The sequence below is a fragment of the Calidris pugnax genome, unplaced genomic scaffold, assembly GCF_001431845.1.
Source record: "Calidris pugnax isolate Ruff unplaced genomic scaffold, ASM143184v1 scaffold268, whole genome shotgun sequence".
Lineage (NCBI taxonomy): Eukaryota > Metazoa > Chordata > Aves > Charadriiformes > Scolopacidae > Calidris > Calidris pugnax.
The window spans coordinates 310,738-382,227 of NW_015090983.1; the positions used below are offsets into that span (position 1 = coordinate 310,738).

At 41.3% G+C, this 71,490-nt stretch overlaps 2 protein-coding genes across 2 annotated transcripts in view; both read left to right on the forward strand.

Moving 5' to 3' along the window:
- The first annotated feature begins 14,534 nt into the window (after positions 1-14,534).
- LGR4 (leucine-rich repeat containing G protein-coupled receptor 4) lies at positions 14,535-60,244 on the forward strand. Its single transcript, XM_014953786.1, has 17 exons — positions 14,535-14,600; positions 29,306-29,377; positions 30,979-31,050; positions 42,675-42,890; positions 43,483-43,554; positions 45,206-45,274; positions 45,869-45,940; positions 46,026-46,097; positions 46,800-46,868; positions 47,269-47,340; positions 48,916-48,981; positions 50,264-50,335; positions 51,265-51,336; positions 51,641-51,766; positions 53,112-53,233; positions 53,890-53,964; positions 56,984-60,244. The coding sequence occupies exons 1-17, from the start codon at positions 14,539-14,541 to the stop codon at positions 58,258-58,260; spliced, it is 2,658 nt and encodes an 885-aa protein (XP_014809272.1). The 5' UTR covers positions 14,535-14,538; the 3' UTR covers positions 58,261-60,244.
- A 5,993-nt stretch (positions 60,245-66,237) lies between these two features.
- Positions 66,238-71,490, forward strand: part of CCDC34 (coiled-coil domain containing 34) — a 20,479-nt gene continuing 15,226 nt past the window's right edge. The window contains exons 1-3 of the mRNA XM_014953778.1: positions 66,238-66,408; positions 66,439-66,494; positions 70,241-70,373. Coding sequence (XP_014809264.1) covers positions 66,283-66,408; positions 66,439-66,494; positions 70,241-70,373 — 315 coding nt within the window. The 5' untranslated portion in view covers positions 66,238-66,282. The remainder of the gene's footprint in view (positions 66,409-66,438; positions 66,495-70,240; positions 70,374-71,490) is intronic.

Below are 71,490 nucleotides of genomic sequence, written 5' to 3' on the forward strand. Positions count from 1 at the left end.
AAGAGCATGTTTGGTTCTATAAAGGCCATTCCAGGTGCTGCCATGAAATCTATTTTGACACTAGAAAGCTGTACTGTGTGCTTTCGGTTTTCCCCCAGTATATAGATAATTATAGTGCTGTATTGCAGAAAAGGATTTTTTTTTTTGCCAGAAATAATTTTTAGGTACATCCAAGTTACAAGTTCTTTGTAAGTGGAAAAAAAAATCTTAAATGCTAAAGCTTTTGTATATAGGTTTGGACTGATTGAGATGTTTACACTTTGTCTTCTGGCTTCGTCGTATCAGTGACTGTGTTTATATACCAATTTTGTTTTGCTTTTTTGCTTTTTAGCCTTCTAAAAATGTAGGGCTTACCCAGACTTTTGAGGCTCAGGTTGCTTTCTAAACATTGGGTGGGACAGGCTCGGAGACCAAAATAAACCAGAAGAAAATGAATAAAATTCAAAGCACTTAGAGTTTCTAAAGTTGGTGTTTTTCTGAGATTGTTTTTGCTCAGTTGCGAAAAGAGAACACGAACAGCTACAAATCCAGAGTGAAAATGCAACAGAAGGTTTTTATATGAATATATATATGTAATGATAGCGCTGGTTTTGTGTGGTTGTTTTTGTTTTTTTTTATCGGAGTAAACAGATTTAAGCGCTGGGCTCTGTCTGGACAGCTCAGAAACATTGGTAGCTTTATCCCTCCCCTTTCCTCTGAGATGCAGGAAAGATTATTCTCCTTTGAACCTGGGGTTTGGGAAGGGGAAGCAACCTGTCCAAACCCACAAAATGAGTCTGTGCTGGGGCAGGGAACTGAACCTCCCTGGATCTGTGTCCGGAGTTGTAATGGGGAGCTTTTGGTGTGAAAGTTTGTTGTAGTAAATACAGGGTTGCTAGGTGGAGCGAGATGTGGTGTCCTTGGAGTCCAAAGGGTGAGCGTGGCTCCCTACGCTCCTCTTGAGGCGGTTTAAGTTTTATGGAATTGCCCTTGAAGCTGTTAAATGGAACGAAACGTGCCTCGTGGGTGTTTGTGGGTATGCAGCAAGGGCCTGGGACTGGAGGTGGGGGGGAACCCAGATCTCATTAAACTGGTTTGATTACATAGTTTGATGATGTTCCTAGTGTTTCAGCAATGGTTGTTCACAGAAGTTTTTGATAAGGAAAAAATGCTTGAGAACTTCCTCAATAGTAACGAATAAAACCTTGGCTGGGTCATGCGTGAAGTGTCTGTGTCAGGTTTAGCAATGTGTGCTTTAAATTAGAACTCGGATGTTACTCTAACCTGGGGCTGACTTAACTTACTAAAGCAAAATCGGAGTAATTTAAAAATGACCTAGTTACCTTGGTGGTTGATGGTTCAATATGACTCTGTGATGGGTGAGGACAATTGTTGCAACTGGCAATTCTGCCCTGTTTTAACTTGGTTGCAAACATAGTGTTAAACTTTATTTACTTAAAACATGACAAATACCTTTCTGTAAAACTCCTTAAGGGGATCTGGTGCTGATTTCATTGAAGGTGTAGCTACACATTACGTTTCCTTCCGGTGCAAAGTTCCTACAGTCTCCTTCAGTACCTTTCCCATTCCTACTCCCATTTCAGTTCGCTGCTCCATAATTGTGCTGATGCAGTTCTCTGCGAGGACGAGCTATATAGAAGGCTTCTAACCCCCATCTGATTATTTTTTTTTTAAATAAGGCAGCAAATAAACAGGAATGCTTTTGTCTAAATCCAGATTATTATAATGATCTGATTCCAGAATGCTGCCCATGAACAGTCCCACTATGGAGGTGGGACTATAAGCCAACTTTCTTCATCAGAAAGAAAACACATTGTGCATCTACACCCTGGAGGGTGTAGTAGGTTGAAGCCTTAAGCATGTAACCTGTTGCTGCATTCTCCTTTTCCCTTCATGTGTGAAGATCTGTGGATTAAAAAAACCAGCCCTCTGCTTACATTTACTGGCTTTTACAAATAATCTCAAGTCTTGCCAAAAATGGTGGTTGTAATGAATGGTTTAGAGGCACGTGTTTGGGCTAAGATGATCCCAGGTTCAGGCCCCTTACCTGGAGACTTGTTATTCCAGACAGTTTACTGGGACTGCTGTTAAATGAGATGAAGGCATTGAAGTGCTCCTCATAGTTTCCTGTATCTGGAAGACGTTAGTGAAATAGGGAAATAGTGCTGATGGGAGGACAGCATTTTGAACACTTGCACCCAAAGGCTCCACCACCAGGTTTACAACTTGCCTTAGCTCTGCCTGCAGCCCCAGCTGTCCTGTTGGGAGATGGGAGACAAGCTGGATAAAGTGCAGAAGACATGCAGCAGGCATAAAATAATTACATTGCTTAAATTTGATCCCCCTTAACAACTGCTGTGCTAATTGCAGGGCTTGATGAGTCTGCCTGGCAAAGATGCTTTGTAGTGGTCCTCTGAAAAACGTTGGTCCTTACAGATTTTAACTGCTCTGCTGCTTTACTGAAGTCCCCCTGTAGCCTGTGGTACCTCAAGTAGCTGTGAATCCCAGGGGATTATCACCAGATATTTATAATGAGTTTTCCGACGTTGGTCATCCAAGGCTCTTGGATGTCCATGTTACTTTTTATAAATGATTTTTAAAAACTTTCAAGTCAGAGGGTAGCTGTGATGTAACCACACTGAGAACTTCCCTACCAGGAGCTGGGGTGGTAGCAGGACACATGAGGCTCATTACGGATCAGGGCCATGGAGTTTCTGAGTTCCTGCTTGGTTTTGTCCAAGGACTTCTTCATGGTCTTGCACAGGTTGGTTATTCACATTTCACATTTTTTGATGGATGCCCACAGGTACAGGAGGAGTATCTTGGCACAGGCTTGCCCTCAGACTGCCTGACTAACATGCCTGTCGCACCAACGGCCTGATTTATTTTGTACTCAATTCCCTGGTGTTACTGTATTCCAGAGAGTAAATAATTATAAAACCATGAATAATGCATAATTTTACTCCCTGCTATAAATAATCTCTGACTATGTGAGGGAAATACTCTTGCACTGAAAGACATTTATTTTCCTCCTCGAGTTTACAATAAGCCCTTCCTTCAGCCCGTAATCCGCACTGAACGTGTGGCTCTTAAAAATTAACCGAAGAGCATGTTAACTTGTGCTATATTCCTATTCCGGGATACGATCTCTTTCATAATAATGCAGTGGAATTTTTTTTTCTGGGTTAATTCCCCACCATGTGTCAACATAGACCATTAACCGTATGTGTGATTGCTTAATGACTGGCCTGCAGTGACTCAAATACCAGTTCAAAATAGGTCTTTGCATACAAGTATTGTTCTCTCTAAGATCTTGATGATGGCTTGATTGGCACATGAATAGGGTACATTAGAGCTAGTTACTGTGTCTGAAAGAAAGCTAAGACATCGTGTTGGAAGAAAAAAAACCCCAAAAAAACAGGTTGATGTGACATGGGAAGAAGGAGGCAGGAGAAATAACTTACAAATATGGTGGGGGGAAAAGGGATTTTACTTCTGTTACAGGAACAGACCTGTCTGAAATTCTTCAGCCTTTCTGCAGCTGTCAGTGAAAATGTCGTAGGTCCTGCTTCAGCAGAATGCTAAAAGCTTACTGGAATCAACAGGATTTGTGTGCTTTTTTAGTATTTGTACTGAGAAAGGGCTCTGTGTACCCTTATTTCCTAAAACTTCTGAATATCTGAATCCCCTCTAATAGCCGGGATTGGTGGGTAGCCTGAAGTTTGAATGCTTCCATGAAAAAGCAGGTTAAGTGCTCCATCACCACATGAGCAGCCACACGAGGATTGCAGTTAGAGTCGCAGAAAAGCGGATTGAAATGTTGCATATAAAGCACTTCCATAGCTGTTGGAGCATAATTTCTTTCTGCTGCAACCAAATGGAGTCAACCCACACATCTAGCAAACGAGAAACTGTCAGAACAGTCTCCTGTCCTGTTTCCCTGCTAAAAAGGGGAAAAATTAAGGTAATTCCTTTGTTTTGAAAAGGTGGGTGGTAGGTGGACGTAGCAAGTGAGAGCAGCGTTGGGCAACTGGAGGGGTTCCAGGCACTGCTGGTGACTTTGGGCAGGTTACTTCACCTCTGCTTGCCTGTTTCCCCTCCCATGCTGTTTGTCCTGTCCATTTGAGCAGCAAACTCTCTAGGTGAGAGGAGTGTCTCCAACTGTGTATTTGTACAGCGCCAATCACATTGACATGTTGAACTAGGGCCCTTAGCTTCTTGTTGCAATACAAACAACAGATGATAAGACGCTGTGCTCATTAGAGAGATAGCAAGGGCACTTAGGAAATGGCAAGTGTATTTGCTGGGTGGGAACGCAACCTGTGTCGTGTCTTATTTAGCCAGTCACAGCAGATGTTGACTAAGGCTTTAAGTATTTGGATATTTCCTTTCTTACAAGAATGTTTCCTAGAAGTGGAAAAGGAAATGTACTCATAAATGAAGAAATGGCACGGCTGATAGGCTTTTTGTGACTGCACAAGGGGCTGTGAATATGGAACAGGTTTCTGTGCTTTTTAGGTGCTGGAGGTGTCTGTGATCACGGCAGAGGCAGTAGGACTGTACTTAAGATTGTTGGGGAGAGATGGAATCGCAAGGAGAAGAATCTACATGAATGCAGAAGTTGTTTTCAAACTTTCCGTTTTGTTTTATCATCAACAATTTTGCCTATGTTAAAAGGAACTTTGTCTATGTTCAAACATCTTTGTCTATGTCTGTTGAAGAACAGAAGGAAAAAAATGTGTTGGGACATGGCAGTAAGAACTGGAGGATAAGGGATAGTTACTACGGCAAGAGTCCTGGCTGTTGGCATACCCAGAGTGTCCTTGGGCTGGGTCTTTCCCACTGGGAGATGAGCAGTGGTAGGTGTGCAGACCTGGTCAGAAATTGGGAGAAAGTAAATTTTAAATACAATACCAATATACCATAATGGGGCATTGGTGTGCTATAACCATATAAATGTTAGCTAATAGTATAGGCAGAGGTAGCCAGACCATACAGTAGAAGATGTAGGTAGTATATAAAAGGCAAGGAATTAATTACTTGGTGCAGTTAACTTTTTTTAAACTCAGACACTATTGCAAACTCAAACACTTCCCAAGTGGAGGCTCCTCTGTAAACATCATCTTTCCTTTGCCTGATATTTGTTTGCCTTTTGTTCATGTTTTCTAGCTGTTGAGGTTGACACGTAACTTACATCCTTGAATTTTAGCTGCACTCATTGGATTCACAGTGCAGGCAATTACCATTCAAAGCAATAGTTATGAAGTGGTGTTTCTGGAAGAGCACTGTTTGCTTCGTGTTATTAGGAAGATACAGTAAAGCAACAACAATACCAAAAAAACCCCACCAAACTTTTTTTTCTTTTTAATTGAATGAATTTAATTAGGATTTCCTTGCTGATCCTCTAGGCTTTCTATGCTTTCATTACATACTGAATATGATTAAGACGTGGGACAGTATGAATGCAAACTCATTTACTCCGTCCCTTCAGTGGTTTTATGTTCATCCAGCAGGAACTGGCTGAATGGGGAAGTAGGTCTAAACCAGGGACGTAATTCAGCTCCTGGTCTCCCCTGGGACTGACTGATGAGGTGTGAGATTTGGTTGAAAATTACGTTGGTTTTCATCACGTGAGCGTGTTCCTACAAGGAGTTTGGCAGTGGATGTGTTCCTTCAAGACCGTGGCACTGCAGTATAACTTAGGTTGGTCTAACCTTGAGTTTTCCCAAGTTCTCCTCTCCTCTCCTGCCCACCCTCCGCTCCAGCTCCTGCTGCTCCAACACCAGGCAGTTCTCCTGGTTAATGAGGGTGTGACCTGGACCAAATTGAAGACACTGACCATTGCCATTCAGCTATATCTACTTCTGTCCCTCTGTTTTGGATAATCAGCCAAGAGTTATTTGTCTGGTATACTAAGAAAACATCTGTCGCTTTGTCTTGTTGACCTTCACCAGTGTTAATGTAATTGGGCCATTATCCACATGCCAATGGTCCCAGTGGGAATGGGTGGCTGACTGTTGCTGAGTATTTTCCAACATCAGGTTGACTTGTATTTGCAATAACCCAGCTTATTTAATGTAGCTTCTAAAAATACTAATGGCTTTTTCTGGTACTGCTGAAGCTGGATCAGGGTTACTACCTGGGGAATTTTACATAAGATTGAGACCTTTTACCTAATGGTTTTGTAGAAGTAGGTGGGAGGGCTTTATTCAAATATAGATAGCTCTGCCTAAATCATTTTGTAAGTGTTATAATTAAATAACTCGATGGCAGAGGGCCCAGACCTTGGAAAAGACTGAATGGAGCCTACAGTATTACATGCTATTATCTATCAGCAAACAGGTTAAGCTTGCTCAGAGGGAGTATTTTATAGGATTTTAAAGGTGCCTTGTTGAAACATGATCTTCTTTCCTTCAACAAACACACCTCTCTCTCTCTCTCTCTCCTTCCCTCTCCCCCTTCCCTTCTAAACTTCACAAAAGATAGAGGCTAGGTGGAAAGCAAAAAAGAAGTTAGCTATTAATGAAGTGCAGGGGAGCACAGGGGGAGTATTTTGATTTTATTTTTTAAGCAGCCTATCTCCATTGGGTTTGGCTGAGGTCTAATTTTCCTTTTTTGTAGATGGATATTTCAAGTTTTTCCGGCTTAAGATCTTTTTTTTCCCCAAAGTGGAGTAGTTTAGGTGGCTGGCGTGCCTTCGGACGCGGTGCAGGGATGTGGTGGGAAGGTGCAGTGTGCCCCCAGTGCAGTGCAGATCCAAGTGCTGGTAGCTGAGGTTGCAACACAGGGTAGGAGAAGAGCACTGGCATCTCCTCTGGGTTTCAGGAGACATGCCAGCACACCAGAGCTGGGTAGCGAGGAAGGTTTCTTTGCCTAAAATGTGTGCACCTTTTGGCTGGGGAGATGCAGTGAAGAACAGTAGGTATTGTCAAAAAAAAAAAAAAATAAGTCTGCTGCTACTAAATGTCCAGAGAGACTGGCTTCAGTTTTCTTTTCGATGCCCATCAGCTGCTGTGTGGTTGTTAACTTTCATTTGCTGCCTGTACCTTGGCCTAATTTATTTATCCTTTTTGCCTGTCCTTTTTGTAGCCCCTACAGGAAGCCTGTGTTTCCCATTTTTTGGTCCCTCGTTGTTGGTGCAGCTTTTCTTCTCGTGCAAGAATTATTGTCCCCCTCCTCCGTTTCCATCATCTCCAGTCAGCTGTCCTTTCTAGCCAGAATCCTGCTCTGGCAATCAGTAAGAAAGATATTTAGGATAAATCTAACAAGCATCAGGCTACTTTATGGAAGAGGCAGTACTTTAAAATATAGAAAGCCACCTGTGTCCTGCAGGATACGCTGTGACATACTCTGTATTTTATCTAATTCTCTTTTGCATGATACCACTGATGAAAGCTGTGGCTTAAGCCACTGTCTGAAGATAAGCAAGAGTTTCTTTTTTTAAAATGTGAAAGAATTAGTAAGTTGCTATTCAAGATATGAAGTATTTCTGTTCATCCTGGAGCCTGGGGAAGTTTGACTTTGGTTAGTGGTAGAATAAAAAATCCTTTAAAAAAAAAAACAACAACAAAAAAACCCAAGCCCACCCAAAGCTTTCCATCAGAACCTGGAATTCTTGCACAGGAGTATAATAAAAAATAAAATGAAAGTGTATGATATCGCCTAGTTGCGGTTTTTGAAATCTCCACTGCTGGTTGCTTTAAGAGTAGTTTAAATCTCCTGCTTTATGCAGGTGCTGTGTATTTTTACTGTGTCCAGCAAAGGTGCTTTCCTCTGGCAAATTAATTTATCTCATTGGATGCCTGTTTTCAAAGGGAGGGAGGTTTTCATAGCTTTTAGCATCCTTGCTGGTTAGTATATGTACAACTATTTTTAAAGACGTGTTTATGTGTTAGGTAAAAGCAAGGGAATTTGTTAAACTAAGCTGGTAAGGAAGATTAAAGTAGTTGTCAGAATAACCTGAAGCAGGCTGAAGATGGCAAATGACTGCTGGAGTACTGTGGCTTGATTTTTCACATTTGGCATGTAAAAATTAGTCTCTGCAGTATCGACGATGATGAAATAACACTTTCAGTAGGTTTCTTCAAGAGACTTGTTTTAGTTGGGTTTGGGTTTTTTTCCTTTTTTTTTTTTTTAATTTAATTTTCTGTAGAACCTCCCTGGAAGAAGGACAAAACTTCTGTCCGAGTGCGAGCGCCTTATTTATCGCTGAAACCTGGAGCCCACGGCGGGGGCAGCGCTGTAGGAGGGAGCAGGGCTGTGTTTCTATTCTGGCATTGCATCTCCCCTACCCGAAATGGCGAAACTAATTGTAACTCTAAGGCTGTGATTCACGTTATCCCCGAGATGCAGCCTCTTCTTGCTAAAGAGTTTACCACCTTCGGCTGCTCATCATTTGAGTTTCGATGCCAGCTCCTTGCCCGATCACGCCCTGACCTGCCTTGGTTAAAATTGGTGAGGGAGTGAAGATTTACCCTGGCTGCTTAGTACAGATAAGCCCGGTTAATGGCTAACTGCTGAAAGGTGTAGGTCTACCCCTGGCTTCTCCTTCGTTTTCCTAACGAATCTGTGGCGCAAAACTGCGGTATCGCTGTCCTCATCTTTTCCCCTCTTAAAGCTATTGTGTCTGTTTTGCACTTCCCAGAGAAAATTTCCCAAATATGAGCGTGGGCTTAGTTTAATTTCAAGACAGAGCTGTAGGTTGCAGGGCTGATTGATCCTACTGCAAAGTGATGAAACAAGGAATTCAAAATAAGCCTTTCAGATACAGAGTCTGCACTTCAATGTGCCACTTAAAACCCCACACTTGCCCTAATTTTTTTGGTGTTTTGTTTGTTGGAAGTTGTGGGGGGTGCGTGTGTTGGTGGCAATCAAAAGATTTCTGGTGGTGTGCCATTTTTAGGGGACTTCTGTCTGGATATAACAACCCAAACCAGGATGGGTCCTTCACTGTAGTCCTGCTGAAATGGGGCATTAGGACACGGCTGACGTGGTCCTTCTGTTGTGTGATAGCATCATTCCCAAGGACACTGCTAGAGGCTGGGAAAGTGCTATTAGTGCTTCATTTTGTTGTTTCTTAGAACTTTATATATTAGGACCTTAAATGAATTCTGGGTGGCTCATAGGCCTGAGGTCTTTCTATAGAGGTGGAGGAACAGGTGGAGTAGGAAAGCTTCTCTATGGAGATGTCTTTGACATATCCAAGGCCTGTACTAATATTTTATCTTCATTACATGGACAGCCTTCTTGATTATGCATAGACTGATTTGGTTTTTTTTTTAGATTTTGGGAATAGTAAAATGAACATTTTCTAAAGTAAATGCAGTAGAAATTTGGCAAGAGCTATTTTTGTTTTGGACGGTGGTTTTTGGGGAGAGTATTTGCCATTATTATGTCTTAATATAGGGTGCTTGTCCATTTTTATTGCAATTCTTCTATAAAGCATGTGTTATTAAAAGGATCTTCCAAATTAACCAGGCAAACTTTCAGAGAGTAGTTATTAAGTCATCTAGCTTTAGTGATATGGGTGTTTGCAAATATTGTTTGTAAATGCTTGCATTGAAGCTCATGAAAACTACTTAATATTTTATTACTAACAAATAGTACCCATGAATTCATTCTTTGAGCATATTCTGTAGAGTGAAAGGAAAAGAAAAAGCTATTTGTGTGTGTATATATATGTATATCTATATAAAAACACAAGCATCTGATTTTTGACTTTTACAATTCTGTGTGGTTTTTCCCTTCTACACTGGTTGCTTTTTTTGCTGGTAGTGCACTTCAGATTAGTGCATTTTCACCTTCTCAACTCCTACGTTGAAAGATAATTTTTTCTAGCAGTTTTTCGAAGTGGGATCTACCCAAGTCTGTTGATTGATGAGGCATTGGCAATCAGTTTGTGATTTCAGCAGCAAAGCTGCTTTTACATTATGATTTCCATTAAACAAAAATTGATTTAAAACTCGTAGGGTGATCATTAAGAAACTTTGAAAGTTGGTGGTTAGATGCTCCCCAAAGTTTGCGAAGCAGTGCTATAAAGATTGGCTTATTTACTGAGTAGGAGTTACTATCACAAGGAATGAAGGCAAATGCAGAAACTTTGTAATAATTCTAGCTTTTTACAGTCCCTGGAGATTCACATGGTAACGCTAAAGACACAATTGCAATCTGTCTTTGCACCTGGTTTTGTTATAAATGCAATTTTGCTTGAAAATAAGTTTCAGTAGAATTCATGGATATTGATGATGCTTCTCAAATCTTCATTATTAAGGTGTTCTGTTTTGTGCTTACATCCAAAGACTCTACTCCCTGTATTAAAATGGGAGTACTAACACTTGGAGCTACAGGCAAAAAAACATTCTTCGCTAATTTCAGATCCCAGGGAAAGCTGAAATTATGTAGAATTTGGATGTCAGCCATGCTGGTGTGTCTACATGGTTTCCACTGACTTCATTGAGGATTGCATATGACACTTCTCTGAAAATCGGGCGTTTATAGCTGTGGAAACTTCAAGACTGTTGCTTTCAGGTGGATGTCATTTCTTACTTCTTCAGTCCTAAATGGCTATTGCAGAGTGCAACACTTGTGATGACAGTCAAAATCACTGACAAAGTGATGTATAACTATTAATAAAGTGCTTTCTGATGATATGTACTGTTGACTTACTTTCACTACCACCATTTAATATGGTATATTCGATGATAGGGTTTTATATAACCTGGACAGTCCTTTGAGGGAACCGTGATTTTTTTTTTTTTTTTTTTTTTTTTTTTTTTTTTTTTTTTTTTTTTTTGCACAGGTTACTATTTCTTGGGATTCACGTAAGGTGAATCCCAAGATTCTCTTCCTACCCTTCTGCCCAATTCATGAATGTTTCCCAGTTGGTACTGGAAGGGGATGTGTAGTCCTCTGGAAAGAAGGGGACTAGCCTGGATGTGTGAAATGCATGTATTCATGACAATTTGAAAAATGTATATGGGGGGGTAGGGAGAATAAAAGTTGCAGTCTCCCGTGGAGCAGACAGCTGACGACTCGTGTATCTGATACTTTTATTTACTTTCCTGCACAAGAAGAAAAATGTCCCCCGCAGCAACTGCAGCATCTCACGGTACCCAAGCTGCTGCTGAGACACAAAGCACCTCTTAACGCGCGCCGGCTGTAGAGTTCAGAAATAAATCATCTCTGGTTCAGCTCCTTTTGGGCTTAGTGCAGGAGTCTCTTGTGCCACAGTGGATTTTCGTGGTCTTCTCTCACAATTGTATTTGTTTTGGATGTGCTGAACCTTATTTTGATCTCCATTGCTCTTGAGATACGTTAGCATGCTCTTGACAGCTGCTGAGGAATAGCTCTCTTGGTTTGCACTGGGGTATGAGGAATGAAGTTTTGGCCTTATAAACATTTAGTTGGAAGAAACAGTTGCATCTAGGCTTAACGTAAGAGTACAATGTTCAGGTTGGTGGCAGCTGGGGGTCTATGCTGCTCCCTCAGAGGCAGAAGACCAGTCACCAGTTACTACTTAATCTCAACAGAAATTCACTGACATCAGTTGACATTGTCAACTGCTGGGGGAGGAAAAAAGGAATTTATTTTTTTTTCCCCAGTAACTATGGGGTTTTTTTATATAGTGCACTCTGTTGTCACTATAAATAAGGAAACTTTTTTTTAATGAGCTGTGTTAGACATTATGGTCTGGCAACTGGAGGAATAATGTGGGCAGTCTTTGCAAAAAGTGGTTTAATTAGCTACTGCAACATTTTTGGTAGGTTATATGGTACTGATGTGGCATTTGGTTTGTCACAGCATGGCAGAAGGCACAAACATCCCAGGACACCATTTACTCAGAAGTAGCACCAACCCCTCTGCATGCTCCTTGCTCCCCTTAAGAGCCTGACTGAAACTCCTGAGGTCAGCACTGAGTCCTGTCATGGGAGCCATGGAAGATATCCTGAATGTGAAACTTTTTTAAATTTCTCAAGGGGGTTGCTTTTGCTGCTAGAAAGTGATTCTTCAGGGATTTGTGCCCTTCCAGTATAGCAGGAAGAGTCTAAATTGACCTTTCTCTGCCTCATCAGAAGAAGTGATAATTCCAGTTGAGGCAGATGTTTGAAAAATAGTTGTGGCTGTGGATGGGCTGAGAACATCTGCCCCAGCAGTAACCAAGGGCTGGTGCTTTATTCAGAGATCAAGATTTTTTAGGTGGCAAACAAAATCTGCTGGCCTGTGTGCAGTCCCCAGCCCTTCAGATCTTCATGTAGGAGCTTCAGTGGTGCTTTTTGCCTGTCGGTGAGATGGAAGGGGTGGTTTGGTTTTGTTTGCTTGCTCTTTACCCAAAATACAGGGGGAGGTGGCACATAGGCACTAGGGAACAATATGTGGAAGACAGCGAGCAGAAGGAAGCTGGGAAGGCTCTACTAACGAGTCTCACTGAATTGCTCGTTAAACTACATATTAAAAAAAAAGTAACAAAGTAAAAAGTACGAACTCAGGTTATGTCATGAATTGTTAGGCAGTTATTAGTTTAATTATCAAACTGAATTGTTCTTGTGCTACTTTTACTCGTATTGAGTAATAACTTGCTGTAGGACTGGGTTATCTGTGATGGTTACGTAGGTGTGAGCTGAGGTGACGGCACCAAATTTGCCACTCGCTGCTCCTTTGGAAAGAAAAAAGGCGAACAGGTCTGCATACCTATCGTGTGAGCACTTGCTGCTGGCCTGTCTCTGCTTACGGACTGAGGATGAGATCTGCTTAAAACTATTACCTCGAGGACTTCTATAGGTTTTGTAGGGAAAAAAAAAAGAAAGAAGAGTGTGGTAGAGCTAGGACATGTTTCTGCTATTCTTGTCAGTTGTTCCAGAAGCCATGTTTGCCAGCAGCTCTTTATTAAGTCCCAATGCATGTATTCTTTTTTTTTAAGACATTGTGGGATGAAAATTTGCGTGGTGGGTGGTCACAATCTTTTTTTTTTTTCTTTCTTCATTATTTCATATGCTGTGGTTTTGGAGCGGTCTTAATCATCTGTGTTAAAATTGTATGCATGTGTAAGTTGGTAAAAATTAGCACTGGGGATAACAGTACTGTAGAGCCTCCCTACATGCATACCCTGTCGTTTCACAGTAATTTTTTTTTGCTTAGAAGTGTCAGAAAACTTTTAAAATCATCTTTCTGTTATATAGGTCTTTGCTATGACTGGATTCATAGTATTACTATGCTTTGAAAGTTTAGCATGCAAGTTTCTAGAAAGAAGTGTTACTGTGTGGTGCTAGAATACCTTTTTCTGTTATCATACCATCTGATTAGACCTTCTTTTGCTCCTTTTCCTAGAGTGCAATAATCCCTTACCTGTTTATTGATAAATTTGTGTTTCTTCTTCTCCAGAGATATCAGCATGAATAACATCACAAGGCTACCAGAGGATGCCTTCAAGAACTTTCCCTACTTGGAAGAGCTGTAAGTATTTCACACACATTAAAGTTGTGCCACATCGGATGGCTGTGTAAAGTGGAAGGTGGGTGGGGAAATAGTGTTGAGTTGCAAACAGGGAAAGCAATTATACTTTAAAAAAATAATCCTGTACATGTTTGGAAACCGGAACAGTAAATGCTACTTACAAGGGACTTTTTACGGCAATTATTTTAATCATTGCTAGAGTGATGACACATACTAATTACAGTGTTATCCAAAGATAACACAAGAGGTGTGTAATTACCATTGTTTCCGAAGGAGCTACAGTATAGCTGTTGTGTAAGTTCCATAAAATATATATTGTTTCATTTACTGAGCAGCATGCTCCCATTGCCCCTTTAGGCTGCAGATGCAAGGCTTGCAAGCCCACGCTGACCTACATCAGAAATTCAAGGGCTGTGGTACAGGGCTTCTTGGTCTTAGTTTCTCTGGCAGAAATTCTTTCTCCAGTTCCCATCTTCCTCTTGTGCCACTCTCTTAGCTTTTTTATTTTAAGGTTTTCCTTAGATGATACTTGAACTCCTGAATCCTCGAGCTATGCTAAGGCTCATGTGTCCAGTGTTTTGCAGAACTGAAGCCTTAACTGAGATGTTTTTTTTTAAGACATTGTGGGATGAAAATTTGCGTGGTGGGTGGTCACAATCTTTTTTTTTTTTCTTTCTTCATTATTTCATATGCTGTGGTTTTGGAGCGGTCTTAATCATCTGTGTTAAAATTGTATGCATGTGTAAGTTGGTAAAAATTAGCACTGGGGATAACAGTACTGTAGAGCCTCCCTACATGCATACCCTGTCGTTTCACAGTAATTTTTTTTTGCTTAGAAGTGTCAGAAAACTTTTAAAATCATCTTTCTGTTATATAGGTCTTTGCTATGACTGGATTCATAGTATTACTATGCTTTGAAAGTTTAGCATGCAAGTTTCTAGAAAGAAGTGTTACTGTGTGGTGCTAGAATACCTTTTTCTGTTATCATACCATCTGATTAGACCTTCTTTTGCTCCTTTTCCTAGAGTGCAATAATCCCTTACCTGTTTATTGATAAATTTGTGTTTCTTCTTCTCCAGAGATATCAGCATGAATAACATCACAAGGCTACCAGAGGATGCCTTCAAGAACTTTCCCTACTTGGAAGAGCTGTAAGTATTTCACACACATTAAAGTTGTGCCACATCGGATGGCTGTGTAAAGTGGAAGGTGGGTGGGGAAATAGTGTTGAGTTGCAAACAGGGAAAGCAATTATACTTTAAAAAAATAATCCTGTACATGTTTGGAAACCGGAACAGTAAATGCTACTTACAAGGGACTTTTTACGGCAATTATTTTAATCATTGCTAGAGTGATGACACATACTAATTACAGTGTTATCCAAAGATAACACAAGAGGTGTGTAATTACCATTGTTTCCGAAGGAGCTACAGTATAGCTGTTGTGTAAGTTCCATAAAATATATATTGTTTCATTTACTGAGCAGCATGCTCCCATTGCCCCTTTAGGCTGCAGATGCAAGGCTTGCAAGCCCACGCTGACCTACATCAGAAATTCAAGGGCTGTGGTACAGGGCTTCTTGGTCTTAGTTTCTCTGGCAGAAATTCTTTCTCCAGTTCCCATCTTCCTCTTGTGCCACTCTCTTAGCTTTTTTATTTTAAGGTTTTCCTTAGATGATACTTGAACTCCTGAATCCTCGAGCTATGCTAAGGCTCATGTGTCCAGTGTTTTGCAGAACTGAAGCCTTAACTGAGATGCCTTTGCAAAGTTGAAGCACCCTTTCACAGCATAGCCCTGAATTAGATTGGGTTTCAGAGTCAATAAACAGGGAGAAGGCTTTGACTTTCAATTACTACTTTAGTAAGTACTATTATGTGAGAAGTGATTTCTGTGTGCCTTAGTTTCCTTATCTGTGAAGAGAGGGTAATTGTTCAACCTTTGCCACAGAGGGTTGAGAACTTGCAGTAATAAGGAATAGATAAGACAAAATTACTGCAATTTCCTTTATTTCTCTTGCATTTCCAGTGTCAAAGTAGCATTTCTCCTATCAAAGAGCACTTAAAACACAAAGTAAGGCTGTCCATATTTGTGACTTTGACTAGACTGGATCTATGAATGCTGTGTTGAGAGATATTTTTGTTTGATAAATGCAGGTTAGGGAAAGAACAGCTTATTTCCCCAAGGAGACAAACTTCCATGAAGGAGGGAAGCATTCTTCTGACTTTACAAGTGAGGAAACTGAAGCAAAGAATGACAGCCATTTGCAGAGGGCAACAGGAAAATTAACCCTGTTGCAAAACTGCAATAAAGCCCAGAACCTTTTGACTCTGGTTATCTGCTGTAACCAATACAACCACTGCACCTCACTGAAACAACCATCCTGAGAAACTGAGAAGAAATGAATTGCTTGCTCCTGAAGAAAGGCTTGCCTTCCTGCAAGCTTCTCTGTTTTTCTTCCTTGCATCCCCCCACCCCTGCACTGGTTGGTCTAATAAGGCGTTCTACCTCTCCTTACAATTCTGGTCTCTCTTATGTCCTGATAATGTAGCAGTTACCATTACTAATACACTTAAATAACTCCATTTTCCCTGCTTCTTAAGTAGTTTTGACTCGGGTCAGTACAACTGCAAAGCACAGTTGAGCTTATTTATGTCAGATGAATTGTGTGTGATATCTTATTTCATGCCTAACAGGTTCTGGTTTATTCCATCTGACTTTAGGTATTGCTTGAATTTACAATATAGTCAGGAATACCTCATGGAGGAAAATAGATTTACCAGGATTTTAGATGGTGTGTGTGTAACTGACACAATTTAAGAAAGGCTATATGGCATGAGTGGTAAATTTAAACAACAAAAATAAAAATTAGAAGCCTGGGAATGCTTGCTTGGCTCAGAATATATACTAGACAACATTCCTTATGTGCTTTATAATATGTGCTGCTGTATGTCTGTATGTTTTGTTAGACTATATTTGTAGTCCAGTTTTTTCCAAATTATTCATAGTTATATTTCACACCAGAAGTTGAAAAAAAACCCGAACAGTTCTGTTTTCCCAACTTCAGATGACTGTGGGAGACTTCATTTTTTTTTTTTTTCCCTCTCCTATAAGTAATTAAGCAATAAAACCTAACTGGTGGGTGTGCATATTGTGTAACTTCCATAAACCCTGGGGTGTGTCAAGAGGTAAAGAGAAAAGGCAGAGCCTTCAGCCATCATCTATCGTGCTTATTGCCTAAGAGCCATTTGCTACGTGTACCTTATTTTCCCCTTAAATTCCAGCACTTCAGTTTGCAAAAAAAAAAAAAAATAGGCTAGCATTAAGCTCAGAATTACATGTGAACACCACGAAGCTTTAAATCATTCCAGGCATGCTTACTTGACATGTTTAAGCAACTTCTGGAAAAAACCCAAACAACCCAAGAACCGAAAAACAATAACTTTACAGTAAAAACGATGCTTGCCAAATGTTTGGACATATTCGAATCAATCACAGTTGCTTAGTACAATAGAAAAAAAAAAATATTACATTTTTCACTTTATGGTCGAGTTACCTCCAAAAGCTGCAGAGGTAGGAGAATCTCCAGGAAGATGAAAAACTCTTTGCAATTCAACTGAATTCAATTTCAGCTATTGTGGATGCTGAAAGACAGGAAAATGACCGTGAGAGCAGAGCCGTGAGTAGACGGTGTTTGTGTGCTGTACTTCTCAGTTGAAAACCATTAACCAAGACTTGTGAGTTGTAAGTAATATTTCGCAGCAGCAGGCTGCTTTGAACTTGAAGCCTATTTCCAGAGGCTCTGGCCATGCTGACCAGCAGTGAAATGAGGAAGGTTTCTTCCTTTTCTTTAAAGACCTGGTTATAGTCATCCGTGCACAAGTCAAATTCAGGTTCATGTTCTTCCTAGAGAGAATATAATAAAGTAGATTCAAACAGAAGCAGCTCCCTTCCTTAATAGAAATGACCAGCACCAGACATGACACATTTTTGCTTTGTTCTGTCCATTCCTTTTCCTCTATGGGACAGGGTACAGAAGTTTTTCCACCTTTATTTTTGCTGGTTGTGGACAGAAAAAACCAAACTGTCGTACTTCCCACTGTACAACCACAATTTTCCCTCCCCGCTCTAAGGTGATTTTCAAACTTTCTTCCTGGCTTTTATTTATAGTTGAACAGATCCAAATTCTGACTGCCAGGCACCAGCCCAAGTTGCTTTTTCAGCACAGAAACCTGGGTGTGAGTCTTCCAGCCAAAGAAAAAGAGACAGAGTTAAAGCAAAGTGGTGTTGAAATCTGTGCTTGAAGTGACTCTTCCATCTAGAACTTTTCCCAAGAGTCCCAAGAAAATGAACCTCCCACAAACTAATGGGAATGCAATAAGTACCCACACTGCCCCGGACTTTAATAGCTCTTCAGCCAGGAGACAGCCCCAGACGCTTTTCTCTTCATACCATGCTTTAGCCCTGCCATCTGTCAAATGCTCTGGGAGATTAGCTCCTGACAGAGTTAGTTAATTAATATTGCAAAATAGTATCATAGAACTTAATTGAATGTAAATGGGAGGCAATTAGATGTATTACGGTGGCAACTGAGTCTTACACATTCCAAGTAGGAAGAGGATGGGATTGAAAAATGCAGTAGGAGCCATTTAAAATGGGGGTTGGCATTTACTTAATGCAATGAATTATTTGGTAGCCTGGAGAGACTTCAGAGGATCATTTTCTGAATCCTGAAATGAGCACTAATTAATAAAAGTGAAAGAAGCAGCATAGCAGACTTGCAAAAGCTGGCTGCTTGGTTAGAAGGTGCCTTCTACGTCACCGAAGGGGGAGTGACCTGGCTGCTTCAATGTATGCATCCCGGGCTGTTTTTAGATGTTCTGGGTTATCTGAGACGCCCACACAAGTCTGGCAGGTCTGGTGCAGCTGGGAGACTTGATGGCAGTTGGGGCCAGGTGGAAGAGGACATCTGAAATGACACTAGATGGCTTTGTTGGGCGACTGACTCACCTGGAAAGTATCAAATTTGCAGGTACAATCTGAGTTTTTCTTACCCTGAAGATAGTGTCCTACATGAGTATTACAGGTACAAGCAAAGGGATTCCACCTTGTCCTTGGGCAGAATCTGCCCGTTGGGTTCTGTGCTCCCCGGGCCCCTCTTCACAGCCTCGTGGTGCGTGTCACTGCATAGCACACCTATCATATGTCTGTAGGATTCTTGCACTATTTATAAATGTTATAAAAATTCTCCATCTCTGTGTAACGGATACCCATCTGGAAGTAATTTGCAAACGATTGAGACGGCACTGGTCAGAGTCAGCGAGGAGCAGACCACCAAGGGTTTTGCCACAGCAGTTAATGAAGTGTATTCTCCAGAAAATGTTAACGTAAATATGCTGCAGCCCTGAACTTGATATGGAAACTAAAAATCCTTGAAGAACTTGGCCACAGTTTTCTAACCACACCTTAAAGTATTTATAGAAAGCTAGAAGAGGGAAATACAGTTAGATAATGCAGTGTTTTTAGAAAGCAGAAGCCATTTTCCAGTGTGAATTTTTAACTGGAGCAGTCAGGCTGTGTTATGTGTTGATGGTCTTCTAAATGGTTACAGTTCCTTCTAATATTTAAAGTTGTCAAAAGTAGTCTGAAGGATTGTAACTGCATTATTTCCATTCACTATATTTGTGAATGGTCTGCTGGATTAATTAAAAAGGTGCACTCTCATTAAGAAAGGCAAATCAAAATTATTTTTATTCTTGGCCAGTTTTCCAGTCTGGCTTCAGAAACTTGAACCACTTGAAGAAAGCAAAAGTCTCCTCGACTTAGTGACCTTTTAACCTTGTTTTGATTTTCACTCTTAAGCCTTTAAAATATTGTCATCTCATTTGCCCTGCACTGGTGGGTAAGGTTTAGGTGATAAGGTTTGTCTGGCTGGCTGTGGGTCCACGCGGGAGGTGGGAGGAGGGCAGAAGACAGCAAACTGTCCTCCTGGTTGTATGTAGGTCGCCTGTGACAAAAGCACGTGGTTGTCCAAAGGGGAGCATGGGTCACCTCCCAGCCAGTCAGCTTTGGGGCAGGGTTCTCACCTTCTCCAGTGAGGGTTGGGGAGGATGCTCTCGACTGTTGGGGTTTTGGAGACGCAGTAATATTGCAAGGAGAACAATCTCCTGAAGGCACCAAGAGACAGCAGAGCTCAGTTACCTTCCCAATGTGTGCTGGTGCCAAGGCCTGTTGTGTTTCTGGTTTTCATTCGTGTATGATATGAAAGAGCCTCTATTCTGTGACGCTACCCTAAGATATTTTTCTTTTTTTTTTTTTTAAATCAGTCAAGGGCAAACCTCATTATGTTGTTTGGTTTTTTTTTTTTATTTAATAGCTGGTGAAATTGATTAGGGAAGTAAGGCGATAAAAGGAAGGTTTAGATCAATAGAAGTTTTCTCTTTTCTGAAAGACAATGCTCAACTGCTTTTTGAGAGATGAATAAATAGTGACTTAAAGACATTACGTATGCAACTGTAATTTTTTGGAAAAGAAATAGTACAAGTGAAAATTTGCTTGACTGTTTAATTATATCCATGCTGACTACAGCACTAAGAGATCTTGCTTAAACATCTCAAACCCCTCTCCCCCCTCCTCAGCCGGAGTCTCTGAACATGGCTTTTAATTGACAAAGTATATTTTAAGAACATAGGGATTAATTAAAATGCATACTAGCAGTGAAAATGAGGTGGTTTTGCCATAAGGTTGTAATCAGGAAGTATCTGCAAGGGAAATGTCTAGAGTTATTTTTCCTCTTGACTGCAGCTGAAGATGACCACCTGGCTGAAATGTCACAGCTGCTTGCTTTTGTAGTATCTATTTCAGTGTGTAATTTAGATGGTCCCCTTCCTTCTAATTTCTGCATCAGCACCAAGTTGTAGTATCCTTGGGGAGGGAGGGGGAGTGTCTGTCTTTTTTATTACTCTGGTTTTATGAATAAGGCATGTCTTGGAGTTCTGCCAAGGCCACCAAGGCTGAGTTGTTAGTTTGGGATGCGGTGTCTTTCCTCACCTGGCTGCAGAGCGTTTGGTGGAAGGAGATTTTTTTTTTTTTTTTTTTTTTTCCTCACCTGGCTGCAGAGTGTTTGGTGGAAGGAGATTTCTTTATTTTTTTTTTTTTGTCCTTCAGTGCTAGGTCTTTTAAAGTAGTATTTTCAAGGCAGCATGCAAATGTTGACCAGGTGGTGCAATTCCTCTCCCTTTCATAAACAGAAGTAGTCCCAGGATTTGTAGTGGGAAGCTGGAGACACAGGGCTTGTTTCAAGTAGTTTAAAAAGTAAGGATGAATCTTCATGAGAAAAGTTGTGCTGATGCCTCACGTTAGCTGACATGTGGTAACTCGGGCTGTGGTTAAACATCCTCTTGTTAAACTACCTGGTATGATTGGAGACCTTACCACCCCACATCTGTCCATTCAGCCACAGCAGCAGAGATGGAGGAACGAGCCAAGAACTCTCTTCAGTTGCCTTGTTATAAAGGCAGCCAGTGTAGATGTCCTGTTGGTATTTCAAAACTAGCCAGCTGACATGGGGTTGGAAGCTGGTGAGTGCTCTTCATCCGTCTGCCAGCTCTGAATATTTGAGCAGCTGGAGGAGGTAATTTCCTCAGTTGCTCCAGCTTGAATTCCAAGAAGTGAAGTTCTGATGAAGAAAACGCAAGGTGTAGGTTTCACGTGTGGTAGCAAGTTAGGAGCCTCAGCTTGGACTTGACCAGGTAGCGTACGTTAGAAACGTTTGCTGCCTTGTGTGCGCTGGAGCTTCAGAAAGTGTGTCGGCGTGTTGTAACTTGCACCTTCAAATTCTAGTCAAGACAAACCTTTAGGCAAAGACTCCCAAGTAGAATTAACCACAGTCAGCTAAGATATTTTTAAACATCACCTACTTGGTCTGCACTAGATGCTAAGTGATGTTTAAAAACACGTTGGCCAACCCGTGTTTAATTAATGTTTTCTTATCTATGCGAGTCCTAAATCAGTTTGATTCTGGAGGAGTTTCAGTCCTGCTGATACAAGAATAATATTTCTGTAGCTTAGAAGGTTCTCGCTGTGCTTAACAGTTGCATATTTTTCCTGTTTGAGGGGACAGATGCTAGCTAGTAGGTTGAGTAAATTCCATTGTTTTTAGAAGATTAAGACGTTTCTTTCCAGTTTTTGTTTTTACATGTTAATTTTAAAAGCTGGCATAGTTGTGTATAAGGATCCCAAGACTGGTTATTCTGCTGCGAGTACTTTTAGAGGGAAACAAAACTTTTTCCTTATCTGTTGTCTTCAAGTTTCAGTGTTCAGCATTATTTTTGCATGCGCACGCACACGGGAGCTTGCTGAGCTAAATGGCCTGGAGGCTGAACTTTGCGGTGTTGTGCTTTGAGACCTGGCTTAGGAGCCTGAATTTATTATGCTGCCCGAGCTGCCAGGTTCTGAACGTATAAACCAGATAAGAAACTTCTGAAGGCTGAGCAGTACCCTCGGAAGCTCTCAGGCTGGATCTCTCCAGGTAGAGTCCCTCAAACAGTCCTTGTACCATGCAGTCCGCCTCTTCTTTTTGGTTTCAGGAATAGGAGTATGAGACAAAAGCGAGCAGGCAGCCAGTACTAGGCTCAAGCCTTTAGAAGAGTCGCAAAAGCCTTATATATTCAGACAGAAAAGCAGAAAAAACAAATCCTATGTGTTGGAGGCAAAAGTTGTTATCTCCATACTCTTAAGAAAGTAATTGGCTGGTTTGAGTGCATTCTGTCATCATAATGTCTCGGCATGACACTGTATGTTACCATAAAAACACATGGTGAGAAATTAAATCATTCTTTTACCTCCTTTCCTTCCCTCCTCTTGGGTGGTCATATTTTGGTATATTTTTTTGTGAGTACTGAGGTGCACTTGCCTAATTAGCTCTGGCAGATTTTTCCTGGCATAGAAGAACCTGTACTTGTATAAAGTTCTTTTCCTGCCCTTCCTATATAAAAGTAAAGTTCTAGATGATTCTGATAAAATACTTGCTTTTTTTTACAACTGGGGAAAAGTTAACAGTTCAGCTGAATCTGAAACAAAGAATCATATTGAAAATTACTCTCATTTTGCTAAGGGAAGGGACTCCATTCATTCTGGAGCTGTCTTTGAAACTTGGGTCTTGCATTTACCCAGTATGAATCTGAAGTGGTTAGAAAACTGGTAACAGATGGTTAATTGCCAAATATATGTAGATTTAAGCCACTTCCACATCTTGCAGTGTCACTTGCTAGATGCATGGCCATTCAGAAGATCCCATGCCTGGAAAGCAAATAAATGCTAGGACAAGAGACAGGCTGTATGGACAGATTGAGGATTTACTATCTGAACAGTCATTTTTTCACCCTCTCGTGTCTAACCATCAATATATTCTATTATCTTGGAAACCTCTTGAGTATCCAAATAGTGCTCTCTACCAAAACCACAAATTTGTAGTTGATTCAGTTGTTGTGTTCTAGTTGACCAGAAGTTATCACAACACAGTGCTAGATGTGCAAAGGCAATCAGGGAGAAGAAAGTGCATCTTATAGAATGTATGCTGCTTTCTGTGTTAGAGGTGAGAGGAATCAAAGTCACTTATTGAAACAGCTTGTCATTACTGCTGTAGGCTAGCTGTTACCAATTTTCAAGACAACATGATTTTGTTGCTTATTTTTAAGATGTGTCCGTGTTAGAAAATTTGTGCAACCTTCTGGTTTTTGCTGGAGAATATTATTTGGGACTACAAAGACAGGGTACTTCAACAGCTCAGATGGTGTAATAATTGTTTTAGGTTATATGTATTTCTTTTGGTGCGTGTGTGCTGTAGCCCATGGGCTCTACTTCAAGGAGGTCTTGCCCCAGTACAGATACTGCTTGCAAATTGAGTGATAGAGCATATGGGAACGCTTACTTGCTTCAAAATCCATCATGATTTATTTTTCTGTTAACGAGAAAAAATGCAGTTGTAAATATTCTTCGATAGCCCATGAAAAGCAGTATCATAGAGCCAGACTCTGTCATACAGTGGGTGCTGCTGACTCTGGCTGGCAATCTAACAGCAGAACTTATGGACAGGCTTTAGACTTCTTTTAATCAATCGGTTTAGTTTACTTAAACATTTTAAATTCTTCGCCCAGGAATGCATTTTGAAAACAAACTATTACCTTGAAGTTCAGTGTAACTTTGAGAAAGCTGTAAGTGCTGGAAAGGGAGGTCTGGGGATGAGAAGTGCTTGCTCAGCTGGACGGAGCTGGTGCAGTTGGAGTGCTGGTTGTAGTTACAGGCGTCCTTTTTCAGTCCTGATGGGTCTTGGCTTACGTACTCCCAATTTTATAAATAGTGGTTGAGGTTGTATAATGCTGAAACTACTGCAAGAAAAGGAGGAGGAGACAAATGCGTTTTCCATTAGCCAAATAAAGTATCCATTTAGTTATGTTAAATCGGCGTGGAAGAATTGGGAGCAATCTGTGGGTTATTGATTGGCTCCGCAGCCCAGCAGCAGGCTGCAGCTGACACAAGTCCCCAAGGGGCCGTTGGCTTATCACAGATAAAGCCAAGCAAGGTTTAGTCTGGTGATAGGGCTCCCGTTCAGCAGCCCGTCCCCCTCTGCAGCTGCCCAGCTCAGGTAGGGGCTGTCTGTGTGAGTGTGTGCCCTCCCCGGGCACGGGGGCTCTGCTGAGCCCCTGGGATTTTCCTATGGATGGCTGTACTTCTCCTTTAAGGCTTCAAAAAAATTGAAGAATAAATTGTAGCACCTAACTATGCATCGTCTGTTAAGACAACTCAGTTCTGCTCCAAAGTGGCTGCTTTTCTGGAGTAAGTGGAACTTGAAGCTCTTTTCTTAGGTTTGAGAAAACTCAATCCATGATCCATACAGTATTTTCAAAGGTCAGCTCAGTTGCAGGAGAACATGAAGTAAAGTTCAAGTCTGTGTGGGAAACACAAAGAACCCTGAAAAAATTGATGTTAGGGACCTGCATGTGAGGATGGCAGAATACTTTGATGTAAGACAGCAAAAAAAAGTAAAGAAATTTTGAAAGAGGAAGTGAAGAAGCAATGGAATATTTCCCGCTGGGATGAAAATAGGTAGGTAAAAGTTGGAGAGCTGAAAGGAGATGGTGAGTTGCAGACCACAGTGGACGGTCTGCAAGGGACATGGAAGGTTCAGCCTTGACTAGAACTTGAATTAGGAGTCTTGGGTCTTACCAGAAAGCAGCTGATGTCGAAACAAAAATACTAGATGAGGTGGTTGTCAGGATTGCAGTCTGTGTCACTATTTGAATTTTTCCGTGAGGAAGTAAGGTTACAGTTGAGCCATGGAAAAAGTAGCCAATGTATTGGTGGCGGAGACAGGATGGACAGATAAGGTTAGGAGGATCCCAGAATTACCACCAAGAGGAAAAAAACCAAAACAACGAACCCACAGCAAAAGCACTTCGTGTATGTGCATTAGATCTTCAGAAGGACAGGAGGAGACCTAATTCTTTGCTCAAGTAACCTGAGGTTCACCACCATCTGGGATGCAAGACAAGCAGAGAGGTTTCCAACAAGTTTATATTGCATCCTGTCAAAATGAGAGTGATGATTTTAATTGTTACAGACAAAAATATATCCTTGGGACATCCTCCCTGATTTTGGAGTGACACCAGTGATTAACTTGGCTTGGTTTAACATGCGGCTGGGTTGCCAGACTCATAATTGCAGAAATTTTAATTTCCCAAAAGAGAGAAAACAGTCTTTGCTGCTTTCAGAAGAGTTTCAGTGCAAGAAGCTATGCTTGCTGTGTACTCTGGGAACGAGATACCATGGAAGATTATTCCCCGGCCAGATTGTGTCCTGATTCCTGTAATAACAGCAAGGTGTCCTCTCCATCTGGAGATCTTTTACTGTGTCGCTTAGAATAATGAATGGAGGGTGTTGCTCATCCGTATATGATGTGATAGCAGAAATATTTTGCCCTCCCTGTGTCTGACTTTATTACCCTGCTATGCTGAAATTGATTTTGTTGACTTGAATTTTTCCAAATTTGCGGAAATTTTGTCCCATTGAAACACTTAATTTTTATTTTTTATAAAGGACTATAGTTTTCAGTACCAAGCAATTTCAAGGAGATTGCCAACCTAGAAGAAAGGTACTAATGTGGTCACACATGACAACTGTGATTCCACTGCAGAAGCCTCCAAGGAGTAAGTCAGCTGGGCTGAATCAGGATCCCTGCTGTCCTGGGCAGAGATTGCAAACAAGGGCAGTGGTGATGGAGTCTGCAGGAGAACTCTTTTCTTCACCCAGCTTCAGATGATGCCTGCTGTTGTGTTTGTGTCCCTTGAGAAGTAAAGATTTTGTGACCTTAAAGCATAGCAGAGTGCTTTGCAATGGTTTGTTAAATTAGGTCTTTATTGTCTTTATGGATAAATCTGTTTTACAGTCCTCTGCCCTCTGGAAAAAGAGCTCTAAGCTAATGGTGGTACATCTTGACTCGGTAATAACAGATGGACTTTCAGACCAGGTCTCTGAGACTTTTTCCACTCCAAATGAAGGGAAAGATGGGTACTGGGCTTTTGATAGCATAAATGTAGAGCTCCCTTCAGGTGCTGCTTCGTGTCAGTGTGAAGCTGTCCCACCACGGAGAAGAAGTTTCCAGGGTTGGTTCCAAGCAGATTAGTGAGTCTTGCTGCTGTTGTGCTGGAGTTTGGGGCTTGGTGGTGCTGGGATTTTCCTTAGCCCATTTACCTTGTGTGTGTGAGAGAGAAACAGAGATGATTTTTAAATGTTGTTTTAAACATTATATTTGAAAATCTGAGAGCAACTACTTTTGAGACGTGCTGGAAGGAGATGGTATGTAGAAAATCCGACTGGATGATTTCAGTGATGTCTTAATTAACGTGCTGTACGTGTGCTACATTATATGCTATTAATTCTTTGTGTCTCTCTTTGAAATGAACCTGATTTTTTGTAAAGAGAAGTCTTTCCGTGCTCGCAGCCGCTCCGTGCTGCGGCAGAGGGACGTGTGTGAGAGCAGCCTGTGATCCCTTGGTCTTTGCCTGCTGGAGAGCTGCAGTTGAAACCTCCTGAGGAGCCGCCACGCTCCCCAAGGCTAGGAGGGGAATGATAAATGTCTATTTGGCAAACTGATTAGTAAAGCCTTTGCACACTTGGCTAGTTGTATCCTGTTTCCTGGAAGGGTGCCAGATGGAGGAGAAACGGAAATGTAATGGATTGCAGGTTGGCTCTTTTTTTTTTTTTTTTTTTTTCTTTTCCCCTCTCTCTGTTGGTTGCAAAAAGGCTGAATAAACAGGAGGTGCCTTGAGGTAGGCAAAGCCCTGCTATTTGAAGTCACGCAAACTTTGCTCTGGCTGAGCTTGTGTTGTGTTTCCAGGGCTCTGTAGGTTGTGTTAGTGACACTGGGGGAGGCAATTCAACTGGATTTAGTTTAGCTTCTTTTTTTTTTTTTTTTTAAACAAATCATAATCCCCAGCCTTTTTAGAGAGGGGGGTGAGGGAGACGTTAGAGCAGATGCCTGAGGAGCTACACACCAGCCTGATTCACGGGGAGCCTTGGCAGAGGCTGTCTGATGCACATTTACCAGGGCTGCTGCTTCTTGAGGTGTGTGGTAGGTTATCAACATCAACTAGTGGTGTTCGAGTGCCAAAATAATTTGGTGCTGTAGCCTCAGTTAAATTTTGCGTGATTTAAGGGTTTCTATTTGGATGTTTTGAACACCTTTTAAAATAAGCATGTGTTCTGCAGATCACTGGCTCTCTGGTGTAGAGAAACCCAGCATGTTTCATCAATATTTCTTTGTTTACAGTGAACGTCTTAGAAAATTATTAAAAAGAAAGCCATGAAATATTGCAAACCTCCCTCCACGTCCCCCAAGATAAAGTTAATACAGTTGATTTGGACAGATACTGACAACAGAATGAATTTTAGGGGAGTGTTTAGGGTCCATCTGGAGTTTTTCATTCATGTTAAAAATTCAAAGTATTTGAAAAATCATGTCACAGCTCCGAAATCCTGAGGTTGTTTGCAGACGGGAGATTTCAAGAATAAGTACACATTGATTATTGTCATTTTTCTTCTGGTTTCAGAGCTGTTTGTTTATATACAAGCCTTGCAGACAAATATTTTTCAGCAGTCAGGAGACGTCTTCTTTTTTTTAAGACAGAAGCAGCTGAGATTTAAGCGTTTTTTTAACGATGTCAGAGCCATAGCTATGGCAATTGGGGTTTGCAGGAGAATACAAGGACTGAATACCAAGGGCTACTTTAACAAAGAATACTAAAGTCAAGTAGTACCTGCCACTGCTGTCACTTTCCTGTTTATGAGAAGCCATCCTCTTCTCCCCTGGTTTATAAATAAAACCATCTACCTTTGACAAATGGATTTGATAAACATAACAAGCATCCTTTCCATCAGGCAGCATTTTATTAAGTCATGAATTCTCTTGCAAGCAGATTTATGTAGGCATCAAATGCTTTAGATAATCTCTTTTATGTAGTTAGAAATAGAGACTAAGATAAAAAAGTAATAATGTTGCTATGTTCTGGCAAGCTGCTACTTTAAATGATGCTCTTGTCATTTCCTTCATTTGCCTCTTTGAAGTAATATTTTCCTCTTAGTGTGGCTGGCTTTGCAGTGCCCTGTAACAGCAGAGGTGGGTTTTGATGTTCTGTAACCTTTGTTGAAGCACTCTGGCTGGTTTTTAATTATTCACACGTACTGCATTGTACATAGTATTTCCACCAGATGATTTCATTGTACAGCCTTCTCCAACGTTGCTTTTGCTTAGCTGGGCTATGAAACCAAGTCTTGAAAGGAAATGCTTTGGCTGAAATGATGGCATCTCTTGGCAGCTGTGGGTTACCAGGTGTTCTGTATTATTGTCTTTTACCCTTAATAAAATACCTCGTGTCACAACTATTAGCAGTTTAACAAAGGTTGGACCCCACAGGGTCTGCTGGTCAGGATAGAGGGAAAAAGGTTGAAGGAAAAAAGGAGCGGGGGAAGGGGAATGAGCTATTTGAAAGCAGCTGTTTTGGCTGCTGTTTCTGCTTTCCTGCTTTGTGTTCTGCAGCGTCTCCTGTATTTATTACTTTTAATATCACGGTGGTTTTCCACAATTTACTTTGTGTTTAGTGTCTAGGAGTCCAAGTTTGAAACCGGCCACTTCTTGAGAGCGAGCGAGTACGGCTGAGGATCTTGTTTTCTTTCTCCCTCCATCAAAACAGTTTTCTTTCCTGTAAAGTTTGTCCAAATACCTAACCAAAAAGATGAAGTATTACCAAGATTATGTTTTGGTAATGTCAGCAGGCATCCTGTCAGTTGTCAGCACTGGGAACCTACCGCCTGCTTGTGAATGTCCTCTTCACATTTGGGATGCTCGTAGAAACTTTTCCCTGCCTCGTGCTAGCATCTAGCTATTTTTACTGAACTGCATAGTTTCTTTAGAAACTGCTGTGTCGATTAAAAACACATGGCTACCAGAGCGTGCGTTTCAGCAGAGCGATGCTGAAAGCCAGAGAATCATGCTAATAGTTGGTTAACTTTTCAAACTGCTAATATTAACTTTTCAAATCCAGAGCCATAAGGAGATTTTTTTATCGTTCTGGGAGGTGTTTTTTCCTAGCATATTTGCCAAAGTGTGTCCATGAGGTGGTGTCATTAAAAATATGCAATGACTAAAATAACTGTTGCAAACTTAGAAGATCATGAATATGGCATAATCAAATGAAAAAATGCATAATTGCTTGCACAATTAGATGTATTTGACTCTCCTTGTTAGATGGTTGTAGAAGTACTGTATTTTGTAACTGAAATTATTATTGCAATTTTTTTCCAGGCGACTGGCTGGCAATGACCTCTCTTTTATCCATCCAAAGGCCTTGTCTGGGTTGAAAGAACTCAAAGTTCTGTAAGTAATCGGGTTTTAGAACTTCATAGCTAGCTGTATGCTTTCTTAGTGCACAGCCTGTTTACTGGTAGGCTGGATTAATTTTTTTTCCTTTTCTCTGCACCCCCCACCCCCCCCCCCCCCCCCCCAAAAAAAATTTACAGCTCTCCTACATTATTTTTTGTTTTTGTAAAGGCTGCCATAAGTGGTGATGGTGAGCAGCAGTGAATTTGACTAAACTCTAATTACTGTTAATTAGAACACTTACTTGCTTCTGAAGTATGTGTTGTAGCAAAAGAGTCCTAAGAAGGAAAAATTCTAAAAAAGATATGTAAAGCTTTTTGTTGTTATCCGCCCTCTCATCTTATTCCATCAGGTGCCCCAACATTAGCAGGTACCAATAGTACTTAGAGATGTTAAAAGCTGTTTGACCTTGGAATCGTCCCCTACCAGTGATAGAAATAATGTCCATAGTTTGATGCTTCTTTAGATGAAAATTAATTACTATTATGAAAAAAGTTTTAATAACAAAAAATTAAAATTTTATGCCCTGTTTTCCATATTATATTTTCATTCTGAGATAAGACTATTCATTTCAACTGTTCTCACACAGCTAAGGATAAAAAAAGTTTTCTGTTTTTTAGCGTTTATAAAAATCTGTATCCAGAAATCATAGTATTTATGCTGACGTAAGTATTTCCAAGTGCTAGTAGGGCAATATTAAATAGATATTTTAAAACCCTAGTGAAAAAGGACCCTGAGATTGTGTAAAAAAATAAAAAAAATAAAAAGCATGAACAGCATGAGCAGGGTACAGATGAGGGAACTGCCCACCTGCAATACTACTCAATATGATGTTTTGTAATTGAATGCAGTGTCAAGGCTCTTGAAGGTATCTCTGTCAGGATACTCAGTACTGGATGCCTGAAATTCTGGAAAAATTTGGGACTTGGATGTTAATTAACAGTAAACTTGACAACTTGCATTTTACCCAAGTATACTCCAAGATCTAGTAATATTTTATAATGTGTGAGATCTTAGTTACTTGCTTTCTCCTTATAAAAGAACTCATCACGCAATAATATGTTGATCTATAGGAGAAGTTCTTAAAAAGAAAACCAGTATAGCTTAATTCAGCTTGGCTCTAGTTTCCTTCTGTGTCTTCTTAATGTTTGCCCAGAGGTGCTTTGTTGTGAACACACTTTGTAAATTAGATTGTTAATGCGTTGTGTATTGATGCGGCTTTAAGAAAAATTAGAGGTTTGTGTATTTTGTAGCACATATAGGATGATTTCACAAGAAAATAATAAAATATCGTTCGCTGTAGCAAATTTGTGCTAGTGTTAAGTTACTCAACCTCTTCAGTGAGTTCCCAGGGGATTTTCAGTGTATTATGTCAGAGGCTTGTTCTCTGCCAATTAATGAGTTGCAAATAAAACTGAAACATACCATTTTCTTGTTTCATTATTGCCTTTGGGTATCTGGTCTTGATAATTCTACATGCTTTTATATACGCTAAAAGTCTGTGAAACTGTAAGAGGACCATGGGCTCTTCTGTCACCTCTACTGTTGATAAAGCTTATTGTCAAATTCTCCTTTACTAACATAGTGGATTTTTACAGAACCCTGCAGAACAATCAGCTGAAGACTGTACCTAATGAGGCCATCAGAGGATTAAGCGGTTTACAGTCCTTGTAAGTTTTCTTCCTTTGCTCTTGTTTCTCGTATTGTTCTCCAAGTTCCACTTTCAGTCACTTTGTACACCTTTGCTTGATTCTGTGGAGTTTTGAAGTATAATTGTGTATGTGTCATGACGTACCTGGACTTTCTGATGCTGCAGTTGCAACTGGAGCAAAGTTACTCAAGTTCATAAGGAATTTTATTTTTCATCTTTGGGGTGACCCAAATCCAAACTCTTTCAAAACCCAAACCCAGGTACAGGACTGCTGTATAAACGCAGCGGTGGTGGAGTTAAACATTTATCATCCTTCTTGCATGTCCTAAGGTGTTTAAGCAATTTTAAAATGTTGTGCAAAAATGAATCATGCCCGTGGCTTTTGTATCTGGAGGAGGAAAAGGGGTTTCTGGGAAGGAGTATATTGCTTGAGACGTGCGTAGTATTGGTTTGACTGGAAGGTGTTGAAATCACTGTCAGTTATGAACACCTCAGCCATTATTGCTAGTTGCTCATAAGATATTTCATATGTGCTTGTACTATCTCATGGCTTATTATGTTTTATAAAGCATCTTAATCAGCCCTTAATAGTTAGTTACAGCTCTCTAGGTGGTAGATGCTTATCGCTGTGATGAGGAGGCGGAGGGGGGAAGGGCTTCACAAAATTTTTCCTCCTTTCTCCTTACCTGCAGAGAGAGAGAGAGAGGGCAGATGATCTGTTTCCTCTGCGCTCAAGTTCAGGTTTCTGCCTGAAGATCCTATTTCTTTCGGTTGTTGCTGTTGCATCAGATTGTGGAATAGTTTTGCAAAAATAAAAAAAATCAGGTTTGCAAAATAGCTTTGCAAACTTAATTGCGCAACTTTTGCAAAGGTGCTTTCTGCATTCCCTAAACTTGGATCTTGGCCACTAACCTTCCTTCTCGCAGTCGCTCGAGTACTCCTGCCTTTTCCCGGCGGGAGCGAGCCCGGGGCAGAGCGAGGGGGGCTGGGGGTTACGGGGCAGAGCGAGGGGGGCTGGGGGTTATGGGGCTGGGGAGCAGGACCCCGTGCAGTGAGCGGGGGGACGTGGCATCTCCCAGGGCAGCCCCCGGACCCGCTTCTGCCGGGCTGCTCAGCAGCCATCCAGCATGGGAAGCACACAGCTCCCAGCCAGACAGAGCAGCCAGTTCTGATGCCACGGCTTGGCACAGACTTTTCCAGGCTTTTTGGATCCAAGGGTAGGACAGACGCAGGTTTCCATTTTCCAGACTTAATATCTGTGTTTCCCCCTTGTTTTAGTGTGTGTGTGCGCGTAGGAGAGAGCACACCTTGGTTTGAGCACCAAGTCTGCTTTGTGCAAACGCTATGCAGTGTAATAAAGATCCTTCAAATTAGATGGTGTGAATAACCCTTTAGTAATTAAAAAAAAACACAAAACAAAGCTCCTTCCTAGCTTCCAGCATTTCTGTGATGCCAAAAAAGGAAACTACTTTAGTAAATACTTTTGTTGTCTACAAATCATCCATTTCATTTTCGATGAATGTGCTTTTTTTTTTTCCTCTACTTACTTACAGTAATGTTTGTTCTCTAATTAAAGTTTAAATTATTAAATCTCCAGTTGCTGGTTTGATGATAACCTTATGTGCAAAAGGGAAGGGACAAAGCTAAAGGAAAAATAATGAATGTATAAATTAAGCCAGTATTTCTCTCTCTTTTATAAATCATGCATTTTTAATACAATTGGAAAGATGATGTTAGAGCCATTTTAAAAAAGCAGACAGTTGTTGAAAATTATTACCTAATATTGTATAATGTAACCAATATAATCGCTTGCCATAAGTAATTAAAACATAATAGTAACAATTTAAAGTGTGGTGAGTTTTCCCTTTCTGGGAGCTTAATTGGTCATAGTAAAATGATAAATTGTATCAATTTTAGGAAGCCGTAAAAGAGGAAATTGGGTTAATAAGTAGCAAGCTACTGGTTACTTCTTTTGGGGAGGAAAAAACAAATGGAGACTTCAGAATAGCTGTTAGAAATACGGTGGGCAAATCCAGTCTGGAAGTTGTCAGTGCCAGAAGCTCGGAAGGATCTGCTGATGTGAATCAGGCTTTGGGTTGTCCCATTCTCTGTCCCCAAGAAGGATGCTGTCTGCATCCCGAGATCACCATCACTTGTTACAATTGGCAGCAGTTTGAGAATAAAATGGTTTTTGAGACAAGTGTATTCAGCAATATAAAAGCATTTTCCCTGTGCGATTTGTTTACTTCACCAGAATGCATTTCTGTCATTTTAATGAATTTCAGGAAAACTTTCAGTTTATTGTATCACTCATAAAATTACAGTGTATTTATGCACGTTCCCTACTAATGTAGGGAGCGCCTTCTGGCAAAGGAATGTAGGACTGGTTCTCTGAATTTTGTTTGTGAGCATGGAAACATGAGTGTCAGCATGTTGCTTTATTAATTAAAAATAAAAAAAAAGGGCGGGGGGGAAGTGATTTGTGTCGAAAATGGATTTAAAGCTCCTGAACTGCTGTGACCTTCTTCTAAAATAACTCTTTGCAGAATATATGTTCGAAAACCTGCTTCTACCTTTTAAATATACGCTCTCTGTCCAAACCATGCAAGTTTAAACATCACTTAACTGAGTCTTTTCTGGCAGTTTCCCAGTTTGCTCTGAAGTAGGCTTTAGGGGGATTTTTTCTTGGTGAAGACACAAATTACTGGCTCATAAAAGTTTATACTATATTGATAATCATTTGGTTTGCAACTCCTGTAGAACTCTCCGATTTCTCTCTTAATGTGCTCCAATTTCTACCTGCGTAGGAAGGCGGTTGCCACACTGTATGTATTAACAAGCCCAGTAAACATACCTGGGTGGAAATAAAGAAGATGGTTACAGAAGCTTCATGATCTCTAATGTTTATATTATAGCTGGCGAGGAGCCAGCCTGGTTCAGAATACTAAACGACAGCTCTTTATTTTCTATTTACGTTGGATATTTTCCCAGCTCTGGCCTCTGAAAGGGTTAGAATAGAGTCCTTATTTATGGAGGTGGAATTTAGTGAAATGAAAGAGTTTTACTGAGTGGAAACTCGTTGTCTAGCACCCCAAAGAAGTTTATCTGGCAGGATGGATTCTTGCATTGCGAGACACTGATATCTGGGACTGTGGGACTGCACTACCGAGACAGAAGGCATTAGTTGCCCAGCTCGTGCCCACAGCTTTTGGTAGCAGAAGAACCTGACAAATCAGGAGCTTCACAAATGTAAGCAATAGCCTTGATATGTTTCAATTACTGCAAAACAGCAGCAGTGTATTTTTATTATTATCACAAGATAATGAAGTGGTGTGGTGTCGGTGAGGTTTATGGATGATCTGAGGGTCATACGGAGAGGAGAGCCAGAGGTGGCAGAGCATGTGCTGCTCCCACAGCATGCACAGGGCCTGGAAGGACCAGGGAAACCATTTCAGAGGGTCACTTCTTTAAGTGCTTTAGCATATTTAACTGCAATGACTTATTTTGGTAACACTGTTTATTCTGAGCTTTGACCCAGAATGTGGGGATTTGTAAAATAGTACTGTAAACTACAGCAACTGCTAGAGTTGCTCCAACTCAGCCCAGAAACCCAGCTATGTATGAATTTCAAGTCATAGGACAGAATATTCTAGTACAATCCTCAGCGTGTGATGAACACTGGAACGATGTTCTTTAAACAAAGACTTTCAGAGGCTTTGGAAAGGAGATCTGTGTTCCATTTATTTTAAACTCAAAAAAATTTCAGCGGGCATTTGCCATCAAATCCAGGAGTCGTTTCTGAAAGCTTGTCAATAGCTGCTAATGTTATCAGAGACAATTTATAATTGTAGTTGAGGCATCAGCAAGGTATTGTCCCTCCACATGTGCACACATGCCCGCACGCAGGGAATATTCGGGCCTGCTGCAGCAGCAGTTCAAAGCGCTGCAGCTACGCTGTTATGCCAGATTCCCAAACTGTGGGCGCTGGGGCCGTGCCAGGGTGGTGCTCAACTGTGATAGCTCCTGCCTTTCTGGGCGTGTGGGTGTTCACCTGAGCTGCAGGGTGAGCGCCTTCACGCCTGTGGTCAGCAGTGATTTTGCTGTGGTACCCAGCAGCGGTTCTGGCTCCGCAGCCCGGGCTGCGCTGCAGCATCCTAACCAGTTCTGCCGTCTGCGTCCCTATCTCGGAAGGCTGGAGCAGGCTCCAGGCAGGATGAGGCAGGAGGCACGAACGTGCCGAACTGGAATGGGATTGTGTTTTTCTGGGAGAGGGAATCGGCTTGGCCCAGGCAGGAAAGGCTGGGGTCCTAGCGTGGGATTGGGAGAAATGAGAGCAGGATCTCGCTTTGCAGGGTAAAAATGTACAGTGAATGTGGGATTTTACCCTCGCTTTGCAGGGTAAAAATGTACAGTGAAGGGATGGGGACAGAGGAGGGAGGCATGTTTCACTCAGGACACATTTTAAATGTGCTATAGCCTTCCTTTTCTAGCTTTTTCTTATTTTAGGCGGGATTCCTTGTACAGATCAAGCTACATCTGTATCTATTAAAAAAACTAAACCCCAAATCAAATCTAGAAACGTTCTGCTGGTACCATAATGAAACCACACAGCTTTAAGAGGCAGTCCACATCAGTGACTATTTTAGTAACATAAGCCATAAGCATGTTGAACAGTGTCAGAAGGAAAGATCCTTGAATTGGGAGAGGACTGTCTTGTGTCAAAAAATACAGTTTTGTTCTAATTCTGCTTATTTTTTCTTAAAGCATGTTTTATGGCTTCTGTTGATAATCTTGGGGTGCTGCAGCCCAGAAGGCCAATCGCATCCTGGGCTGCATCAAAAGAAGCGTTGCCAGCAGGTCCAGAGAGGGGATTCTGCCACTTTGCTCTGGTGAGACCTCACCTGGAGTATTGTGTGCAGGTCTGGAGCCCTCAATACAAGAAGGACATGGACCTGATGGAGAGGGTCCAGAGGAGGGCCACAAGGATGATCAAGGGGATGGAGCACCTCTGCTACAAGGACAGGCTGAAGGAACTGGGGTTGTTCAGCCTGGAGAAGAGGAGGCTCCGGGGAGACCTAATAGCAGCCTTCCAGTACCTGAAGGGAGCCTACAGGAAGGCTGGGGAGAACCTGTTTAGAAAGGCCTGTAGTGACAGGACGAGGGGAAATGGCTTCAAGCTGGAGGGGAACAGATTTAGATTGGAGATCAGGAGGGGGTTCTTTACTGTGAGGGTGGTGGAGCACTGGAACAGGTTGCCCAGGGAGGTGGTTGAGGCCCCATCCCTGGAGATATTCAAGGAGAGGCTCGACGAGGCCCTGGGCAACCTGGTCTAGTTGGGGGTGTCCCTGCTGACTGCGGGGAGGTCGGACTAGATGACCCTTGGAGGTCCCTTCCGGCCTGGGAAATTCTATGATTCTATGATTCTATGATTATCGAGTTTTGAAGGACAGGGGTATCTGTAAGGATAATCTTGTCTGGGAGGCTGTGGGAAATGTTCATTTACAGCAATGACTAGATGAAGTTAAGAAGCATTGTACGGTCTTGTATATAGTATGTGCCTTTAACAGTGGCAGGTGGTTTTTCAACCAACCAATTTTTAATGGGTTGTCTTCAGAGGTTTTTTGGTTCCCTGCTTTGCTGTTATTAAAGGGTTGAAGGGGACCAGCCCTCAAGTGAGTCTGTGTTAAGATATAGGATTAAACTATTGACAGCAGAATGGGAAAGGAAGAAATTTGCATATGTTTTCTTTTTAACCTGCAAAACCAAATCAAACTTAATTATGCTGAATATGCTTTTCTCTCTTGCATTTTTTTTAGAGTAATGAATGTGTAAGAGCTCTCCTGAGCATGTTTGATTGTGCTGAAAAATCTTTAAATATGCAGCAGTTGAAATATACTGCTTCGTGAACTTTACATACTTGCTGAATGACAGAAGTCTCATTTTTCTATGAAGCTGTTCTGGTTTTCTTGAAAGTGAGATATGGGTATTTCTTGGGAGCTTCAGGAATCTCTGGGACTTTTTTTTTTTTTAACTGTCTGGGCTTGCTTAAGGAATCGCTGATGTTTAAATAAAAATCAGGAAATTTACGTAGAAACTGAATGATCAGAATCTTAACTGGGATGGTGGAAGTTACACAGCATGTGGGTGAAGCTCAGCTGAATCCTCTGTGGGTCATTTCCAGCAGTTTTTGTATGAGCTGTGACTGTTACCAGCTTAAACATCTAAATGGAACAATTAGATGTGCTGGCACATCAGTACTGGTGGCTGAAATAGCTTTGGCATGTATCATTAATTTCTGAGAGCTGCTGTAAATTTGTCCTTGAATAAAGCAAATCCTTGTTCTGATGTTCACAACGCGTGAGGTCCAGAGAGCTGCCGCTTGATACAGTGAGCAAACGCGCTGAGTATTTTAAAGTGCCTCTGTTAACACGGTGGGTTTATTGCCTTGCAATTGTAGCAGAATTTCCTAGGTCCCGGGCTTATCAGTGCTCAACTTCAAAACCTAAAAATCTGCTCCAGTGTTATTTGAGTGATTTCTTTGTGGTTTTTGAAGGAGCACTCTAAAGAGCAAAGTTCTCTAATGATTGCCATTGAGCAGAAGTGGTTTAACACAAGAGTTGGGAGTCATTTTCCTTTTGTTAACATCAATGTTAAACTCCTGCTATTACTACAAGGTTGTTAAAGTTCCCAGTTGCTGAAGCCTGGAAGGCTGAGAGTGGCCACAGATGGGAGCTAGTAAGGCTGGGATAGGAACTACAAAGAAATCTGCCATGGTCTCCTCTTCCCAGGCAAATAGTGATAACAAAATATGTGGCAGTAGTACGTTCATAATGAATATTATTACTAAGATGATGTTTTTGAGATGTATCTTGCATTTGCAAGGCAAGGAGGGAGCGATGGCTGGTGGTTTGTCTCAGGGGAGCAAGAGTTGACCATAACTTGCCTGGAGAGACTACAGGATAAGAGCAAAACACAGGATTTTTCTTCTCCCTCTGCTGAAGTTTGTGCATGGCTCTCCATGTCCCAATCCTGCTCCCTCTGGACCAGCTGGGATCACACAAAGCTGCTGGTTTCACAGCCTGGCCAGCCCACATGGGGACATGTCAATAGGTGCTGTGCCCATTCTCTTCATGGGCAAGCACCTGCTTCTGTGCAAGTGTCTGGCACAGCGGTTCCTGCTGCGGTTCAGTGTGGTGCAGTGTGTCAAACACCCAAAATGTATTTAAAAAGTTGTGCCATATCTCAGGTACCTGCTCTCCATACACTAGCCGGCTCCTGGTAGGCTCAGCCTGAGATTTGTAGTGAAAAGGCTTTGTGAAAATTTGAAATATATGGGAGTTGGAATGATAATTTTGTGTGTGTTTATACTACTATATAAGTATTAAAAAAAATCATATCTGCGTGTGTGTTAGATTGGAACTTTTATTCGTTTGAGTTGAGGTAGGAGTTCATATTAGTTTTACAGTTTCCTTAAAGCCGAGTTAATTGTTTGAAGACCTTTAGGTTGCCATGTTCTTCAATTGTTTTGAAAATATGTCAAATGCTGATGTAAGAGCTGCTGAATATATAGGTTTCTATCATCCTTCTGCTCTTTTCTCTTGCGGAGTTGGACTTTGTGTGAGGAGAGAACTTGACAGCTAATAAAAGTGAAGATGACAGCTCCGCAAGTGAACTCTGAATTTATAGACTAAAATGTAAAGGTCTCTCACAAGCCAGTGCCTATAGGGAAGCTGGAATTGGAGTAGCTTCTGAAAGATTAAGGAATTTAAGTACATGCTGCAAGCTCTAATTTAAAGAACATAGTCTTATCTTTAACACTTTAATGGAAAAGGAACGTCTTTGTAGAAGTTCAGTCCAAGTGAAGAATAGTACTTGCTTTTTGCTAGTTACTGGAGCTAGTGAATGCTCCCTTATCCCATCTCAAAGAAAAGGTGTGGTCCTTAGTTGTTGTATTTTGTGGAAGTTGTCAAATATTTTAGATTGGCTTTTCAGTTGTTTCACGAAGTACTCCATGATGTGCATTTCACATGAAATGGAAGCATTTCAGCTGTATTTTGTGCACTGAACACAATGTGAATAAGAGGGGAAAAAAGAATAACTGTGGCGCATCAGGCTTACACAGAGGCACGAAGGAACACAAAAATGTGGATAAGACAGAAATGACTGAATTAGTTAAAAATACGTCTTGAGGTATGACAAGTAATAGCAGAAATCCAGCACCAATAAATATTTTTTGTGCAATCATAGTACCCACTATGGTTCTTTTGATGCTGTGCTTGTTCCTGTAACATTTGTAAATCACAGGTTTTCCCTTTAAAAGCGTAAATGCAGCTCAATGGAACTCCAGGCAAACCATCCTTTTTCATCTATTTTTTGATGGATCCGTTGGCCTCTGGGAAAGCGTTGGGCTAGTACAGTGGTCTTCAGAGCTGGAAGTCTCTATGTAAATGGAGACACGCACAAATAAGCACAGCATGATGTCCCGTCTTTCCGCTTGACATTGCTAGTTACTTTCAGCTCTATGCAGACGTTGCATTTGTTAAGATGATGCAAAGAAGCGTCAGAGAGACAGAAAAGAGCCCTCTCTCACCTCCCAAACCTCCTTGCTCAGTGATCACAGTGGGCGATGTTCTTTCCCCCCTCAGTTTTACTGCTGTAGGCAGGAGAAGATGAACATGACAGACTGGATGGCTGTGGAAAGCCATCAGGTTAAGATGCAGAGTTACTTGGGTACTTGATCCACCTGTGCTGAGGTGACAGAGGTCTTGGCAAAGCAAGCTGGGGATGAAGGGTCCATCATCTTCTCCATGACCCTCTTTGTTATCCCTGGCCAAGAGTTTGACTCCCTCGTTGCGTGCATCCGTCCTTCCTCTCTCTGGTCATCTTCTGCTTTAACAGTGGGAGAGGAGGAGCAGGCTTGGGGCTTCATGGTGTGTTTTTCTTTTCCAAAGTCTACCAGAGTAAATGGAATTTATCAGGGAGAACAGAGAAGGTACAAACATCAGCATTGGCAAGTAGTCACAAGGACTGAGGGCTGCCTCCCGAGTGTGCTGCTTCCCTTGAAAAGGAGACAAAAAAGGAGGGGGGGAGAGGGAGGGGCAGGGAGAAATTAGTTGGAAGAGAAGACTCGGATATGTTTATTCCACTGGAAAATAATTCTTTTGATCTTCAGGGAGGTGTGTGAATTTAGGAGGGAGAAGAAAGACAGGTAATTTCAAGTTTGGGTGTTGTGTTGTGTTTTTTTTTTTTTAATTTCTGAAGCGGAGCCGCAGGCTTTTTTCCTTACCCACTCCCCCCACCCCCTTTTTTTTTTTTTTTTTTCTTTATTATCATTAGGCATTTAATTTCTCTGAAATGTTCCAGTCTCAGTGCAGCCTAAAAGCATTCAAACAGAATAACGTACACACCTGTCAGACCATGGGGCAAAATGATAAGGGGGTGCCAGTATATGAACCATAGGGATTAGCTCTTTGATGTACAGCTTTAGAGCTAATGGCATCTCACTCATCTTAGGAGAGAGCCTTTGACTGCAGATAGTTTTACAAGTTCCCACTTATATTGGTGTATGTTACTCAACTTGATGCATTTCTTGACTTTATTACATGAAAGTTCATCTGCTGACTTTTTTCCCTAATAATTTGAAATATTTAAGCCTTGTACATCACAACAACAAAACTCTTCTTTCACAGAAGCAGATTAAGTGCATTCATTCTTGGTGGAGCTTGTCTCCTCCCTCTGAATTCAGCACATCCTTTAAGTGCTGGGGTCCAGAAGCACTTTCACTACCTGGGGACAAATGTAGCGCCGTGACTTGGTCCCCTCTGCCAGCCCAGAGAGGGACAGGACGGATGGCTGCAGGCAGTGACTTCTTAAACTAACCCAGCTAGACTTTCAAGAGCATGTCTGATCATGGCTACAGAAACACGGTGAATGCTTAATATAACTCCAAACTTGTGCTGATTTGTATTGTAATGAACAGGGATGCTAATGGAGGAGCGTTGTGCCTCCCCAGACAGCAGCCTGCATTCCATGGCTGGTGCACCAGTCGCTTCAAAGCAGTTACGCAAGGTGTTTTCTTCCGTGTTTGCAGTGAAGTCACCACGGTTCAGGTGTGTTGACCCAGAGAAGACAGCCTCAAGGGCAGGGGACAGTCAAACATTGCCTGTTGCTCTCAGCCCTGTGCTGCCTCAGATTGGTTACAGTCCCTTTTTTCCATCTCCTGGGCTGTCACTGCTGACCTTTCCTCTCATCCTTAGACAAAGAATAGAGCTTTATTAACATTTTGCTTCTCCCTGGGTCATCCCTTGCTGCTGCCCGTTCCTGGGGCTTCCATCTGTGTAAATCCAAGTTGAAGCTTTTAGTAGGGGTGGTTTTCCACTATTGTCCCCGACACATCTGGTTACGTGGTGTAGTGACAGTGAACCTGGATGGGTCCCTGTCTGTGCCTTTTGCCTGCCCCGTGTGCTGGTGATGCTGTCCAAGAAACTGCACTGCTGGTGTGGGAAGATGTAAACCCAGATTGGTTCAGAGGGTGTTGCAGGAGAAAAAAGCACGTGTCGTTCCGCAGCAGAGCTTCTGCTGTCGCTGCCAAAGCCACCAGACAAGAGTATCGGGTTTGTCAGTTGTCACGGATCAGGAGTTTTGGGGAGACTCTGGCAGTAACACCTGCATCTCCCGTCGTGAGGGCGTCACATCTGGAGCCAGCGCTGAGGATGTGCATTTCAGCCTCCTAGGTTTCCAGGTGTGGAGTTCGTGTTTTGCTTTTTTTTTTTCTTTTTTGACGCTTTGAAACCTGAAGAAGCGCTGAGACCCCGTAGCATAGGTGAGCCACTAACTGCAGCAGAAAGAATTGTCGCACGTGGTTTGAATTTCAGTACGAAAGATCGTTAAGTCACTCTCCGTGTGTGTTACTACTGGGAGTGTTTGCCATCGGAACTCATTTGAGGAAAAAGTGTGATGACAAAATCCGGTAACGTACAATCTTCAGCAGCGTCGATGGCATATTTTGTTGGGGAGTACGTTAGAAAGGCACAGGTGCAAGGGTGAAAGAAATTTCTCAGTTTTAGTTGATGATACAATGTTTTATTTGTTGGGATAATTCATAACTCTGTCATTGTTGAACAACTGTTTATAATTATAATAACTTTAATAATAATCTTGTTCTATAAAGGAGTTGCTTAAGGAGTATGGCAGCACCATGAAACAAAGCATGTGATGGTACACGATGCTATCGACAGTTTAGCTAGAGGGGTAATCAGCTCAAATGAGCCAATGCTTCTGCAAGCTTTGATACGCTATCAGGCTACCATTTTGAAGACTTGTTTCAGTACTCACAGCTGCAGGTTGCATTGGGGGGAGAAATATCTGTAGAGTTACCCATTCACTTCAAGCTGATTCTAAGCATATGAATTTGTTAAAAGTGTTTTATTAAAAACATCTGAGAAGCTTTTTTATGACACTTTAATGGGCTCTTCATTTACCTTGAGATGCATCATTCGGTAAACCTACAAACTTTCCGATACTATTTCAGTAAAGCGTATTCAGGCTTAAAAAATAATTCAGGAGCAATAGGACTTTAATTGATGTTTTTAGCTACCTGTAGTTTGTGAGTTTACTATGTGAATCCTTTCTGTTTCCATGTAGGCGGTTGGACGCTAACCATATCACTGCCATACCAGAGGACAGTTTTGAGGGTCTGGTGCAGTTGCGTCACCTTTGGTTGGACGACAACAGTTTGACAGAAGTTCCCATCTACCCGCTCAGCAACCTGCCCTCTCTGCAGGCCTTAACGCTGGCTCTCAACAAAATAACGCACATTCCTGACTACGCCTTCACAAACCTCTCCAGTCTTGTTGTTCTGTGAGTATTTGTAACTGTATTTCACGGGTTGCTCTGATTCTCTCCTTGGTTACAGTTTTGATTAATCTAGGGTGGCACTGGAAATGGTATTTTGCTATGTTTCAGCTCAGTTGTCTAAAGACTTTCTCCCAAACAGAAAGTCGAGTGGGCCATGGGTAATGAAATTGATGTATATTTTCCTGACATCTCATTTTAGCAATGAATGTTTCAAACCAATGGTTGTCAGAGAAAGCTTTCAGAGATATTAAAAGAAGAAAATATTACCTGCCACAGACCTGTTTCTGCGCAGTCTTAGATATCTCCAAGGATGAAGATGAAAAATTAGTTTGATTTATATGTTAGTCATATTTTTATCACGCTTGTGGATAGTGAGTAAACATTTAAAATAGGTTGTCTTGACTGCGGGCAATCTATTCTGTTCCCATATGAGGATGAAATATTTCTGTCTGGAAGTGAAAGACATTCTTGTGCATAATCCACCCCATGCAATGTTTTTTCTAAGTCATTTAACTGTCTTGATTTCATAGAACTATCTGTTAACGTGTTAAACATGAAATAATTCACAAATACTTGTTTTATTTTTGCTTTTTAGACATCTTCATAACAATAAAATAAAAACTATAGGAAAACACTGTTTTGATGGACTAGACAACCTGGAAACCTTGTAAGTATGCTTCTTAAAGTATCTCATTGTTCAGTGTTTGTCTCATTCCTGGCTTAATCAAGGTTACCTTACTGGTACGGTGAAGATACTGCAAATAAGGCATGTGTGCACTGCACAACACGTATCACCATCCAGCTCAGGCTTCAGAGCCCAAGGCTGGTATCAGTGCAGTGCTCCACCAAAACTAATTAACTATGTTGAGAAGCAGGTAAATATTAGCCTGGGTGAAATGTCACGCTGGAAGATGTGGCTATAGTGTTCCTAGCCCTGGTCTAACTGGTGTATCTTTGCACAGCGCTCCACTGAGTGAGGTGGATGTATCAGAAGTGTTTGAGTGGCCCCGTGGGTGATAAGGGACAAATATTTGTTTCTTAGGTTTACTGTAGGATTAAACATATCTAAGATTACACTGCCAAAACCGTTGTGTGATGGTAGGAGGTTTCTCAGGGGGCCCCAGAGGGCTGTTTCTCCACTGCTCCTCCGTTACTGAATGGGCACTGCCAAGGAGGCTGTGGCTCATGCCTCCCCGCAGCTCCTCAACCCACACTCTGCAGGCTGGTGGAAACCAGCCCAGCTCCCAGTTCCCAGCCTCTCATACAAGAGATTCACCTGAGATCCTTTCAAATACTTGGCAAATATTTAGGTTATGGGCTAGTTTATCAGAAACAGTGAGCCTTATGTTGCCTGCAGACAGAAAGAGGGGAGGGGAGTGGGAAACATCACCTTCCCCTCACCCTGTGTGTGTCGCCCCCACTGACAACTCCTGCTTGGCCCAGAACTGGGCCATCACTCAGTGAATGTCTAATAAGCACTATCTCCTTCAGCAGTGCATCTTATTATGCTTAGGAGAATGCTAAATAAATAAAACAAATGTAGGAGGGCAAGGGCAACCCGGTGACAGGCTCCGTTAACATTAGGAGTTTGGATGAGTCCAGGACTTACTCCAACTACCTTGCCATTCTCTTGGAACCCCAATTAATTAGATGCTATGTAAATATGCACAGCTGGTGTAAGACTCTCAAAATGTTTTTGCGGCTCGTAAGGAACCCCTTGTGTGGAAAAAGGCCTGTAGGAGGTCCTGCCATTACTGCTAGAATGGTGGCAGCAGGTTAGCAGAGATCTCAACAGATCCCTACCACCGACATGAGCTGGTTCAGTGTGATGAGATTTCCTGCTGCCTCTGTTCAGTATTTGTAACTGGTTTTGCTACAAGCTCTGCTGTTACTAACAGACTATTTACTGGGCTTTTTTTTATAAAGCCCAAAAGGTAAGTTTTCTTAGTAAGTTACCGAAGAGTAGCTATTTATATTTACTTTTTTAAAATTTAGAAATATTAGTTCATTTCCATGTAAATTCTGTTGAAGAAAAATCTGTGAAGTATTGAAAAATACTGAGCTTTGCTGTAAAGAAATGTTATTTGACTTAATAGGCATAATCCTCTGGATAATATTAAATATCTTACCTAAGTTATTAGCTGGTTATAAAGCATGTAAAACATCAGAAGACTAAATATCTAAGTTAAAGTTATTCTATGCTCTAGCTAAAGATATTCTGAGAACTTTTTACTTCCAGTGAATTGTCTTAAAAACTATTTTGACAATTCATGACCACTATTGATAACTTTATAATTTTCCTGCTTTGCTTCTTCTAGGGATTTAAATTATAATAACATGGTAGAGTTCCCTGAAGCCATAAAAGCACTCCCAAATCTAAAGGAGTTGTGAGTATTACTTATTCTCCCTTTTTACCAGTTTTCTTTCTTCTTTCCATAAATAAAAAGAGAAAAGAAATTCCTGTATTTAAGAATGCTTGTCTCATTATGCAGCAACCTAAATCAGATTAAATTATGTTAAGTGAAGCTATAATTAAAGGAAAATATAATCATCAGCTAGAGAGGGAACCTATTGAAAATTATTTTGGAGTTATATAAGCAAGCAATTTATTCAGAAGACCCATTAGCATAGATCTTAATCATGAGCTGGTTTTGGCCTCCAGAAGCAGAATTAAGTATTCAGTGATCACACGTGTTTTCCCTATCCCCTCCTTAAGAGAGGAGGAAGAAGAGAGAAAGCACAGAATCATGTTTTGAACAGAATAGTTTCTTTCTAATGAAATATTTTCGGTTTAGCTGATATGCAGTAGGCAGAAATCACGCCTTCTAAGTTATTCCTACAGTTAGACTTAGTCCTTTTTAACTACAATCCTGGTTTTGGCAGGATTGGGAATTGAGTAGGTGTGAAGAAAATGACTGTTGATTGAATCCATTGGCAGTATATTTTTAAATGTTGGTTTTCTTCTTTGCTAATATCTTTAGGGGATTTCACAGTAACTACATTTCCGTAATTCCTGATGGTGCATTTGCAGGAAACCCTCTTCTAAGAACGATGTAAGTAATTTTCCTGCATCTATTTTTAGTCTTTGCAGACAGTGACTGTAAGAACAACGATTGAAATATGTTTTTCATTTCCCAGACATTTGTATGATAATCCTTTGTCTTTTGTGGGGAACTCAGCATTTCAGAATCTGTCAGATCTTCATTCCCTGTAAGTATCCTCTCAACTATACAGTATGATAAATGGATATGAAATATTGTGGCTAAGAACTCAAAATAACTAAATCTTTTGACTGCCTTATAATTTTTTTGCAGTAAGCTTCAATAAACATTGTTATTGTTGGGAATATCCAATTTCTTAAGAAGCTCTAGTAAATATGCTCTGCAACCCTTTTCTTTTTTTTTTTTTTTGTAATCTTCATTACCTTGCATAAGACACATAACCTCAGGCCAAATGCTCAGATTCTTACTTAAACAAACTGCAATATGTCCTGGGTGGTTTTTGAACAGGGATGTACATTGTGAGAATGTTTTGCAAGTTAGTGCATGCACGCTCTCAAAAGGTAGCAGTTCTGGGGGTGACGAATGAGCAAAATGGAGTGAGGCTTCAAACTCTCAACTGCAAACTGCCTGGGAGTTTATGCCCTTCTCGTGCCTGTATTGATACAACTCCTTCCAGCTTGATGAATTCCAGTTGTTTGCTAATGGAGGAGTAATTTATTAAGCAGATTACTACTATAAGAAGCAGTGAAAAGGCTTATCTTTTACGCACTATTCGTGTGTAAAACTTAAACAAAAGCAATAAGAATGTTATAATGTCTCCTTAGTGAAAATATCTACCTGACAGTGGGATTGAATGTCACAGTTGATTTGCATAATAGTTTGCAGCTAATTTTTGTGGGGATTTTTGTAGGGTCATTCGGGGTGCCAGCATGGTGCAGTGGTTTCCTAATTTGACAGGAACCGTTAATCTGGAGAGCTTGTAAGTATCTTTTATGGAAATAATTTCCAATAATTTCTTGGATTTGCTTCTTGTGAAATGATCAAAGTGATTGGTATCTGGAGAGCAACTGGATATCTGTTCTCTTCCTGTTAATAAATGTATTTGTATAGCTTTTCTTACTGTGGTATACCTTAATTAAATTTTTTAGTAGGGTGAGCTGACAACAGCCTATGAAAAGGCCATTGATACTAACCCCCCTCTCACAGAACTGAAAAACAGAAAAGTTGGCCTCTTCCAAAAAAACAAACCAAAAAAATTTTGGTGGGTGAATCTGGCACCCCAGTAGCTGACACGCCATCCTTATTCCCCTCTTATGTATGCTTATTATGCCATCACCATCAACATGCAAACATTTATATATGGTGGGTTTTTTTCACAGAACTCTAACAGGGACCAAGATAAACAGTATTCCTGTTAATTTATGCCAAGAGCAAAAGGTGCTACGAACTTTGTAAGTATACACATTGTACTCCTATTTTCATCTGCATCAAAATGTTATAAAAGAAACTTGAATCTAATTTAAAACAGAAGTATTGCTTAGAATTGCTCATCCTAGTAGTTCTATCAAAGTTGGAAATCTGATTCCAGTTTCTTGATTCTTCAAATCAAGATTCATGGCAGAGTTGATGAAATGCCTTCTGTTCCTGGAAGAGGGTCTCCCTTATATTCTTTCATATGTTATAAAAGCTATGTAAGGTGGTGCTGCAGAACAGTCTTTGCATCTGCAAATTCACTCTGCCATCATTGATTCTTAACACAACACTTATCTACATTCAGAGGTTAAGGAAGAGTTTAGTTATAGTGCTTTGACTTTTTGTGTCAGGGAAGACAGGAAAGAACATCAGAAACCAAGAGAAACGGAGGTGAGGATTAGGGAGAGGATAGTCATACAAAGGCATGACAGAAAAAGCAGTGGGGATGTACTAAAATAAATGAAAAAAAACCCAAAACACCCCTAACTGGTAAATGAAACCATTGGGAGGGGAGAGGCAAAGTCATGTTTACAAAGGATGCAAAAAGGAAAATTTAGGACAGAAGCAGCAAGCGCTGAAAAGTGGAGGAGAAAAATATGTTCTGTTTTATAGAAGAAAAACTGAGGAAAAAGAATGATAGGATTTATTTTCAAATGGCAGTTTCTTTCGAACAGAAATTAGAATTTTCTAGCCCCCTTTTTGCTGCACACTTTCACAGAAAATTCGGAGGGTTTTTAGCTCTTAGGGAGGTATCAGCACACTGAATCAAAGTTTGCACCAAATTCCTGCATTGCATGCCATCTATCCAGTTTATTCTAAAAAAAACCCAGATTATCAATAAACCTTTTTAGATTACAACTCTCAGAATTCAGGGAATTTGTATGGTATGGTTTTGGGGTACATATATATCCAGATGGAAGAGCTGAAAGCAGTGAAATAGAGTATACGTAGAAATAGAATAGAATCAAAAATACTGGTTGGGAGGGATCTCAAGAGCTGTTGAGGCCCCTACAAAAGCATGACCTGTTTCTCCATTACTTTCCAGTTACAGAGCAATAGTTTCAGTTGTTAATTTTGTCCAATAGGGAGTTTTGGGATGAAGTTTTTTTAATGTTGCTTCCATCACTGGTCGAATATTTCAGGAAAGTAATAAGAAAGTCGTTCACTGAATTCAGAGAGAAAAAGTGGGAGAGAGAAATGTAGCTTTTAAAAAAGGTTTCAAGAATAGAGTGAAATGTAAGGCAATGAATCAACATTTTACAAAGTTACATAAACAGCCTTATTTCTGCTATTTCCTGACTGCTTCAAGCTTGACATAGCAGTTGTGTCTTTCCACATCTTTGGGTGTATTTATGTATAATCAAAGTGCATACTGGGGTTAGTTAGGATGGCTGTGGAGAGATTGTGCTTGTGATTCCCGTCATGATTTTCTCCAAACTGCCCTTAGTTTTTGCACAGAATGTTCTAGCAGAAAGATTTTTCTGCCATTTCTGTTTAATGGTTACAAGTGATGAGTTAAACTAAAAAGCTTTCTCCCATTTTCTGTTTTGAAGGGACTTGTCTTATAACAATATAAAGGACCTCCCAAGTTTTACGGGATGCCACTCCTTGGAAGAAATGTAAGTAGAAATACATGTTCTTTACCTTTATTACCTCCTTAGTATTCTGAGTCCAAGCCTTTAGAAACTTCTTTGTTTCATGTTTGATCATCATATTCTAAGATTAAGGAGACAGAGAGAGATAATATGGACATTGTGGTGATGCTCTGGAACAGGTAGCCCAGGATGTGGGTGTCCTGTGGATGCTCCATCCCTGGAGGGGTTCAAGGCCAGGCTGGATGGGGCTTTGAGCAACCTGGTCTGGTGGGAGGTGTCCCTGCCCAGGGCAGCGGGGTTGGAACTGGATGATCTTTAAGGTCCCTTCCAACCAGAACCATTCTATGATCTCATGTGAGGGGTGTGTTGGACAGAAAAGTCAACCACTTGAGTTTTCCTCAATTAGCCTAAGGTTTAATTGTTCCTATGGCACAAAGAAGAATGAAGGACACCTTAATCCTGCATTTAATAGTACTATTGCTATATGCATAAATGGAATGAGTATTTATCTGGTTTCCTTCCTGTCTCTTATTTCTTCCACCCTTTAGTTCTGTCCAACATCAGCCTATGCTTGTGTAAAATGTATTTTTCCCTAGTCCCCGTAAGATACAGTCAAACCCTATCTTTGCTTTTCCTTACTTTATTACTTCAAAGCTTCTTCAGTGTAATTTCCAGACCCTACACGGTTTTTTCCACCTGCGTGTGTTCCTACTTCTCCTTCTATCTCTGCTGCACTCAAGCTTCTTTCCCTGAAACGATAGTGGGGCTAATAGACTTCTCACAGGCCTTTGCTGTTATACTCTTGACATCTGGCTCACTGTGCACATAGATCATTGTAAAGGGAGCTACTGAACTGGAAGTATAACTTGCCTGTTAGCTCCTGAAGCATTTCTCAAGATTTTCCTTTCATAAATCCGTATTTTAAAAAATGAAAGTGCACCCAGGGTTAGAATATGCCTGATGATTCCCTGCAGAATGAAGTAGGTTTGTTTTAAATCTCAGTGTGACTCTTCAAAGTTCACAAAGTGTTACTTTTAGCTTGGAAATAATTCAGTCCACATTTAACAGTCTCTTCCTAAATTAAATGAGTTGTGAATTGGGATTGGGCAGAGATGCCAGGAAAGAGCTTCATGGTTGTAGTAACATGGCTAATACAAAATACTTAAATAATTTGCCTACAAGGGGAAATGAGAAAAATCTTGCCGTTGGTAAGGCTAAATCTATGCATTAGCAGGCACCAAGGTGTCTCTTGGTTTGAAGTCAGCCCAGTTAGCCCATAAAATTCAATTTCTTTTTCACTTTGCAGTTCCTTACAGCATAATCAAATCCATGAAATCGCAGAGGATACCTTCCAAGGACTGTCCTCCCTTCGTATCCTGTAAGTGCACGTGGCTTCATACCGAGTAGAACAAGATACCATCTTTGACATGGGTTTACACGGGAATCAGGGTTTGGTGTTACAAATCCAATTGATGGCAAAGGGCCAGGCAGGCTGGATCCTGAGGCGAAGCAAACCATGTACAAGAGATACTAGCAGCAGCTACTTCCAGTCCCATTCTTTCTAGTCTCCATTTCGGTTTCCTAGCCTATAAAGTTACATTTATATATTTATACAGAGAGAGAGAAATAAAATGACATTTGTTTTCCATAGTCCACTATTTTGCATTACGTTATTACTATATTATTCCATTATATAGTATTTATTGAAGAGATCCTGTTTGTTTTCCTCAGGAAGAGCAGACCAGTAAACAAAGTTATTCCCTCCCCTTACGTCTCCAGTTATATGACAATTATATAGGAATGTTGAAATGATCAGGAAAAAAATCCATAAGTTTTAAAAAGAATGTCATGAAATAAGTCACAGTGGTCCAGCAGGAGATGGATCTGGAATTTGAAATCCAGCAAAGCAGATTCCCTTCTGCTTGTTCTTTTATTGTCCTCCCTGATCTGTGCCCTGCCACAAGTGGGGTTGTCACCGAGGGGACCAGCCTGGCAATGGGTCATTTCAGAGCTGACCTCTGCCTTGGGGAGCGCAGGCTGAGCTGCTAGAGCCAGGAAGGAAGGGAAAGGGGGCAGGAATGGGAGGTGCATTCTACTCTGGGGATGAGGAGTGAAGCAGGATACAGCTGCTTTACCAAGGGATTTGGCACCTGGCTGACAAAGGAGAAATGGGAGGATTCAGCTTTTCTGACAGAGGCATAATGTATTTGTCACCTTAGTTGTTTGTTTTTTTTTTTTCACTGTACAGCGGCTGTTACAAAGTTTTGATGAAATTGCTAAAATAATCTTATTTGGCATTCGTTGCAGCGACCTCAGTAGAAATCAGATTCATCAGATCCACAAGGAAGCTTTCACCACTGTTGGAGCTATTGTGAACCTGTAAGTAGGCTATTCTGTGCAGTAAACTACTCTTTCTACCATTAAATTGCCGAGAGAGTAAATATTTCTAGCTTAAAGCTGGTGGGTGCCCGTTGGACATATCATTTCTCTGGATCACAAAACCTCTCACTAGATGAGGGAATACAGGGCACGCTTCTTGAAAGTGCCTGCTGCCCTGACAGGCATTTGCTAGACCACTGCCTTGGTTTGGGACTTAAAAAACCTTTCTACTCCAATAAGGAATATGCTATAAGGTCTTCAAACTTATGTTGTTTGTAACACTGTCTTAATATTCACATTTCAGAGACCTAAGTTTCAACGAACTCACTTCGGTTCCCACTGAAGGATTGAGTGGGCTGAACCAGCTTAAACTTGCAGGCAATTCTGAGTTGAAAGAAGCTTTGGCAGCGAAGAACTTTGCAAAGCTCCGGTACGTTGGTAAATAACACTGCACTGAGAGGAACAAGTAACATGACAATAAATAAAGCCAGTTTAGATAATGGTCATGACAAACGGTCTGCTGAGTCCTGTAAGCCCTTAACCTGGGTGCATATAAAAGGCCATCTGACTGTTCTGGTAGAAACTGTTTTCAGACAATTTTCTTGGAACCTTTTACATTCTTCCTCCACCACTTTTCAGGCAGATATCATCTGACTTTGGAGTGGTGGTTTGGGTGGATTCCATTTGTGATTGAACTGAGCACATCTGTCTTTCAGAGTGTGGAAAACGGGAGCAGACACGCAGGTGTCTGGTTCGTTCCATGATCACCACGCTTTGTACATGTGCTGTTTATTCTTGGAGGCAAACCATGAGAGTAACAGTAATCATTCAAATGGAAACCTGGTACTGATTTCAGTGGGAGGTGGATCAGATAGTGATTAACTGCTTTGCATTTTCAAAGATCTTTCTGCACATTAATATTTTAATCTTCAAGAAGCAGCTAGAAATTGTTTTCCATACCGTCTGATGGAAACAATGGAGATGAAGATACTGTTATTTTGTCTAAGGCCTGCAAAGGAATCCAAGTCGGGCCTCAGCTGTCCTGGGGAAACAGCAGATTGGTTTTTAGGGTTTGATCTGTGTTTGAGAACTAATGCATTGTGATTGACATTCCTCCTAAATATTTCCAAGAACAGACTTCAGGAACAATGCTGCAGATAGTTGATACTGTAGCCTTGAGTCGCAAAAAGTAGTTTCTGGGCTGCTCTTATCTCATTGTTTATGTGGACTTTTTAAAACTCTACACAGCTGTCCTTCTCTCCCAGGATTAATACTATGCATCATTTCTGTCAAACATACAAATAGTGGGGGGAAAAAAAAATATCTCAGGGCCAGAAAATAAAGAGTGAGAAGGAAAGATATATTTTTAACATTGCGGTCATCTGGGAATTAACTTTCTTAGAAAACAGTTGCTCTTTAATTAATTTGCTTAATTCGTTTTCAGTTTAGCTTGTACAGCAATGCCACAACCACTGATCAGAATTTCTTTTGTATATGGAGTATTAAGAGTAGTAAAGAGAGCTAAACATCATGGAATTTTCTTTGTAGTTGTTTCAGCAGAACATGCAGACCTGGATGCATCACCTGTCCTTTAGCTCGGTGCAAAAGTTCATCACAAATGGTTACAACTGATCCAATTTGGAATAGTTTTTTATTAGCGACCGTAACAAAAAGAAGCTTCATTTTTTAGCACTTAAGTGTGCCACTTAAATATTTTTAATAAACGGTAATCTTAACTCAGGTTATAACTCTTTGTTGCTCTGCCTGTGTTTCAGGTCACTCTCTGTGCCGTATGCCTACCAGTGCTGTGCGTTTTGGGGTTGTGATTCTTATTTAAACTCTAACTCGGAAGATTCCAGTCACCAAGATCAAGGTGCCTCCATGGATCGTGAGAAGGGTAAGTGTTTCATTGTCCTGAACCGGCAGTATTATTTTGGGCCAGGCTAGACCAAATAACCGTGTATGTTGTCTTTGAATAAGGGAATTTGGAAAACGTAGATCTTTACAGAGATACAAAAGCTGTTTCTGAAAGTGCTTAATGGCTACTCACAGATAGGCAGTGCCGTGTTCTTTCTAAACATGCAAGATTTGCTTGTTTAAGGGGAAAAAAATGAAAGTTTTCTTTTTTTAAATTCTAAAGTGCCACTATTCTGTTATTCTCTATCATTTCTGTCATTCTCTGCCAGAACAAAAGTTTTATGGTTCTCAGTATTTCGACCTTCTGTTCAGAAAGGGCTTGTCCTTCCACTGTCTACTTCAAGGCCCATAGAACTTTCCCTGGTGATGAAAGCTGTGGCTGCTTTGCTATAAAGCATTGTGAGTAGCTGGGACAGGCAGTAGTAACTCAAACTGCAGCAGTGATTTCTGCACTGAGTGTTCGACCTTACACAGCAAACCAGAGCAGCTCCACTTGTTAAAGGCTTCAACGTTGATGAAGCCTGAGGCCTTTGATCTTTCAAAGGACTGCTTCCGTCCTAGGCAGCTTCACTGCATTTCCCTTATTTTTCATTCCTTCCTACAACTAACCTGTTTTTCATTTTTACTTGGATACAGCTGATGCAGATGCTCTAAGAAATGAGGAAAACGAGGAACTGGGGCAGACAATTATTCACTGTACGCCAGCAACAGGTAAATCTTATAATGTGCTTTAGCCACATTGTGAACTTGAGGCATGGTGTTATGCAAATAGCTGTCTGCAGAATGACATGTTTCATTCCTCTTAGTCATTCTGTACGCAGAGATTAAATTCTCTAATGCTTGGGTGAAACTTCATTTGATGTCAATGCTGTTTTGGATGAGCAATCACAAAGATTGGCCTGGGCTTTAGACACGCAGCACTATGTTAGAGAAGGAAGCGTAAGCAGAACGTACAAGACTGCAATACTTTTATTTGGAGCCTGCTGTGTTTAATGCACTGTCCCCTAATTCTGCCTTACTCTTGCCAAGGAGATGTCTGTGGAGCAGACTGTATGAATGCTCATCTGTTTCGGTGAGAAGTCAGCCTGTGCTTTAAAAGCTTAACTCCAACTGCTGTCATTGGTGGTGCTTGCAGAAGAGAGGAGGAGGAACACTCACGTGGTCTCTTCCCCAGCCCTGCTATGGCTGCATTAATTGACAGCAGAGGGCTGTACAAGTAGCTGGAGCAGGCAGTAGCATCTTAAAACTGCTGCAGATATTTATGCAACGAGTAGTCTTATTGGCATACCAGAACTACTCCAATTTAGGCTTGAACAGTCCAGGAGCGTTGAAAGTCTTTGGTCTTGTAAAAAAGTATTTTCATTCAGGGCAGCTTCATTGTTGCCCTTCTGCTTATCTCCCTCATACTACAAATTTCCACACACACTTAGAATTTTCCACACACTCAGTTCCTAAAGCACTTGGTGTGGTGCCTCCTACTTCCTTGCCTTTGCCACGGGTTTTCCAGAGGATTCCTTCTATAACTCTGGTACTGCATAACTCCTGTTATGCAAACAGGAACACATAGATGGGGGGAACAGAATGCTTCCAGTGAAGTTACTTCTGGGGGTTTTCCAAGTCTTCTTTTATTCTCTTCTCCTAAACTGGTATTTGACATCCATTACAAAAATCTGTTTGCTCTTCATCTTTTGGGCTAGCTCCAGCTTTTGTATGTAGAATATCACGAGGGTTTCTTGATCACAGCCGAAAAAAAATTGTGGTCAGAAAGTCAAATATTTTATTAATGTAACTGTACATGATCCGAGAATTAATTTGACCAGTGCTGCTTATTTGCTTTTGATCTCCTGGTCACAGAATGAGAATTCAGACGACGCATTACATGGGTTAAATCTTTAAAGCCTTTAGCTCTCTCTTTTTGCCCATGCCAGAGATGCTGTAGCTCCAAAAGGAATGAAGAGCTTGTTTTACGAGTTCACAATTTGCCTTGTTTTTCACCAGTCCCTCCCATACTAACAACTTGTTTTCTATGCCATGCTGTCGTCTGGTCATAAGTAGGACACTCCACCCACCGTGTAACTTCTGAATCATTGCTCATCTCGTAGATCCACTTCCCGCTTTGCCTAATGGCAGGAACGGATCGCTGAGCAGTGGAAAGCTGCAAAACTCACCCTTCCCAGCGTGGATTTCCCCTGGTGGGCTGGGAATGTTAGCAAGAGAGGAGGGTAACTCTTAAATCTAAGGATAGTTAGACCTTGGGAGAAAGACAGGGTAGTGTGATGGGGTTTGTTGTTTGTCTAGAGATACCTCGCTCTACAGCTACTGGAAAACAGAACTAGAATTGATTTTGGAGGCACAGCATTGACATTTTTAACTTTCCCAAGTAGGGAGTTGTACCTGGTTTTGAGTAGATTCGACTTAGCAGGTATTGATGCATCATATTTTTGTACTGTAAAAATAATTATTCCAGCAAGGATTTCTTACTCAGGAATACCTGCAAAAAAAAAAAAAAAAAAAGAGGGGTGTGTGTAATTTTACTGGTCTGATAATCCAGTTAGCACTGTTCTTTCTTGCCCAGAAGTTAAGCTTGGTTGTTTAAATCAACAGATTATTCTTTTTAACCTGCCAGTTTGGTAATTTTTGGAAGTGCTTTTAAGCCTTGGGAGATTTTTGCACTGACATTTTGTCGTTCTGCACAGTTGCTGTTCCGGGGGCGTTAGGGATGGGTCCTACTTACCTTCCACCTGCCCAAAGGGAGGGCAAGAGCCACCCAGAACCGGGACTCGGGGGCTCAATCTGGCTCAGATGCCCCAGCCCAAGGGGGCAGCTCAGTTTTGGCATTTTTCTGCTCTGCCTTCAGCTCCCTGAGTGCCCGACTGCAGGGAGAGATCCCCAGCTATTGTGCTTCGGACAATTAACGGTGCCTAATGGGGATGTAGGAGAGGTTAAACTCTTCTAATTATTACTTAAAATCAGTAGGATTTCCCCATGGAATAAATAGCAATTAGAAGGATTAGAAGGGTAAGCAGAAGTAGTGACCTTTTTTCCTTGTCTTGCTTCATATTATTTTGCTTGTTGGACATCTTTTGTCACTTAAAAAAAGCTTAAATAATAAAAGAAGGAGAAAAGATTAATTTTCCCTATCTGAGTTTCTGAGTTTACAGTGCTTTTCAGTGAGGAGGGTGGGGGAGAGGATTTGTGGTGAATTCCTGTCCTTATTAAAGCTGTTAAGTTGAATTTGTCGGCTGTTTTACAGATGTTTCCTTGTGACCAAAAGTTACTCCGGAAGGCACGTTTATGAATAATTTTTTTGAGAGAACATGTCACTTCTAAAAACTTCTTTCCCCTTATAAGTTGGTTGCGAACACTTGCTTTTATTTTTTTTACCAACTTATTAAATGAAGTATGAAATCTAAAGAAAATAGAAAGTATTTAGGTGGCTATTTTGAGTAGCTAAAAGGTAATTAAGTTCGTTTAGCTACCTTGTTTATACAAAGTATTCTCAAGTGACCATTCATCACAGTAATTATTATTTCAGGCATAATTAATTAGTAAATAGCTTCACCAGAATAGTTTACTTTCAACTGACCTATTTAGCAGTTCAGCTGTGTACTCTATTCAGGAACTAATGAGGAGTGCTCTTGTAATTCCTTTTGAAAATCTTGCTTATTAAGGCTTGATTTTTTTCCTAAATTGGTTGTCCTTCTGATTTGTTTTTTTTTTTTTCTTCTAGGTGCTTTTAAGCCTTGTGAATATTTATTGGGAAGCTGGATGATTCGACTTACTGTCTGGTTTATTTTTTTGGTCGCTTTGTTCTTCAACCTGCTTGTCATGTTAACAATATTTGCATCCTGTACTCCATTGCCATCTTCCAAACTGTTTATAGGCCTGATTTCTGTCTCTAACTTATTCATGGGAGTCTATACTGGTATTTTAACTTTCTTGGACGCTGTCTCTTGGGGAAGATTTGCTGAATTTGGCATATGGTGGGAGACCGGCAGCGGTTGCCGAGTTGCGGGGTTTCTTGCCGTCTTTTCGTCCGAAAGTGCCATTTTTTTCCTGATGTTGGCAGCGGTTGAACGGAGCTTCTCTGCCAAGGAGATTCTTAAAAAGGGGAAAAGCAATCGCCAAAAACAGTTTCGAATTGCGGCAGTTGTTGCTTTCCTGTGTGCTGTGGCAGCAGGATGCTTACCACTCTTCTATAAAGCGGAGCACTCAGCATCACCCCTCTGCTTGCCCTTCCCCACTGGAGAAACACCTTCGTTAGGCTTCACGGTAACTTTAGTGCTCCTGAATTCATTAGTGTTTTTGCTAATGGCTATTATCTACACTAAACTCTACTGCAACTTGGAAAAAGAGGACCTGTCCGAAAACTCTCAGTCCAGCATGATTAAGCACGTGGCTTGGCTCATCTTCACGAACTGCATCTTCTTCTGCCCGGTTGCCTTTTTCTCCTTCGCCCCGTTGATCACCGCCATTTCCATCAGCCCTGAAATCATGAAGTCTGTCACTTTGATATTTTTCCCCTTGCCCGCTTGCCTGAACCCGGTCCTGTACGTCTTCTTCAACCCCAAGTTCAAGGAAGACTGGAAGTTGCTCCGGCGCCACCTGAGCAGGAAGAACGGTGGGGTGGCCATGGCCGTCAACGCTCCGGGGGGCTGTGCGGCGCAGGATTTCTACTACGACTGCGGGGTGTACACCCACCTGCAGGGCAACCTGGCCGTGTGCGAGTGCTGCGAGTCGCTCCTTTTATCCAAGCCCTTGCCCTGTAAACATTTAATCAAGTCGCACAGCTGCCCGGCGCTGGCGGTGGTGCCTTGCCAGCGGCCGGATGGCTACTGGTCGGACTGCGGCACCCAGTCGGCCCACTCCGACTACGCCGACGAGGACGACTCCTTCGTCTCGGACAGCTCAGACCAGGTGCAGGCCTGCGGCCGCGCGTGTTTCTACCAAAGCCGGGGGTTCCCTTTGGTTCGTTACGCCTACAACATCCCCAGAATTAAAGACTGACAGGGCTCGCCGCCCCCCAGCTGCTCTGATCGGGAGGAATAAAAGCTTCGTCGACTTGTCGCCTCTTTTGAGCAGGAAGCACTTTTTTGTAAGCATCGTTTAGTCTCATTTGTAAAGAAGGAAAGCGGGCAGTAACTTCTTGAGCCATACATTTTAAAAACGATTAAACAAATAAATCGGTCGCCCTGACTGTAAATAATTGGTAAACCAAATTTGTTACCCAATATTTTTACTCTTTCCACGCAACAGTGGTTTCTTTTATACAGTTTTTTACATGCTAACGGTGTGTTTCCACGTTGTACTCCAGTTGTACTTTGCTTCTGCTGTTGGCAAGGTAAGTTCTGTTGATTTATTATTTTTTTTTCTGCCAAAGCACAATATAAAGGACAGCTGTTTAATATTAAAGAAATTATTTTTAAATGTGACTTTTCTATGATTAAGCAAAAAAAACTCTCTTGCTAGCTTTGTATAGTGTATTCAGCATTGAATCTCAGGATGAATTTTACTGCAGGGCCAAAAAAAGGGATTAATTCTCCCATACACGACTGTGACAGCAATATAGGAATACCATATTTGTTTTGTATTTCAAGCCAGCGTTCAAATTTATTTTTTTTTTTAAAAAAAGGTTTTGTTACAATAAAGTGCTTGTAATCCCCAACATCTGTAGACTCTGAAATAAGCATGTTCGCAGCTGTCAGGAGTAATAGGGTTGAAGACATTTTTTGGGTGGTGACACATCACTGCAGGTGAAGCACAGCGACGTTCTTCAGTATGAGGCGGTTGGGTCGCGCTGTTGGCAGGAATCGGGGTGCATTGGGGAGGGTGTCAGCAGCCCCGGTGGCATCTACAGCTTGTGTCCTTGCAGAAAGACTGGCTCATACCCTGCAGCCTGCCCAGTGTCACAGCATTCCAGTAGCGTCCACAAATAGACCCAGATTTTAAGCAGATGGAGGGAAAACAGAAAGCAGTTTTGCAATAAAAGCATTTTTTGCCAATTATTTTACTGGGAGTGAAACACACTGTGCAAAGTCACTGATTTTTCATGTAAATCAGTGCGTTATTTTTAAACCATTCAAGTCCTGAGACCCAAATGATCTAAGTACAATCAGTGATCCATTTATCTTTATTTAGTGTGAAATCTGATCGATATAAATGAATGCATGATTAAGTAATTAAGTATGTTTCTCGAACAATAGGCTAAATCAAGAGCAAATCCACTGCCATCCCAGTTACTCTGGAGACATTCTCGTTAAGATTTAAAGCTAGATTGCTGTTTTGAGAATTAAATTGTATATACTGTTCATACAATGAATTTTTATCTTTGTATTGTAAATTATTTGATAGAACACATGATGGGAAATGTGGCTTCAGTTCATTTTGTTAATTAAAGCTACCTCCTAAACAATAGTGGCTGCCAGTAGCAGAATGTTTAAAATGTGGTTTATATACTTTTTGCATTGTAAATAGACATGGTTGTATATTGTCACTGTAATAAAAACAGAATCCTTGTATATCAAAATCATGTAGTTTGTACAAAGTATGGGAGGATTATTTACTGTATGCTGTTAATTTTGTAAGCCAAAATACTCACATGTAAAAACAAAAGAGAAGAAATCCAACCCAGAGTTGTTAATTCTTATATTTACGCTCATGAATATTACATCTGCAATTAGCATGGAATGTTACACTGAAAGCAAATAAAGGGTACATGAATATTGATTGTTATTTATCTTTGTTTTTCAAAAGTTAAGGCTGAAAATGGTGCACATGTAAAATTATTGGGCATAAATCATGTGTCATCTGCTCACCACAACATGTGGTGATAGTTTCGGGAAAGAATTGCCAGCAAAGTTGCCAATTTACAAGTGGGTTTATGATCTTGGACTAATGCTGACTCTTGGAATGCAAGAGGTTAAAACCTTCAGAGAAGTGTTTGCCCTCTTATAAAGCAATCTCTTTAATAAAGACATTATTATGTGTTGTATTTGAGTTGAAATGTTTTGAGTATGGCTTGGAAAATCATACAGATGATGATATTGGTTTCAATACTGTTTCCATGCTGAGAGTTGGGGGGTTGGTTGTCTTTTTTTAGCCATAGTTTTTTGTAAGAGTCCCCGTCTGTTCCACAGTCCCTCTGTTGGCCAACCAGTCCCAGGTAACGAGAATAGTTCTAAAAAGAATAGTTCTCAAAAAGGACAAGAAAAGTCAGCTGCAGTTTCCTAATCAGTAGGGAAGGAAACCCAACTATCAATTTCAAACAACGTTCCTGAGTATGGATTTATTTCTTCTTCTGTTTTACAAATGAGTCTTCACTGAAATGCTATTAAAAAGGTCAGGTGCCATCCATTTGGAATTTGAGTAGTTAATTCATACATCAGTACGCTTTGAAGTAACAGTTATGCTAACGGTTGATTTCTTTTAATGCTGTCAGCTCAGTGTCTTCCAGCACACGCAGGTTGTATCTGCTGGTAGAGGTGAAACAACAGGCACCGGCTGCTGAAATCAACCTGGCAAGCAGCAGTACTGCAAAACTTGCCTCAGTGTCACCACATGCCCATCACCTACGGACAATGACATTCGGAGAAATCCAGCCACCAGGTACTTGATGCCTCCTTTGTAGTCTTTGCTGGACAATCTGATCTCGGTGGCAAGGGCATCATGTTCACAGCCACCACAGGAAAGCTGTCCCCTGATGATTCTCTCCCTCTCCTCCCCAGTCCAGAAGTGGTGTCCAATCTGTGGGGACAGCTTGCCTTAAGCCGTGCTGCGTTAGTAACGCGGGTGGCTTTTTGGTTACCCCTGTCCCAGCGGGCGGCTTTCAGAGCTCTCCTTCAGGCAGCCCTCTCCTCAGCTAGGCAAAGCTTCCTCATTTCAATTTTGATACTCAAAACAATGGAAACTTCACAAGTTACATTTTTCTGGGCATCCACAGGAAATAAATACTCCGATTTCCTAGAGTCTAAAGCTCACCGACACTGTTCTTACGGTGACAATGTCACATACCTTGCTTCTAAACCCCTCTAAATAACTTGTACTGAGCTCCAACACTGGGTTTAGGAGACAAAAAGAATTTGCTGTTGATTTTTTTTAAAAAAAAAAAAATAAGGAAAGATTAGGGCAAGGAGAAAATGTTCTTGTGTGGTTTTTTTCCTTCCTCCTGCTCTGCTGTTGTGAGGAAGCAGCTTTTTGTAGGGGAACAATCACAAAGTTGCTGAAGTTGTTGCTAAGGCCTTCCCTACCTTTGCCCCTATTGAGAGTGATTTCTTAGGGACAGCTGTTGGCCTGCCCCATGGCAGTATGCCGGTGAGAGCACTTAATTTGAAATTGAGCCTTTTTATTCTCTTTCAAAAATAATGCATCCACTTAGCAACTTTTTGGTCTAGGTTCCTTTTGCCTTTTTTTCATTTCTTTCCAATAGAATTTCCTGGGTTTAATCATAAAATTACTCAGACATTTCAAAGTTGTACAAAGATACTTTTGTCCAATAATTCTCTTGACCTTGATTACTATTTTTAAGCCTTCAGTTTTAATTTACAGGGTAATATTTTTAATTAAAAGCACAATGCGGACTTTGTTTCATACGTACTCTCAATTTAATAATTTTTAATTACATAGATGCTTTTGATCTTTTACTGCTAGCATAATAAGTTTATTTTTAGCAAGGGATTTTTTTAATATTACCTTTCCCATATTGTATGGTAGGATCTTACAGACTTAGTCTTAGCAGTAGAGTTCAGTTGAAGATAATTCGGTAAATAAGGAAATGAATTAAATCTGAAATGGGATAATACATTAATAATTGCAAATTACTGTTTTCTTTACTGTTGTATACTGTAAGAACTTGTAGGGAGAATGGACATATTTCATATGTTACAGACATGGCACTACACTGCTATAAAATATCATCATTTAGCTTTTTTTCCTTGAGAAATACTAGTTAATGGTCACTGTGGCATTTATTATGGGGAAAATACTTAGATTTGAGGGTAAGAAAATATGAAGTGTCTTACTGGTTTCGGGTAACAAAAATATAACCTATGAGGAAAATTTCAGCCCCCAAATGAACAACTCAATCTGTTCATAACTGAAGCTTTAAAAGAGATGAAGGCTTTGTGCAGGAGTGTAGCCAACCAGTGCCATACAGCCGAGCTGAGGAGATCCTGCTATGGATTTGAAACGATGGGATTTGAATATAAATGTGTTTCACGGAGTTCTGGCATATCCCCCCAGCCAAGAGAGAAATTCTTGCCTTCTGAAGGCTGTGCTCCTTGAGAGCGACTGGCTCCACGTCCACAGGCTCCGGGCTGGGACCGACAGTGGGTACAGCGAAGATGGGAACACGCTGGACTGTTGGAGGAGAACTGAAGCCATCCAGGAGCTCTCGGATTTCACAGCCTCTAGTCAAGCAGAGCTACACACGCAGGCACAAAAATAGCCAGTGGACAAGTGCAGGCAGCGCTCCTTCGGCTCCGACACCCAGCACGGAGCCAAGTCCCTTTCCTCCGCGCTGCCCTGCCTGCTGCACCGTTCCCCCCACGCTGGAAAACCTGAAGACTTGGGGGAGACTTCTTAAATTTGACTACGTTTGCTTCAAATATTTTTTTCTTTTCTTTTTTTCTCCCCAGGTTGCAAGTAAAGTTAAGGCACGCATTCTTTCCTTCATAAATCCAAGCTTAAGGCATGTTGTCTAAGCCTTAATTTGTGCCTAAATTTAGTAAGGGTTTTGTTTTGGCTTTTTTTTTCAGTAGGATTATTTTTATGCTTTTTCTATGTTCCAGAGTGCAAGTGTGGAATTGGACGTTACATCTGACAGCAATCTTCTCTGATTCTTCTCATTGAATCTGGCTAGTGTTAGTCAAGTTGGACCGAGAGGTTTCCTTCTGATGGCTCTTATGTTTTCGGAGACCAAGTTGATCAGATTACAGTTGAATTTCTAAAATTCAACCATTTCGTAAAGAAGAGTTGGCAAGTTCAAATATTTCAGAGCGTTATCAAATCAGGGTAGTTAGTGACTCAGGGCAGTTGATTTATGCCTAAAATTCAGTTAATTTCTGTGTTTTTTACCTGTAAAATTGCTTGCTTGACATCATTTTAAATGTAGGATGGTCTGTCAAATACTGTGGATGGTAATTGGGGATTACTTTTGAGCAATTTGTCAGCAGCACTTGGCTGTTCAGACACGCTTTATTGGCACGATTGAACAGACAAAGCGTAGGTCTGCGAATATATTACTCAGTTCACAGAATTAAGGTTTTGGCCAGGAAGCGTGTCCTCGTAATGTGCCATTTGTCTGCTTGTCACCCTTCCATGGCCGCGGCTGCATACCTGAACCTGCAGGACTGTTGTTTTGATCGTTAGCATCGTACAGAATGACATTGCCTGGGCTCTTGCCTGTATTAACGAGGGCGCCGTGGCCGTGGAGCTGGCTCGATGAGTTGGACAGAATGGTGAGAAGAGGGATGGCAGTGATATTATTTTATACTTTCATTTTCGCCAAAGTTGGATGCTTCTGCTCTACCCCTAACAATGCTTTAATTCCCCGAAAGGTGAACTGGTTTCTGCTACCCTCTGTATAGGCAGCCTTGATGCATAAACTCTGTTCCTTGTCACAGTGCTAGGGTTTGTTAATGTGAGCTATTTGCCCAGTCTAGTTTTCCAGAAGCGAGGCTGAAAGCAGGAGTGGGATACAAGCAATTGCTTTCCCTTTGTAGAGGTAAACGTTACTTCTTCTGAATAATAACATAGGGAGGGAAGAGAGAGACTCAAAAGTTTTTCATAGTTTCTGGCCACCCTGGACACAGATGTTCATGTAGAATCATAGATGGTTTGTGTTTAACACAAATTTTCTTCTTGTTGGAACTTTGCTTGGCATGAAAATTAGGTTCTAGTGATACTCTGCTGTTTCCAATACCTGAATCGTCAGCTTAAATTATTTTAACAGGTGTAATTTGTTGTCTGCTGAAGACTGTAGCTAGTAATACTTGAACCTTTATTTGATGATGGTAAGCTCAACAATTTACCGCAAGTGGCTAGAGTTATTTTAACATCAGGAATACCCATTTGCTGCATAGCGATGAAGTAAATATTATGGGAGTGCTTAGATCAGAGAGGCGTTCAGGCCTTTTTTGTATTTTTCAGCGTGTTGGAAAACAGTTCCAGGTGATCAGCTGGTTATCAGCACATATTATCAGCTATAGGATAACATTGGTGTGGGATTTTTTTTTCTTACAGGAACCATAATGATATTTCTCCAAGCTGCCAAAACTGCAGTTTCCATGAGAAGATAAACCAAATTAAGAAGCTCCACCACTGCAAGGGGGAAGTCCCTCACACCTCACCTCTGCTTCTCCCTGCCTTCCCCTCTGTGGCCGTGCTCTCCTGGCACTCCGTCCTCAGCCCTTGTCAGACATTTCCATCAGCTTTAACTTGCTTGGCCAAAGAGTTGGATGGTCTTCTACTCATGCAGCTCAGCAAAAGGTCCAGTGAGCAGAAGGGAAGGAGAAGGGAATGCTCCTGGGAGACAGGAGAGACACAGCCCTTTTGGTAGGGAAATGATGGGCTCGGGCGCCCGAGAATCTACAGCCCAACAGCCCATCCTAAAATTCCCAAGTGTGGCCACCTGGGCATTCCTTCGGGCTGTTAGTGATGGCGAGGAAATGTCTCCTGCCTCGTGACACTCGGTTTAGGTGGTGCCTAGGTACACCTGTAATGGTTGTGTAGGTTTGATGGCCTTTTTGTATCACTGAGCCAGTGAAATCCAATTTTTATGGCAAGTCAAATGTCTCGGGTGGTTTTCCCATTTGAAACAATGCATTTTTAATACTGTTGCTTATTTTTCAACTTGCCCGTCCAACTAAAAATGTATTTCTTGTGAAACTTACCCGCCTGGAGATTCGTAGTAAGAACAATTACATCAATATAGCAACCAAATTTACAATCTCTTTCAAACTTTTGTATTTCATGCTAATATTGGTAACGCTTCTGCTCAGTCAGCCACAGCAAAATGACTCAATGAAGTTACAAAAAGCCACCAGCTGCTAGTCAGTGATTACCTCCTTGGTAGGTGGGATTCAAAGGCAATGAAGTTGTTGATACATATGATTTTCTGGCTGATCCTGCTTAAGGACTTGGCAAAAGAAGGACAAACAAAGGTGGCCCAGCCCCTCGGCAGTGCCTGGGATTGGGAACCACAGGGGAATAGTAACAGGGTATCTAGCAGCAAACAGAAAAGGACAGGAGTGCATAAAAAAATAAATGTTTTATTTAGAACAAATAGTTCAAAAAGCAATGGAGAGTTACCTAACAGGAAGGAAGGGAAAGGACACCATTAAATTAGCAGAGGTGTATGAAAAATGGCTGGACTCGATGACCCCGAGGGTCTCTTCCAGCCTAGATAATTCTGTGATTCTGTGAAAAAGCGAAAGTCGGTAGAGCTTTAAATCAGAAACCAAATTGTAATTTTGTGGACTGAAACGGGACACTGCAGTTTAATGTAGGGATAGATTACAAATGCCGACTTGGCTGTTAGAAAATGCCTAAGCTGAAATATTGGCATCATCATCTGTGGATGAGAGCGCTGGCTCCCGTTTACTGAACTGGTAAATGTGCAAAAATGTTATTCAGCAGAAAGCACGGCCGTGAAGAGTTCACATAAATTAGGCCACCAGCGCGTTGGTGAAGGCGGCGAAGGTGGGCAGGGCCAGGCAGGCGGCTTGCAGGGCCTGCTGCCCTCCCTGAGCCGGTGTCCCTGCTTCTCCCTCACGGGCAGACTGCACCCACCACCACCAAGCCGGGGTCCCACCCGCTACATTCCGGCTGCCCGGGTCTGAAGGCGCCCGCCGCCATGGCTGGGGGAGCGGCCCGGTTCCTCCCTCAGGCGGGGCGGTGCGGCGCAGGCGCGGTGCCCCGGTTGCCATAGCAACGGCAGCCGCGGGGGGAAGCCGCGGGGGCCGCCGGGAGCGCGAGCCGGGGCGTGCGGCGGCCGTTAACCGTCGCCAACCGCCACTCTCTCCCTCCGCTGCCATGAGCGGCGGCGCCCGCACGCGCGACAGGAGGAGGAGGGTCGCCCGCCTCATCCCGCTGTCCTCCGGCAGCTCGGAGGGCGAGGAGCCCCTCAGCCCCTCCGGCTGCTCCCCGCTTTCCCCGAGCGAGGAGGAGGAGGAGGAGGAGGAGGAGGAGGAGGAGGAGGAGGAGGAGGAGCGGGCGGTGCGGTCCCAGAGCCGGCGAGGCCATAGGTGGGTCTGGGCCCGGGTTCGAGCAGGGAGCTCGGGGCCGCCCCTGGCGTGAGGAGTCGGGCGCCCCTACTCCCCTCCCGCCGCCTGAGGCCTCTGCTCGGGACGGAAGATTCACGGTTTGCGTAAATAAGCGCTTTAGGCACCTCGTTCCCTTTGTTATGATCTCTTGGGAAGTCGCCGGTTACGGCAGTCTTTTCGATGGGCAGTTGAGTATTTTCATGGGTTGGCAAAATATCTATCAGCTGCTGACCAGAGCCTCGGGGTATTTGCAAGTTGAAAATGTACAGCCATTCCTGCTCCTTTTAGACGTTTTTGAAAGCTAAAGGGCTGTTTTGCCTAGTGTGTATAGCCTAGTGTATATCATGTATATATCCAGCGTCAGTTTCATCTGTATGCATTGCACAGTTCTTGTTCCCGTGGCTTAATTTCATTCCCTTTTAATTATATGCAAACTTAATAGGTCTTCTTTCCCTCAGGATCTCCTCTGCTTGACAGGAGAATAAATAATCTTTCTTCCTCCCTTTAAAATAGAAGGGGGAAGAGCAGGGAGTGCCTCTCTCCTCCTGGAATACTCCCTTTGCTGTGGAAGCCTTGCAGATCTGTGCAGTAGCTGATGGTGGATGTAACTAGCAAGACAGTGGAGCTCAAAGCAGCAGGGGGGTAAGGGAAGGACAGCTGAGCTTCACAGGGGTGCAGGGTTCCACTTTGGGGCTCAAACTGCCATGGAGAGCAGGGAAGGAATATGGACCACACTGAACTTTTCTTACAAGCGTTTCTGGGAAATAGGCACTAAAAGTCCAGGGAAAGCATTCATATTTGACTCAGAAGCTTCAGAGTGAAATGGATATTAATCTGTTGATGGTCCCTCCTGTTTCAGGTTTTCTGTTACCTCTCCTTTTATTCCTTCCCAATAAGCAACTTTTTTCACCTACCGTGAAGTTCTGTAGCACTCGGTTCAAACTACTACATGTCTCTTCATCTGGAGATGCTATGTGAAAACAGCTCCCAATTTTTGGGCTGCTTGCTGCAATATTCCCTAGCAGTGGTAAGCTGCAATGGAAGACAACCTCTCTTAGGGCCCGAGTTGGAACAATCTCATTAAACTCTACAGGCATAATATACGCTTCACTCATGCAGACGCTGCATCTGAATAATACTGCTGCTGTGTTGTAATAAGTGTCTACCAAATGTTCATATAGCAGCTTCCGTGTATAACTGCCAAGATCTCAAAGGTATAATAATAAAAAACACTTCTTACGTAGCCACTATCCCCGCCACTTATGCACACACTCTCTCAAAGAGTCTTTTTGTTGTTGTTGTCCTCTTAAAACTACAGAAAAATTAGCCGGAGGCAGACACTTAACGTGGGAAATACAATATTTACAAAAGAGAAAAACTTTTGTAGAAAAGAGAAAACAAGGCCTTGTGAAACAGTGTAAGGCATTTTCATACTTCCATTATGGATCAGTGTTATGTTTGATGGCGTGACTTAAGTGAATACATGATAAATGATAATCACAGTGTTTTCTATTAATCAGACTTCAGTTCTAATGCCAAGTGTATCTAATTCAATTTAAGATACTTACTTAAAACCAAATGTGCTCTTGGGAATGTGGTCCTTTAAGACGTCTGTTGTTTTAATTATTCTGAGGAAGGTCATAGCTGTGAACATGCTAGCATTTCAGAAAATGGTCCCGTGAAATTCAAGGTCTGTGTGGCTCAAAATACATAATCGGGGTGCCAGGGAGCATGTGGCCGGTGGCTGGGATGCACGCTCAAGAGGACTGGGTTCCTGTCCGAGCTCCGGTGCTGTCTGAGAGCTTTGGACACAGTACTGCAGATGAGGAGGAACGTTTCTCCTAACAGTTCTTCCTATTCAGCTTGTGTTTTCCACTGTTTAAACTTCATTTTCTGTTATTCTTAACTTGTATACAATAAGTCTTTAATTTCTTACTATGAATTTTTTTTTTTTGAGAAACTAACAGCTGGGACTTTATAATTACTGGTCCAAAAAAGCATGTAGTAAATGTTATTTTTCTTAATTTGTTCCTTCTACGAGTACTTTTTCTCAGGTTGCTCTAACATGGCAGTGTTATTCTAGTACGGAGAGCCATAATGCAAATCATGCATAGCAAAAGAATGTATTGAGGAAGTATCCCAGCCCAAAATGTCAAGTCTGGACAAAGTTGCGTTGGTTTCCTCAATTTGAATGCATAATGCTTTTATCCTTATCTTTAATAAACTTTCAGAGAGTTAGTTTCTAATAAAGGGTGTTGTTATGCATTCTTAAGTTGCATCCCTTATTATACGTACCTGTTTAAAAACTGTCTCACTTAAATGTTTGCTCTGTGTTGACGCTGTAGCATAAAAGCCCTAGGGTGCAGCAGGACGTGTTGGACAACGCTGGCCTTGGGAGTGCTTGGCCTGTGCTGCATCTGTCCGTGTGTGCTCCGTGTGTCAGGGTGTTCTGTCAGTGCCATTGTGCTACGGCTCTGTGGCAGCCTGGTATAGAGAAAGCAACCCTTTTCCAGGTTAGTTTCAGCGTGAATCACTTCCCCTGGATGTGTCATGGCTTGACCAGCAAAGAGTCATGTTAGTGCACACACATGTGGGTAACAACAAACTCCTTAGTGCTGATACTGTCTTCAAACGCTTCGTATCACAGAAATACATTCTAAAGATTACTGGGACATAAAATGTTTTGTAACAGAGTATTGCTGTTCCCTGCGAACGTGTAATACTTTTACATTGATAAAAAACAGATATCTTATGCTTAGATTTATTTCAGGGTTATTAACATAATATGCTTGTTTGGATGCATGTTAACATAATATGCCTCTTCTGCAGCTTGGATCCAGCAAACGGAATTACTGTAGTGAAGTATGTATTTCCAGAGCCCATACATCCATATTAACTACTAAAGTCTGGTTTCACTGTTTTATTGTGGAGAAAAAAATCTGTATAGGGTAGAAGAAATTTTCTACAGAAATCTATTGGCATGTTTTCAATATTTGTTGACATAGAGCCTAATATACTGTCTTACTTACGAGGTAGTACATGTATAGAATATTATAAGAGATATTTCTGGCCTGGGGCTAGGATTGCTGCATTATTCATGAGTAAAGAAGTTATGAGTGAGTTATGCAAGGTATCCTATTAAAAGTCTAATACAACCTTATATAAAATCATCAAATATTGTATGCAAGCTATGTTTCTTGAGTATTTTTCCTGTGCAAGCTTTTTAGGGTGGAAAACTTTACCTATTAGAGTGAATGAATTCTTAATGGTGAGGTTGCTTGATATCATGAGAATCCAGTTCTATAGGACTTGAAAGAAGAAAAAAATGCTCATGCTAAAGGCCTCTTGATATATGGACCTTCTCTGAGACCAAAGACAGGATGTTAATGTTAAATCTTTGAATTCCCTTGGTTTCCATACATGAGAAGGAAGGTGACACCTTGATATTTCTGGTGCTATTTTTTGTTTAGTTCATGAAAAGTAATGCTTGAATCTGTTCCACAGGGATGGGGGAACACTGACAATCTGTAATTTAATAAGTAGAACATAGGGGGGATGTTCAGAGTTGCACTATAATTGCCATTTATCCATTCCAGAGATTATTGGATCATAATGTCATTGTTGTCACAGTATATGTAAATGTCATTTTTCAAGGCAGTAGCACTGCTTAATTTTTCAGTAAAATACATGACAGGTAATATCTTTTGCATTTCTTGTTTTTAATCCAGGAAGGTTGAAGACCCTGAAATAACAGGCAGAAAAAAAGAGTCACCTTTGAAAGATAATCTTTCACCATGGGAAGAATGGTTCATTGGCAAAGAGAAGGAACTACGTGCTCGCTTACAAGCTAGAGCTGCAGAGGTGCATACATCCCATTTGCTTGAAGTTATGACTAATAGAAGATAGCAAGCACCAAAATATAGTATTTTTTATTATTTTTGGTTGCAGAATCACAAGCAGTTTTGTCCATTATTTTTTAGTGTTTTGGGCCTCCATAGTGTTTGTGTTTGACAGTGCTGACGTGATACATGCTACGTGCATTCGCTTTTGCTAAATGTCATGTTTAATTGAAGTGGTATCCAACTCCTGCTTATCCAACTGTCAGGTAATGGTTTAAGTTTAAAGGATTAAAACATATTCATATAATTGGTACCTTGATTTTCATCATGGGCACATATGCCTGCATGTAGGTAGTAAAACACGACAGGGCGTGTGCTGAGTGTAAGTATGCCAAGCTACTTGGTTAGATATGAGGGACAGTGTTGTTACCCACTTAGTGTGTAATTATACAGCTGTTTGCTGTCCTTTCCCAGGATAGGTTTCCCTGTCCCAGCATTTTTTTTCCCTCCTTCTGTCTTTTGCCCCTTTACAAATGAACAGTTCTTGAATGCTTGGGCAAAATTAATTGAGAGCACTATATCTTTCCTTGATTAATATGTTCGTAGTTGCAGTTGATTAAATGATCCTGGTGTTTAAAATCAAATTGAAAGTATTGGGTAGTGGCTAAAACAATGACATCAAAGTCAGATCATTTCTCACTTTAGTTACTGATTTACTGTTTGACCTTGAGCAATGTCCTAACCTTTCTGAGATTCACTTTATCTGTAAAGTGAATATAACATGCAGCTGTTTTATGTGGGCTACCTCATGCTGTTTATAAAACACCCACCGCTGGAAGGTTCTGGAACAGTCTTTTAGAGGTCAGCATAACACCCAAATAGTTTGTTAAACGTGAGGAATATGTTCTGATCCATTAATATTCACCACGCATTTCATGACTTCCTCTTTAGATTACAGTTTGGTAATCATCTCTCCCTGTTTTGATTTTTAAGTACAAAAAATGAGCCAAAGTAATTTCTGGTGTCATGTAGAAACTGTGGTTTGTGTCTGGACTTCTCATGTGGTTTTGATGAGGAACCAAAGCAATTTATTGTGCATCACACAATAGCATTTATACAGCACTAAATGTAATCTAAAA

Coding starts and splice junctions, on each gene's coding strand:
- LGR4 (XM_014953786.1), top strand. CDS start 14,539: ATGAATAACATCACAAGGCTACCAGAGGATGCCTTCAAGAACTTTCCC. Junction 43,555..45,205: donor CTAGACAACCTGGAAACCTT/GTAAGTATGCTT, acceptor TGCTTCTTCTAG/GGATTTAAATTATAATAACA. Junction 50,336..51,264: donor CTGTCCTCCCTTCGTATCCT/GTAAGTGCACGT, acceptor CATTCGTTGCAG/CGACCTCAGTAGAAATCAGA.